This window comes from Lycium ferocissimum, chromosome 7 (genome assembly GCF_029784015.1).
Source record: "Lycium ferocissimum isolate CSIRO_LF1 chromosome 7, AGI_CSIRO_Lferr_CH_V1, whole genome shotgun sequence".
Classification (NCBI taxonomy): Eukaryota; Viridiplantae; Streptophyta; class Magnoliopsida; order Solanales; family Solanaceae; genus Lycium; species Lycium ferocissimum.
In genome coordinates this window covers 46,560,784-46,623,668 of record NC_081348.1, presented here as the reverse complement: position 1 = coordinate 46,623,668, position 62,885 = coordinate 46,560,784, and the positions used below count along the sequence as shown (strand labels likewise).

Here is a 62,885-nt window from a genome sequence, read left to right as displayed (position 1 = left end):
AATGCCCTTGTTAATGGTTTGGTGCAAAAATGTCCTTAAGCTATGTGAAATTGAACAAAAAAGCCCATATTGTTACTAATTGGGTAAAAAATGCCCTTTTCCTAATAAAAATATTATTTCTTTTTATTTTTAAACACTTTTTTAAAATAAAAATATTATTTTTAAAGAACTCTTTTCTTGCTTCTTTTCTTTAATATCTCTTTAATTAATAAAAAAGTGGGAAGTAATCTTTTTTTTCTTCTTAATCTCGTTTTATTAATTAAAATAAAGTTACCCCATATACTTTTTTAATTGATAATATATGTCATATATATAAGATTATGGTAACCAATCATTAATTTTCATTTAGATAATGATAAAAAATCATTTTTTTGAATTAGAATAAGCATTTGGTGATATAATCCTTGGTTTTAAAGTTAAGAACCAACAATCATAATGTCACAAAAAGCGAAAATTTGTTACATTACTTCAAATCACAAAATATCTTTAAGGTATTGTCGATGGAGTTATAGTTGAGGCTTTTTTTTTCATTTTAATTTTAAAACCAAGAATTATATCAGCAAATGCTTATTCTACTTCAATTTGGAAAAGATTAAGACATTAATTAGTTTCTATTTTATTAGGAAAAAAGAATTTTAACACTATCTAAATGAAAATTAATGATGAGGTTACTATGATCCTATATAAATGACTTATGTTATCAGTTAAAAAAAGCACATTGGGTAATTTTATTTTAATTGATAAAACGAGATTAAGAAGAAAAAAGATTACTTCTCATTTTTTATTAGTTAAAGAGATTTTAAAAGAAAAGAAACAAGAAATTGGTTCTTTAAAAACAATGTTTTTATTTGAAAAAAATATATGTTTATTAGGAAAATGACTTTTTGACCAAATTAAGTAACATTTGGGGCATTTTTGTTCAATTTCACATAGTTTAAGGACACTTTTGGATCAAACTATTAATGAAGGACAGATTTGTTCAATTTCACATAGTTTAAGGACATTTTTGACCCTTTTTGAAAAAGTACAAATAGCATGTGAAAAATGGACAATAAGTCAATAACTCATAGATAGCCAAATAAATAATCAAATATCAACTTGTATATAAAAAAAATCCTAGATTTAAGTCGTTTAATTAAATTATCCACGGCTAAAAGGATTGAGAACCTTGAACACAAGTACAATTAGTTACAAAATTATTATCAACCAATTACTTCTTTATTACAAGAAGTAAGGCCTTAGTTTGTATCGCTTTAATTTGTTACGGCAATATCAAGTTGCATGTTAGACATTTTTATGTTAAGTTAAAGAGAATTTTACACCACCTGACAAAACAGGACCCCTAATTACCCGTCTTGTAGGCACATAATCGTCCCTTGATTAACATCATTGTAACCCCCAATTTCGGACTTATAATTAATTTCACCATTGCATTATCAGCATGCTACTTCACCAATAATGATTTATCCAATATCCACTCTATTTCTTTGTGTACAATCTAATAATAATGCACGGAACAAAATCGCAAAATCCCATTACAAACGTATACTTAACCGAATAAATGGAACAAAAATTTATAGTCAAACTAGAATAGATATGATATAAATGCAAGATTTACATAAGCGCATAATAAATTGATATAAAATATACCAGTTGTCACATAATAAAACCAATTGTTGCAATCTAATATTTTTTTGAGGTAGTAACATAGAAGGTCACAAATTATGGGTAATGATTTCCCAAAGTCTTTTTTTTTTTTTTTTTTTTTTTTTTTTTTTTTTGTAACAACTAGGTCACCAAATTTTTTCTATATCACATCAAAAGTCACCCACTTAATATTGGCAAACAAAATATGACATGACATTTAATTTAGTCCACATGGACTTTTTCCTCTTTTTTTCTTAGTCCACATGGCATTAAGACCCGACCGGACCCAAACCCACAACCCAAATTAATCCTTCTTAACCCTATTCAATTTGACAAAATCACGAGGGAAACTTTTTGCTCTCACAAAAATTCAGAACTTGAAACTACTGGTGTATTGAAGTCAAAAGCCATGAGATCTCAAAAGGGGGTTCATCTCTTCCCCACATGCATTATTTAATGCGAAAATGGACAACTATGTCAATGGTGTTGCACGGACCATCAGAGAAACGAGGGTCCTCCTATTTTGATTAATTATTAATGTTACCGATATATGATAGGAATACGATTTATCGGTCGGAAGGAATGACCAGACTTCAGGAACTACATTTACTTACTGCCGTTAAAAAATCCTTATGGAGTTCGCCTTAGAGAAGGAAAAAGAAGACGACACGATTTCAATAAAATGATGGGCCAATTTTTTCCGGAGAGAGTTAAACTCTACTATAATTAAGAGAGAATAGAGCTAATAAGGGTTAATTTGGGTTTGGGTCGGGTCGAGTCTTACTGCCATGTGGACTAAGAAAAAAAAAGTCCATGTGGACTAAATTAAATGCCCGTCATATTTTATTGGCCAAATATTAAGTGGGTGACTTTTGATGTGATATAGGAAAAGTTGGGTTTATTGTTATAAAAAAAAAAAAATGACTTTGGGTGATAATTACCCATAGTTGGGTGACCTTCTATGTTACTATCTCAATATTTTCACAAAGATGAAAACAATTGTTGCAATCAACATTTTTTCACATTTTATGGTATTGCTAAAATACTAATTGCGAGATTCTTCTCTTCTGCTTCAAAGATGTAATTTTCATCATTAATATATACTCCAGTCATTACGAGCAACTTCTTTATTCCTCCTTTTTTCTTTCTTTATGTTCAGGGCTTTTTTCCATGCTTAAGGGCGTGGAGGTCAGCATGGTACTTTGTTATCCATCCTTCAATGATTTCAACCTCAGTGTTCCTTTGCATGATTAACCATTCTGGATCAGTTGGCTTTGCAGAAAGAATGTCTAGACAATGGGAACCTACAAAAAGAAGAAAAAAAAATAAGAAGAAATTAGAGTCAACATATATCTGCACGAAAATAAAGCTCTTTTGGTTTTCCGCTAGGTGTTCGGTATTCATTTGGGGCCTTGATTAATCTGTATTGATTCACTCCTTATTCGCACATTAAAAGGGGAAACGCTTGGGTAAAGTTCACAAGTAGCCACTTTTCAACCCCTATAACTGAAAATTAGTCATTTTGAATTTCTACTGTGAAGTTTTTGAAACTCCATGACAGTGGAAGCTTTTAAAAGAGGGGCGAGAAGTGGCCGGCATTGTTTCTATATCAGAATTAGTAGTTGTCTCTTATTAAGGGTGGAAGGGTTCTATCCATTTCATCACAACCCTACATCGTTTACACGAGAAAAAAGTTAGTTCAATTGTCTGACATTTTACGTATAAATTTATCCTCTATCGGTATGATTTTTATGGGAAATAGCAATTTAATTACCGTTTTTATCAGGTCATTAATTAATATTTATCAGAAAAAAATTATGATTATCTTATAAGTAGTCTGATTAAGTACATATCCTTTTCACATACATATTGAACTAAAAATGACAACTCATAATTGTAAAATTCATTATTGATGTTGATTGCCTTTACTAACATTTCCTATTCTACCAAACAACAACATGAGTTCCTTTATTACTACATTTGTTTGGAAAGTAAATAATGGCATACCGTTACGCGTGTGGACAGCTCGTAGACTATGAGATATGTGTTTCAAAACCCTAAAACAGAAAGAAAAAAAAAACACAAAAAAAGATTAATTCAAGAAATAAAACGTGAAGCATGTCAGGTGTCACCAATGGAAAAAGGAAAAAACTTTGGAAAAGAAAATCACCTACCCTGCACTACTATAAGGATCTCTTAGCCCATTAGAGAAGATGATGTTGCTAGCAAACTTACGAAGAATTAATTTTATGTCCTGCAAATTGACTCATGTAAGTTCACATATCAAGAAAAAGCAACATGAAAAGACATACATAGTGATGAAAGGTTGTAATTATCACTAAAGATTGGGATTAGGTGATAAGGATCCTTTATTTATAACTAGAGGTCTTGGGTCGAGCGTTGAGAATAGAGTTGCGCCTTTGATAGGAAACATTTTAACCTCAAAGTGAAATTGTCTGGCAATGTTTGCTCGGACTCACCAAAAATATTGTCGCGCTCGTGTTTAGATCCTTCAAAAATAAAATATTACTTTCGGAGGATCCGACACGCACCCGACAACCTTTTGAAGAAGTCCGAGCTACATAGCTTCCTGGAAATGAACCCGCATTAATCGAATCCCAAAAAGAGTATTGAAGTTACTTAAGAAAAACAAGTTTCGGATGAACTTTTTTTGAAAAATATCCGTCGAAGATATGGAATTAGCTACCGACGAGTCAATTTCTGATGGACCTTCCTCGAAAATTTCCGTCAGAAAGTCTCTTAGCTTGTATTTAGTACTGTGTATATATATATACACGTGGTTGTGCGTGTGTCAGTGCGTATACCGGATGAGAAATAAGAAAATAAAAATATTGTAATTATGGCAATAAATTAAAGTGAATTGAAGTATGAAAAAGGAGTATACATGTCCTCCATAATAAGTTGTGATCCAATGTGGACGAGGTGAGACACCATACGTGCTCTTGCAATCGTTTATGAAGTCATCCAAACTAAAAGGAGCAGAAAAGAACATTGTGTCATTTTTGCCACGCCCTATAGGCATCACCATCTCACTGCATGTCTGCAAAATAATTAAACAAGTTATTGATAATTATATTTACTTCAAAATATCTATAAAATTATTTAATAAAACGAAAATTTCAATTTGTGTAAAAAAATATATGCAATCAGTTCAGTTTTTATTGTATAATAATATTTGGTGTTCAGGCCAGCTTGTTCGTGTCTCGGCTATTCCATTGCATATCTACTACTTCGCCATCAATGCAATAACAGATAACTTTGTCCACCAAGGCGTAGGGGGTGAAGACATAAACTAGTGTTCTTTGTATCTACTAGAGTTTAAGCCCTGTCTCCAAGGTTTACACCTATTTCGATGACCACTCTATGCACACCCTTAGCTGCCCGCAATCAGGTGTTTGGACCTCCCCCGGTATAGTTGTCGGGTAACTTCGCCCACTAAGATTTTGGACGGATGAGAAAAAATTATCTAGTTTTTATTTTTTTTATTTTTTTAATTTGCCGTGATTTGAACCTTGGTCTTCAAGGTCTGCAGCCACTTCATTGACCACTAAGTCACATCCCGGCCAGCAGAGGCTGATCTAAGATTTGAACTTTGAGTTTAAATTTGTGATTCTACCACTTTCATCAAATTTACTAGGTTCAAAATCTAGTTTCCATACATATTTAAGACTTTTCTAACACATATATATAGCCTAAGCCAAAATGTAAAAGTTCAGATGAACCCATAGGTAAATACATTGAATATGCCCCTGCGCTCACAATCAAACGATCACTTATATATAAGGTAATCACAAGTAAATCGATCTCTATAAACATTGATGATTTATAACGTGATAAAAATAATACCAAACCTATTATAACCTGATGTAGTGTAAATTATATCTTTGTCTATTGTCACTGCATATAATTTAAATTCTTGAATAAATTAGTGTTTAATTATTACTTACTTGCCATTCCCATCCCAAGCTTGTTTCATCAGTGATGGGATTTGTCTTGTAACATGACAAATTTCCTTCATATGCAACAATTCCGGCATGAATACGATCAAGAACTTTACTTCCTTTTGGTGCGCCATCAATTCCTCCACAAATTACTGTCACTGGGTAACTTGGTGGCGTATTATACTGAGCAACTTCTGCATATGTTGTATCTAAATAATCCTTCAACTCAAATGAATCATTCAAGTGCCTGAAATTCCAAGAAATCAAGATTAATAGATAAATACTGAATATAAATATAGAAATAAAAAGGAGAAAGGAGACAGAGTTTAAGTCATATACATCGTCACAAGATAAATACTTATCTACAGGATATTTATACTAAATTAACAAATATAAGATGTGTCTTTTATACATATATTTATCACTTAATCATGGTTAAGTAGCCTGTATTTTCACATTAATTTTTAACTTGTAAAGTTAACTTCATTAGTTTGGTGTGAACACCAGGTGGAGTAAATTTTTACCTCATCAATGCAAAAGAAAAAATGCACTATCAGAATCCCAAAAGTATATCTACATTAGTGCTACAACAGATAAAAGTGGTTTGATGGTGTAAAAATTTCTTGGCGGTATTATCTACAGATAAGTTTTCTTAAAATGTGGAATTCATAATGTTGAAAATAAGATAGATTACTTGCTATAATAGATAAAAGTGACCGGATGGCCTAAAAATTTCTTACGCTGACGGTGTATATAAGTTAAATTAAATGAGAGTTATATTATATAACTTCAATTAAGTTATAAATGATTGTACTACTTGTTACAACAAATAAAAGATAGTATAAAAGTTTCTTAGATTGTAAGTCACTCGAAGTATATCTACAAGTAATAGCCAGTTTGCCCAAGCTTATTTTTCCCTCAAAAGTACTTATTTTTTCAATAAGTGCTTATTTTAAAAAAAGTGAGGTGTTTGGTCAAGCTTTTGAGAGAAAATAAGTGTTTTTGAAAATCTTTTCGTTTTCAAAAAAAAAAAAAATTTTAAAAAACACTTTTTTTTGAAAAGTACTTTTGAGAAAAATACACTTAGAAGCACTTTTAAAAAGCTTGGCCAAACACTAATTGCTGCTCAAAAGTACTTTTTAAATTAATTGGCCAAACACAAACTGCATTTAGCCAAAAGTACTTTGAAAAAAAGTACTTTTTAAAATAAGTTATTTTTATAAGCTTGACCAAACAGGCTATAAATCTCTTAAAATGAAGAATATCTACATAAAAATCTTCTTAATATATGAGATTTATATAATCTTAGAAATAAGATAGTTTACCTACCAAAAAGATAAGGATTATTTAAAGATGTAAAAATTTCTTACACGTCCAATGTAAATACTGTAACTTAAATTCTTTTAGAAATATATAAAAGAGAAAGAAAAACACTACCACTTACTTGCAAGTCTTGAATTTCCGAGTGAGATAGGAGAGTCCATTTTTTCTAGAAGCAATCTTGTCAATTATTGACCATGATTTGCGTATAGTTCGGTAACAACTCTTACTCGCTTGCTGAAATAATTACAGAATTTAGCTTGTTAGTTATAACAAAGTAGAAAATAAAATATACTATAAAACAATAAAGAAAAAAAAAATTCTTACTTTAAAATCCTGAGACACAATCGAATAATATCCATTTTGTGGAGTGATATTATCAAAATAAAGAATAGGAGCTGATGAAGCTAAAGCACCAAGAGCTATATGAGGATACTTCATTCGAAACCACGAAGCAAGCACTACAAAAAATGAAAAAAACATTAAAAAATAGAGAAAGAATTATAATAAAATTCAAACTTTAAATTAGCTAAAAAGACTAAAAGAAGGAAATTAAGAAGGGATTTTTTTTTTCTTACTTCCTCCATAGGATCCTCCAATGACAATAATTGGAGAATTTTGTGCTGAGTATTTTTCTTTAATATGTAACAAAATTTCTGCATAATCTGCTATAGCTTGTTCTGAATTGAAATAACCTCTAGTATCTTTATCTTTTAGTGCTTCTTCCATTGTCCTCCCAAATGGTCTTGATTTTCCATAATACCTATGCTGAAAATAGAATGTAAAAATAAAATAAAAAAATTAACCAAATGAAACTCTAAAGCATAAAAAATAAAAAATAAATTGATCCGATCGACTAATCGGAATTCGTGATGTGTCTGGCCCACTAAGGGAAAGCTTTAGTGTCAGAGGTAGACTGATAAGAGTCATAATATAAAGAAGTAAACGTATAAAGAAATCAAGAGGATTTAACGTGACATATAGTATATACAATGACATAGTCTAAAATTCACCACTGAAATTCGAAATATTAAAAAAAAGCACATGAAGAAGCCAAGAAAATTCAATATATGCTATGTATACATAAAAATTATAATTTCGATCTTGTATATAAAGTGCAATTTTCCAGCAAAACCTTTCATTTACGGCTTTACCACCCTAGTTCTGCCCCTGATCAGTGTATATCTATTTAAAAAAAAATTACATATCTATACCAGGGGCAGAGCTAGAGGGACAGAAGGTATTTTTTTTTTTTTTTTTACGTAATATATATAGTAGATGTTGAACCCTTTGGTGAAAATTCTGCGTTCGTCATTGATCTACACAGTATAATTTTTCAACAAAAAAAAAATGTTAATTTGACATCCATGCATTGAACAAGGATGACTCCACTCTCATTAGGAGTTTTTCCTTCTTAGAACTCTGACAAATATAAGAGTTTAGTTACCATTCACCATAACAAAACATGAAAACAAAATAAAATAGGATAACTATAATCTAGTCATAAATTTGTAATCTTGGAGGAGTTAATGTTAACCATGTTTCTTCATGTACTCATTGTTAGTTCCTTAATAAATAAGGTCGACCCCCCATCACCACACTGGGTGAATGGTGATAATTAAAAAAAAAAAAATTGATATACTTGATGGAATTAATGAATTAATTACCTCCATGTAAACAAGGAGAGCCTTAAAATTTGGGGCAAAATCAGTGAGAAATCCAACACCAAGAATATCATTATCAATGGGAGATTCAGCACCAAGATAGGCAAAAATTGGAGTGCTCGAATTAGAACCACCCCAATAATTGGAATTAATTATGTACCTTTGCTTAAAAGTTGAATAACTTTTTGGTCCATAATTAAAGTGATCAAGTGTTTGTTTATAATAATAAGTTTCAAATTCTTTTGGAAGATTTGAAGAAGAAGAAAGGGTGTTAGAATTTTGAAGTTTGTTTTCAAGAAGTGGTGTGAGTCTTGGGATTTTATGGGGTTTTGAAGAAATTGAGGTTTTGGTGAAGATGAATAAGAGAAGCAAAAGAAGCCAATGGAATAAGAAAAGTCTATTCATTTTCGTTGGAAAAATTAAAGACTTTGGTAGAATGTTGTTTGTTAGTGATTCTATCACTGTGGATATATTTATAAGTGTTTCACTCTACCACGTGGGCATGATTCTATGGTTTATCTAACAAAAAAAATTATTATTTTCTTATTTGTTGTCCGGTACTCGTTTTGAAATCCCAATCCAGATTCATGCGGCCTAAGGTCCATTAAAAGGGAAAGTTCCCTCTATTAAGATTTTATCATTTTTCTAGGTTCGAACTTGAGACATATAATTTTGAAATAAAATTCACAAATAACCATTTTCAATCCCTATAATTGAGAAATATTTATTATTATGGAGTTTGACTCTACTATCATGTTGAAGTGTAAACATCTCATCTCAAATTTTAAGATGTTAGAGAGCATACTTTTATTGAATTAATTATATCTCCAATTACAATCTCTTGCACTTTACGTCCATATTTCTATAATTCAACTAGACGGCTTACGCTTATTTTCTAACGCATCTATGTAGTTGTGTTTGGATAGTGATTATATATATATATATATATATATATATATATATATATGTTCAAAATACGATTAATATAACATTGTAGTTTGTTCCGTATGTTTGCTAAATACAAAATCGGTAAATTTATTAATATTTTTTAAAAGAGAAGACTTGTTTAAAAAAACTATTTTTCTCTCTTTGAGATAAAACAATAACAATATTTAAGCGTCGGATACTTTCAATTTTAATTCGATTAATTTAAAGGTGTAAAATACTTATTATTTTTTATCAAATTTTGATTTGGATAATTCTAATTCAAATTATTAAATTAATTTTACATGTTTAAAACGAAACAAAGTAGAAATTGATTTTCTATTTAAACGAAGAAATACTATTTTTTAATTTTTGGTAAATATTCTCGGTTTAGCTCATTACTTGTCATGTTGTCTTTAGCATGGTTTTATAAGAAAACGCCGATTAGAATTATAATTTGACAAGTTACCTTATTCATTATTTGATCTCCATTTGATATATTTTTTTTTACGACATTAATCTCTTTTCACATTTATTAGAGTAAGAATAAAAATAAAAAAGTAATTAAATTCTATCTTATTTTAAAATATAAATATTTTAAGTATATTTATTTTAGTAAACATAACAAATAAATGACATGGCGAAATAGGAAAAAAAAATTGTATGGTTTGACTACTTAACCTTTTGAAGAAAAGCAATTTCATTTCCTCCCACTAATGGATTGATACGCACGTGGCAATGAATCCATCATTATTGACTTAATGAGATACTTTGAAAATTATATGAATATTGTTTGATTTTTTAATATGGGGTGCACTTTTTTTTTTGGACATTATTAATTTGCACTATTTTTATGCATATATATATATATATATATTATGTTCAAAACACGATTAATATAACATTGTAGTTTGTGCTCCGTATCTAAAACTTTATTATATTAGTGTTTACTACGAATACAAAGTCTGCACTTTTTTTTTTAACATTATATTTTTTTTTAATATAGGGTTCACTTTTTTTTTATATTGCTTGATTTTGTTAATATGGGGTCCACTTTTTTTTTCCCATGAGTTCGGAGATGGTGAGTTCCACTTTTTTTTTTTTTTTTGTATTGCTCGGTGTTATTTAGTATGGGGCCCACACCCTTTTTTTTTTAAGGGACAACGGACGACGAAGCATGGGTTTATGGTTTTTTTTTTTTTTTTATATTTTTATTTTTTATATTGCTTGGTGTTGTTTAGTATGGGGCCCACCCTTTGGACATTATTAGTTTGACTATTTTTATGCATATAATATATATATATATATATATATATATATATATATATATATATATATATATATATTCAAAACACGATTAATATAACATTGTAGTTTGTCCGTATCTAAAACTTTATTATATTAGTGTTTGCTACGAATACAAAGTTTACACATTTCTTTTTTACAATATGGGATTCACTTTTTTTTTTCCGTGAGTTTGGAGATGGTGAGTTCCACTTTTTTTACTTCTTTTTTTTTTTTTTTTTTAATATTGGTTGGTGTTTTTTTTTTTTAATATTGGTTGGTGTTAATATGGGGACCACACTTTTTTTTTTTTTTTTGCTATATATATATAAAACACGATTAATATAATATCATTGTAGTTTGTCTTTCCGTATCTAAAGTTTATTATATTAGTGTTTGCGAATACAAAGTTTACACTTTTTCTTTTACAATATGGGATTCACTTTTTTTTTTTATATTCTTGATTTTGTTAATACGGGATCCAAAGATGATGAGTTCTTTTTTTACATTTTTTTTTTAATATTTGTTGGTGTTAATATGGGGACCACACTTTTTTTTTTTTTTTTTTTTTTTTTTTTTTATTGACAAGCATGGGTTTTAACCCATGCTTCTATATAGTAGTAATTTATTAATATTTTTTTTAGACGTTGTTATTTAGGCAAAGTGAGATATTAGCCAAATTGACAAGTTTTATGTATAAAATGCCGCTATTAACCGGTTTGGCTTCCAAATATTTAGCAATTAACAACCTATAAATAGGTCCTTAATTAGATCAAAAACACATTCAAATCGTCTATAGCTTTCACAAATAATGTACAGTATACCATTAGCTACTACTACATATTCTCAAATCTCAATGGCCTCGAAACTAGTTTTGTTGATTGCATCCTAAAGATAATACTCCTCCGATTCATAATAAGTGTTCACTTAGTTTTTTTATTTTAGTTTAAATTAAGTGTTCACTTACATAATCAAGAAGAAGTTAATTATTTTATTCCAGATTTAGCCCTTTTAGATAAGGGAGTCTTTTAAGTAATTAAGAAACTATATAATTAGGTACTAGTATTTAATTAAGGATAGTTTAATCAAAATATCTATTTTTAATTTGCATTGGAGTTAGTATATATTTTCTTAAGGGGTGTGCTAAAGATAAGTTGACACTTATTTTGAACAGAAGAATTATAGTAAGTATATATAAGATAGATTTATTTAATTTTCTAATATTATATATTTTTATTTTTTTTAAATAGAGGAAGAGTTTTAGTGATAGCATAACTTCTGGTTAAGTGCATTCTAAAAATAAAAAAGATTCCTCTTTTGCTAAAAAGTGACTTCAAATCATGAATCTTGTTGTGACCTTTTATGACCACTATTCCAGTTTCGTTGAAAATAGACATAGAAAGCTAAGAGACTTTTATGAAACTTTATCATTACCATAACTGACAACTGACTGGTTGTTACAATAATTTGGCTTTACTAGACACAATTAACACGACACTGCAATTTTGGAAGAAAAACAAAAGGTTGCAAGAAAAACAAAAGGTTTTTTCTTATAAAGTAGCTAGGAAAAATATTATCCAGACGAATGAATAGATTGATCTTGAAATAACAAAGCTCGTATTTTATCTTTGTTATCTTTTCTTAATAATGAAAAATAATTTAAAAGAATCGAGTCAATTGCCGGAACTATTAATTTTCTAAAGCTTGAAATAAATAGATTACTTCTTCTTCTGCGTTCCACGTAAAAATTTGCTATCACAACTATGAACAGGTTATAAGAATTTAGAATTCTAATCATCACTTTATTTAGTAGAATAAAGGGTGGTCAAGTGTACGAATACTTGAATAGAATATTATTAAGAGATTCATTCAATAGCCAGTGATATGTAAAGTAACATGTTAATATAAGTGGATGTCAACCAAATGCATGCCGCCCATCATGACTCACTTGGAAGACTAAGTGAAGTATGCCTTTTTCAACTTCAGGTGCTTCATATATAAAATCGACACACACATGCTGCTATACATAGTTTATAACTGTGTATATGTAATTTCTATCATAATATGAATGCCACATGAAAACTCAACTCTGTTGTTGACTATGTGGACATGAGTTTATTCCAAATTCCTCCAATTACGGGATATGTACTAATAAAGATCATGCAACCTACTTTGCCTTTAGCTCTTCAACTCTCTCTCTTGTCCTCCGTTTACACGGATATTGTAATTTTTTTTTCACATTACCAAGTTAGTAATATTAGTAATTTAGAAAATAGAACAATTAAGTAAGAGTAACATTTTTAGTAAGTTAAATGATTGCACCGATATACATATAGTATAAAAAGTTTTTTAAAGTTATCAATGGATGTAAGATCATAAATCAATAACCTTAAAATTTATGTTTGTTATTTAAGAGCCATTTGAGAAAGTACTTCCAATGAACAAAAGCTCTAAACTCAACCTACATTACGTTCTACTATCTGCACGAAGTATTAATACTAAATCTGTGCAGATCAGCAAATGAGTTTGAAATCCAGCTTTTTAAGTCGTTTAATTAGTTGCCCATACCAATCTGTTCCCAACGTGGACATGCATTAAAAGATCCCTAAAATGATGATAATATTTCAATTAAAAACTCTATACTTGCTTCCTTTCTCTCCCTCTGATATATATATTCATCCTCTATTAATTTCTTCAATAATGAGAAAGTACTTACATATTTAATTAGTACTCTACATTTAAATTGATCTTGCACGGGTATATACTAATAAATTACTCTGACGAAGTCCTGCTATACAATAATTGTATTAATTAAGAAGAAATACTAAACAGAATTTCAAAATTAAAAAGAATCCTGATCTGGCATTCTCTAATGATGAGGGACAACCAAAGTACAATCTCACTCATGTGCTTTAACGCTACTCTTAATTCCGAATTATCCCTCACAGAGTACCTATTGTCATTAAGTAGTGTGGAAGGATTAGAGGATAAGTATTAAGGATATCATTCTTTTTTTTCTTTTCGCTACAAAAGATAAAGTTACACCCAGGGACGACACCTTTATTGAAATTAATTTGTCTCTTTTAAGTCTAGTGCAAAATAGTTCAATACAAAAGGGGATAGGGTATCAAAAACAAAATTTCTTCTTCTCCACTAACGTGCATTATGCTCATGTTACCAAGTTCATCGTTCTACTTCATGGAAGTTTGGTAGTGATCGAGATTTTGGGGAGAGAACTCAGTTTGTCCGAAATTGAAATTATCTGTGTATTGAATCAATTAGCTAAAACAGCTACTATGTACAAGATACTTAAAGCAACTAACCGACTAACTAATATCTCATAAAACTAATCAATACATAACATTACACCTCTAACTTTCAGTATATACAAACTGGCCCCTCTAACTACTTTATACTTCAACAAAGTGCTCGTCTAGTATATAAGTTAATAAATAGTGTAGTAGGAATCTTCTATACAATATATACCACACAACTTCGGAAAAGTTAATTGTCAAAGGATGTGTTTGGTATGAAGGAAAATGTTCTCTCGAAAAATAAATAATTTTCTTATTTACTTTTTAATTATTCGGTAAGTAAATAAAAAATAATATTGTCCTAATAGTATTTAAATATAATCTAGGCAAGCAACTACGTGTGTGAACGGTGGGAGAGGGGTGGGAGAGGAGTGGGTGAGGTGGGGGGTGTTAGGGGGTCGGGGCTCGAGGGTGTTAGGGGTTAAGATATTAATTAATCTAATAGTATATCTTCTATGTCCTCACTCCAGAGGCATCCTCTCTTTCAACAGAATTACAGACATGTTAAGCTCTGATAATTAAGGTTCGTCATTTTGTATTGAATTAAACCACATGCTCCATAACAAAATATTAGAACGAGATTATATTATGATCGGTGGTGGTGATATGGCTAATATAGATGGTTATGGGTGCTGACTGACAATAGTAATTAGTGATGGTAATGGTTAATGACAATAATTAATTTATATATTGAATGAAGGTGATAACTAATGATAATAGTAATTGATAGTGGTGATTGACGATATATATCATTGGTAGATGGTAGTGATTTTTTTGGTCATAATAATGTTTAACAACTTCCTAAGTAATGATATATCTTCTTCAATATATCAAAGCATCTCCCAAAATTCCAATTGAGGTCATATCATTCATTTGGACCAAAAGAAAGCGCGTTATAGATATATGTGATGTGATTGTCCACATAAAAAATAACAAAAGTTGGAATTGATCGTCTAACATGGCACTATACACATATTAACAAATTTCAAACATGCATAGAGGACCCCTAATTTAAATTCATCTTCGTGGAAGTCACTGTTGCTTTAGAATCACAACTAATAAGTATTGACGGATTCAGAATTCAAATAGTATATGTTCTAAGATATGTATTTAATGTATTTAATCCTATCTAAATTTATATTTCACATATACACATAATTGCGGACAAAAAAAATAGTACGTGTTTTGCCGAATCCATGACTTCTATATTAGATCCACCCATGCTGATAAGAGGCCTTTGATTTCTTTGTAGAGTTGGGCTATATAGAGGTAGAGGCGGACTCTGAATTTAAAGTTTATGGATTCATACAATGCCCTCAAGTTAATATGTTATCATAACTGAATCCACAACCTAATATTTATAGATATCGTGAATCTTTTAATACATATAAAATATGACCAGATAAAATTTACCAAATTCACATGAACTCGTAAATTATATTAATATATTGTAGATTCACCTCTGCATAGAGGCACAAAGAATTAGTGTTTGATCATTATGAATCGACTCATAAACACGTTCGTTTGTTTATAGAGGTAGAGGCACAAAAACTATTTTTTTGGATAAAAGTTTGCAGAATGTGGCTTGTTTGGTTGAGTTTTTCAAAATTTTGACTGGAAGGGACTGTGCAGAAAATATTTATTTGGAATATTCACAACAAATATGACAAGGCAAATATTTTTTGTTAGCTAGTTGTATAGGTAGTCTAACTTTTGCGAGGGATGGAATGTATTTGTTCTAGCTTCACCTCCCTCTTTTGAAGGATAAAAGTTTTATCCTTGTGTTGTAATCAGAGGTTAAGGCCAAGACCTCTTCTTGCGTACTTTCTTTCTGATTTATAACACCCAGACGACCTGGAAAATTTCAATTAAAAAAAAAAAAGGATATTCACAACAACAAAAAATACTCGCAGATTTTAATCCAAAAAGTAAAACTATCGGAACCCGTTGGTTTTGCACAACCGCTTCCTCAAAGTTATTCTCCTGTCACGCCCTGAGCAATGGCCTGGGCGTAACACCGCACTCGGTGCCTGTCTGCATGTGATCGGACGAACTAACTGGCTGGCTGGATCAACATGTGGTATACTGATATCTAAGTATGATAAACACATGCTAATCGAGTGAGAAATAACTGACTGAAATATATCTGTGCGGAAGAAATACTAAAAGTCTGCAATACTGAATAAGTAGTAGCCAAAAGGGCTAACTCAATATTCCAACAAAATACTGAAATATCTGACTGGCTGTAATCAATGAAGCCTCTACTGAAATAAGGAAATACCGACCGACTACTCGGGACATGAGCCCCCCGCATACCTAATACCGAAATACGTACGCTAACGATCGAATATAAAGATAAAGGTAGGGCCTCGGAGAACTCGAGGCTCACCACCGACTAGGCGAATCTGAAAGCCTCCTAGCGAGCTGTGTCTGCACCTTGTATATCGTTATCTGCATCATGAGATGTAGGCCCTGAGCAAATGTGACGTCGGACACCGGAATTGTCTGGTATGTAAAGCAAATCGAATGAAATAATAAACAACCGAAACGGAATCGAAATGCTTGATAATCGGAGAACGAATGAAGTAAAGATATGGATACTCCCGTCCCGAATAATGAATAACACATTTATTTGTCTGTGACCTTAGGTCCATAATAATAATATGCGTATGCAAAATCTGTGGCGTGATGCCTAAGTATACGTATTCATAATCTGTGACCTTAGGTCCATATCTGTGGGCCTGATGCCCTAATACAGGTCTTCAATAACAAGCGTTGAGATTGATATATAACTGATAACATGATGCGATTCTGATTATGAAGATAAAGCGTGTAATCGTTCATAATAATTCTAAGTATTCATAATGAGACTCATGAGATACAATTCACAAGTCTATATTGATTACGTACTGAGTTCATGATATTCAAATTAATCACCATGAACCAATTCTGAACTATAATGCCTAAAAGATAACAGTTCTACAACTATTCAAGAAACTAGGGCTAAACTGTATTCTGAGTCAATTTACTGATAAGTATGAAGAATAAGGCGTAGGGAGAATCATGAACATTCCCTAACGTAGATAGTTAGCCTCACATACCTTATTTGCTTCACAATCCTCAATCCAAAAGTCTGAATTCTGAGAAGAACCTAAAAGCCTGTGTCTCAAACCTTATCTGTGGGTTTTCATGAAAACCCTAGGTTAAGAACAATGAATTCTATCTTAGATTATCTAAATACATGATAGAATTTGATTGGAATGTGTAGAACTTGCTTACCTTAGAGTTCTAGGGGTTGGAGAGGAGAAATAAGTCTTGCTAGGGTTTTAGGAACTGGTAAAAATAAAATTAGAACTGAAACCAGGTATTTATAGGTTCTAGTGCGGGCTGAGAAATACGGACCAAAATACGGTTCGTATTCTGAATTACGGTCCATAAACCTGGACCGTAATTAAGCATGTTCAACGGACAGAAACACTGTACAACTCCTTACCGAATACGACCATCAAATACGATCCGTATCTCAAAATTCGGTCTGTATTTAACTATAAAATTTCCTGAGCCAATTGCACAGTGATTTAGATGCCAAGTTACGATTTGGAATACGGGCCGTATACTGAAATACGGTCTGTATTCTGAGGCATAAATCCCCATCTGACAACTGAAGAGAAATTTCCAATTCCCACATTCTTTATCTGGTTATCTAAGTCTAGAGTCATGGTCAAAACTTAAGTTAAAGGTCTGAGGTGTTACATCTCCAAAAAAGTCTTTTTTTTTAAAAAAAAAAAAAAATCCAATAACATTTGTTCTTGAATACTCTTATTATCTATTTGTCAGTTGTCACCAAGAAAAAAAAGGTAATTAAAATTTTCAATCATTTGACAGAATATTCAATATTGTCTCAGTCATGCCTAAAAAATGGTCCCTAAGCTTATCAAAGTTTTTCAAGCAATCATTTCAAAAAGAATTATCCACACTCAATATTTACACCAAATTATATTAATATACGATAGTTTAGTAATAGATTAAAGTGAAAGTATATAGTAATTAACCTTAGCGAAGTAATATAAAACTACAAATATAATGCATTTGTAGGTTTTTTATAGGCATTGGATGCCAATAATAATTATTCTTTTAGGTGTCATGAACCATGACATAAGCAATTACGACACAAGAAATGAGAATTGGAAATAAAGTTATGGTTTGAGAATGAAGTACAATTTGCCTAATTGTGGCAAGGACCATAATGTATGTATCAAATTAATCTAGATCTAGCTAAGTATAATTCAAGAATCATGACTCTTTTCCATTTCCCCCAATTATTGCTCTTTGTGATAACACCAAAAATTAACATATAATTTTTTATCAAATAACTAATTCAATCTAGTGGAATGCCTAACGACGTCGATCAACCACTTATTTAAGTAACAAATTTTAAAAACTTTACGATAACGGTCCCTATAGAACTCCTGATCTAAAAGGAAATATCTATGAAAAAGACTCACTTGAAAGGAGCGGCAGATGCACGTAATTCAATATATGCGAGATGCACGCTCATAAGGCCCGACACCTTTCCAAAGATTGAACTATCTTTCTAACAAGTAATTCAATATCGATTAAAAAAATGGCCAAACCCATTGAGATGCACGCTCATCATTTAGACCTTCGATTCCTTTTTCCACTTAGACACTTTTTGCCCTTTCCACCAACAAGAGAATTACGCATCGTTAATTTTTAATGAACTATCTTTCTACAAATTAGTGAATTTACAATTAAAATGAGTAATTTAATTGAGTTGGTAGCCTTTAATTGGCCACTTAATTCAAAAATTGTTGGTTTTGCTCATACCAAAAAAGTGTCTAAGTGAATAGGAATGACGAAGTATCCATAAATGGAAATTTGTCGATGGCGTAAGTTCCATAGTATCCATAAATGGAAATTTGGCGTAAGATAGACTTAAACTTGTGAATAAGATAGGAGATGAGTTCAAATGGACTAAATGTAGAACAATTAGACTCAAGAAAGGATACAAATCAACAATTCATATATAATTAGTCTATATACTAAGATTATCATAGATTATAAATATGTATATTCCACTAGTGCAAACACATTATATTTCCCATGTCATACTCAGAATATAGGGCCAAAAAACATCTCACATAGCTCGATTAATTAAATGTCATAGCTCGATAAATTAAATGTCTAATCATTTTTATGTTATGCATCAACACATCATCATACAAAATAATGTAACTTATTTGGTAGATTCATTTCTCAACCACCTTCTTCGTTCAGGTAGGAAAAATGAACAGTTAATAGTTGATGTGTGTTTTGATAAATAGTTGGTGATAGTTCAGGTAGGAAACTCACACATCTGATAGTTCAGGTAGCAAACTCACGAAAAAGTGATAGTTCAGGTGTGTTTTGGGCCATTAACTTTTTTTTTAATGCTAAAATAAACTGTAATATCTTACATTTATTCATTCTTGTTGTTTTCCTCTAATTTTATGTTTGGATGTGTTTGTGTAAGGTGTGATGCTTAAGGAGCATGGAGAGCTAGCTCAACTCAAAAAGTGTTACTTCATCTAAGTGGGCTTGAGAATTGATGTTAATTTTTTGGGCCATAATAACAAGGGAAAAGGATATAAATGGCCGCTGGGCCATAAATAATCCACGCGCTGGCCCATCTATTTCCAAACCCAAAAATTAGCCCATAAACTATTTCTATCCGCTAGCCAAAATCTGTAGCAAGTCTTTAGTCGCCACAAAAGATTTAAAAAGTCGCCACTGAAAGCCCAGGCGCTTTAAAAAAAACAGACTTTTTGTGGCGACTAAAAGTCGCCACTACTGAGGGCCTTCTGAAAAAATCGGCTTTTTTAGTGGCAATTTAAAAAGTCGCCACTGAAGGTTAAACATCCCAAAACATGTATAATATGTGTATATTTAAGAAATATCCCAAAAACCTCTGAGGCAATTTTTATATATACTATGTATCATTTGTGTATAAAAATATGTATCAGTACTTATCTCTAATGTATAGAAATTGTATAAAATATGAATCACTAAGGTATGTATTATTTTTGTATATAATATGTATCATTTGTGTATATAATGTGTATTATAGAATAGAAAATTGTATCGTTTTTGTATATAATATGTATCATTTTTGTATAGAAAGTGTACATATAATTCCAACATGTATATATAAACTGTATCAGTCTTGTATAGAAAGTGTATCATACGTATAAAAAATGTATCATAGAAACCGTAGCATTGTGGTACATAATATGTATCACTATTGTATATGTAAAAAAAATATCATATCATTATTGTATAATATGTGTATAATAAATGTATAATTAACGTATAATTAATGTATAATAAATGTATGATTAATTCCAACATATGTATATAAACTGTATCATTCTTGTATATAAAGTGTATATATAATTCCAACATATGTATATAAAAATGTATCATTCTTGTATATACTTGCTAAATATACACATATTACATATATTACACATATTTTGAGATATTTCTTACTAAATATACACATATTATACATGTTTTGGAATACTTAACATTTAGTGGCGACTTTTTTAATTGCCACTAAAAAGCTGATTTTTAAAGTGTGTTCCTTAGTGGCGACGTTTTTAAGTCGCCACAAAAGTCTTTTTTATTATTTTTAAAAGTGCACCGGGTGTTGGGCCGCCGGTCTTGGCATTATTTTGGGCCGGCCACCATTTTTTGGCATTAATTTAGGCGAAAATGGACTCTGGTGGGATTAAGCCCAAAACAAGGTAGTCAAATGTGGGATTTGTTTGGCTGAGTGGACACATAATGTCCTTTTCCCTAATAACAAAGGTGAGCTAGAATATGTGGCCCAATGTTATTGAAAATGGGCTTGCGAATTAAGGTCACCCAAGGTGGGGCAATTTGCAGGACTGTCCTTCGCTGGGGGTGGTCTTTAATTTTTGTCCCTCAAATCAGTTGTCTTTAGTTTTTGCTCTTCGCTAAAAGCCTCTTGGTTCCAGGTTCGAACCTCGCTCAGTCAAAAATTTTAAAAAAAATCTCAAGGCATAAATTGGGATTCGCAAGGCATAAGTTGGGTTTCAAACTCTGCCTTAAGGCAAAAAAAAAAAAAAAAAATTACTGGAATTTTGCAAACCTCTGCCTTAAGGCCTAATTTTGGGTAAAACTTTGCCTTAGCCTTGCGAATCTCTACTTCTAGCTTGTGATTTTTTTTTCTTTTTCTCACTGAGCCTGGGTTCGAACCCAGGACATCTGGGTGTTAAGCGAAGGGTAAATATTAAAGACCACCAATTTGAGGGACAAAAATTAAAGACCACCCCAAAAGAGGGACAATCCGCGCAAAAAAATGCTTCACATGTACCCTACACGTTTATCCACTTCAGTACAATTTCAAACACTATATATCTAAAATTGTTACGAAATTGATAGACTTATAACTTTTTACTACACTGCAAGTATGACTTAAATAGTGATCCTGAAACAAATATTCGTGCACTTCGCCTTCTTTTCCTTGCATGACGGTTGTTGACCCTAGTGGTAAATTTAATGCTATTACAAGGCTTGTTAACTTTGTTCAAATCATGTGACATTTTTAACACGCTACTTGAATTAACATGCAAGCCTGCTATCCTCCTTTTATTAATTCTTAAAAATCTTCTGAATATTATGAAATAGATCAAAGGTCTAAGGCAAGGAATTCCAATAAAAGAACAAAAAGATAAAATAAAAATTCCAATCTTTTTATTCTTTTCTTGTCTAGCATGGACAAACAAAGTACCAAACTATATGACAAAACAATTAAATCCAACAAATAATACTAAGACAATTTTCCACAAGCACAAGAATTAATTATAATTAGAAGAAGCCAAACAAATTACAAGACAAATTACCCCTTCAAAATATAGAATTATCAATATCTATATATAGCCAAATCGACTCCCAAATTTTCGTTATTATGCAAATTGAAACCAAATAAGGTTTTAATTTGCATAATAAACATCCAAAGGTAGCCTTGGAGTAACCATAGCTTCAAGAGGGACAGCTTTTTGCAAAGCCAATCCAAAAGATTCCTCCATATTAATCTCAATAACATCATTTGGTAATTTCCAATCAAATGAATGAACCAAAGTTCCCAATATGTACTCCACCATCACTATTCCCATTCTTGTCCCCGCACAAATCCTTCGTCCTGCACCAAATGGAATTAACTCAAAATCATTGCCCCGCGGATCAATCTTCGCATTTTTTCCGCTCATGAACCTCTCAGGATCGAACTCGAGCGGATTTTCCCACACGTCGGGGTCTCGTCCTATCGCCCATATGTTGACGCTGAGCCTAGTATTTTTTGGTATGTAATAACCATCGACTACACACGGCTCGTTTGATACCCTAGGGAGATTTAATGGTGTTGAAGGGTGTTTTCGGAATGTTTCTTTGCAAATTGCACGAAAATAAGGGAGATTTGGGATGTCAGATTCAATCAAACGTCTATTTTTCCCAATGACTTGGTCCATTTCTTGTTGTGCTTTTTTGAGAATGTTGGGATTTTTCATCATTTCTGCAAGTGCCCATTCTATTGCACTAGATGAAGTGTCCGTACCAGCAGTGAATAAATTCTGCAACAAAATTTTGACAAAGAAAAATACATCAGAAAATTAATGAGAGAAAAAAGAAAGTAGTGGTTAATATATATAGAACATTTCCATTTATGGCAATGTTGCCGATCTACAAATAAAAAATAAGAATTAGCTACAAAATTTGTCGTTAATATGTCGCTAAATAGACCATGACTAACATTATTGATAATTCATCGCTAATGTTTCGCTAAATCGGATTAGCAACAAAATTTTGTTGTTTAATGACAAAAGTTGTCCATCTAATTTTTTTTTTTTTTTGGGTAGTGAATGAAGTTGTGCAAAAGAGAACTCTTTAAAAAATATTGTCGGGTACATGCCAAATCCATTTAAAATAGCATATTTTTAAAGAATCCGATACAAGTACGATATCATTTTGGTAGAGTGAGCAACATAGGAAAAACTACTGAAAAAATCATTCACTTAATGAGAGAGGGTACTGTTACGTGGCCTAGCATTAAAACACACCCTTGGTTTAAAGTTATCTTTCCTTTGTTTTATCCCAAAGTTTGAAGGAATATTCTTTGACCGTGAAAAAATGAGACTGGCCTGGTTATAGAAGAAAAAAAGTAATTACTCCATAACATAATATATGCAAGAATTTAAGTTTATAACTCATACACTAAAATGTCAAGACTTCTAAACTATACATGCAATTTAATCGGCATACTATTATCCTATTTTTTAGGTTATCACATATCGATAATTCTTTTCAAGAGTCCGAGTTATCACATATCAATGATTCTTTTTAAGAGTTCAAGTAACACACCTTTCAAGTAAATAAATGACATAAGTTACTACTATTTAGACGATACATACCAGCAAAACTGCTTTGATATTGGTTGTGCTGAGCCTTTCTCCTTCAGAATTATCTCTATTTTCCATAACAACATCAAGAAAATCAGGCTTCCCTTCACGTTCATAGCTAGTTGCTTTGTGTTCATCAAACATCTTAGTCAATAAATCATCAAACTTTTTGTGCAAACGTTTCATCCCTCTTTCAATTCCTTGTAAATCCATCCAAGCTAATTTAGGAATAAAATCACCAATGTTAAAATACCCCGCTACAGTCATTAATTCCACCACCATATCCTTAAATTCGTTGACCTCAGCCCCCTTTTGGTCCACGAACACTCTCTTGCTTAATATTACTTGTCCGATCATGTTTGCCATCGCGAACGTCAGCATATCCGCCACCACCACCCGCTCGCCCTCCCGGCTCGCGTCGAACATCGATTTTAGCATGTGACCTAGCTCATTGACACGGATATTTGCCCAATCTTCCAAGGCTTTTCCACCTAGCATGTGCAAGTTGCTCAATTTCCTTAGCAACTTCCAACGGGGTCCATAATGTGCAAAAACCATGTCTTGGGCGTTATAGGCCAAGTGTGTCGCACCTATTTTAGAGGATTAACAAGTATAATAGATTAATTGTTACAAGATTCTAAAAGAACTTTTTCTTTAATTCACATGATATCAAATACAATAACAATAACATACCCAACGTAATTCCATAAGTGGAGTTTGAGGAGGGTAAAATGTACGCATATCTTACCCATAACTTTGTTGGATAGAGAGACTATTTGATAGACCCTCGACTCAAGATTTTTTTTTGTTTTAGAACTTGATACCAAATGATACATAAAAGGGAGTATTTATATCTGCAAAAGTAATTAATTTCTAAACTTAACTCAAGATAAGACTTATCACCTAGGAAGTACAAAAGAAAATTCTAGAACATCGGTGGATCCATGATTTAAGTATGATACATTCAATGACTTCTAAAGTTCGTATTTTTAAACTTATGGATTCCGATCTAATACCTGTTGAAATCATAGTGCTTTTTCATATATAAAAGTTATGTATAAATATATATTGAGTTCAGATGAACTCATTGTGTGTCCAAGAGTTGCATCCTCCATTATTCTAAACATGGCCGGGATAAAGAGGAGCTGGGTGCACGAGGATATCGCGTTCGATAGGATCCGGAAAAAGGCCAACACCCAAAAGGGTGTGACGTAAGCTGCCTATCCTAATGTAAGTATCAGTAGTTGATTCACGACTCGCATCCTTAACTTATAGGTCACTTAGAGAGATAATTTTTCCGTTATTCTAAAATATAGATAATATCCCAAAACTTCATCAACAAAGGTTTTATCTAGAAGAACAAAAGTATCACAAGCCATATGAATTCATTTAATTTACTCTACTACATATAATAATTTAGAAAATTCAAAATTAACTACCTGCATTGGGTGGACGATTGGAAAAATTGATATCAAGTGTTTTCAAGAATGCTTTAGCAGCACTAGGGGTAGAAGCAACAGCCATACCACATGTTCCAACTTTGAGATACATAACAGGTCCATATTTTTTGGCCATTTTTGCAAGTGACACATGTGGCATAGCACCTAAAAGTGGAAGTGCTCCGATTACCGGCCACCCCATGGGACCTGGCGGGAGTCGCCGCCTCCGGCTAGTGGTTATTTTTGTAATAAAAATATGTGCTATAATAAATATTATAGCTGCTATACTCAGCTCAATAGCAAGTAGCACCATGATTGTTAAAAATAAGATGAAGCTTATAATGATATATCGTTTATACTATTAATTCCCAAGCTCACAATTTGTGTCTATATATAATGAAGTACTAGAAGTACGGTTACTGAGAAGTCGTAATAGAATATTTTATTTTTGGTTTGGCAGGTTTTGTAAGAGTGTCACGTTGATTGTTTTACATCTGCCATTCAAACATTTAATTCAATTCCATGTACACCCCTAATTTATTATTGGCATGTTGAACTTGCACATATACCCCTTATTTTGCAAAGTATTTGTGTTATATGCACCGACAATATAATAACATTTTTATACGATCGTGTAATTTAGTATGTTATAACATTGTGATTATATATACCGTTCATGAACTTTAAAATAACACTATTAACACTGAATGCATACACATTTAAAATTATCATGTCAATCAAGCTTTTCAAATATCTTTAATTTTCCTTCGCAACAATGATGAAAAAATCAAGAAAAAAGTTACATTTTAGATCACAAATTCTAATTTTTTTTAATTTATTTCGTAATTAGTCAAACACTACCTTAAAGGAATAAACTTATAATTAGCGTGGTCCATCTCTTGGATGTATATACTTAACCAGATAGTCATAGGACGATAATTACAGCCTAGATGTTCATTTCACTCAGCTACCACTTTCTCTTTATTACTTTTTTAGGTATTTTTTGACATAGATGCTTGAAATTTCCAATATAGCATACTTTCTTTTAGTATTTTCTATGTAATTACAGAATATGCTGATATATACTGAGATGACAAATTTGTCCATGTAAATTAGGAATTATAATCTTTCCACAGCTGTCAAACATAGTGAACATTGCTATCAAATCTTCAAATTTTGCATGGTCCTAGTTCCGTCTAGATTGATTAATAGTTTTATTTAATTGATGATTCTGGTATCATTAAGGTTCATGACAGTTACACGCAGTTTGGACTTGCTATTGTTTGAATGGTAGATACAAATGTAAAAACAAGTTGATGATTGGATGACACTTATGTTGATGATTGGATGACACTTCATTTTTTCTTAATGACTTGACACCCTCATTAAAGGAGCCATAAATAAAATGATAATTTTACTATATCACCCTTAATTATTACTAAGTCTTCTAAAGATTGAAATCAATCAAAATACTTTAAAAGTTGTGCAACTACTAACAATTCCTTAAAGTTCTAACCCAATAATTAATAATAAGGGTAAAATAAGCATGAAATGGTAAATTCTCTCTTTATTTTCCAATAGGACAAGAAAAGTGAACATCTATTTTTAGTATGTATGACAAGGAAAAATGGACGGAGAGAGTAATTTCTTATGTTGACCCCCCAGTGGGAGCTAAAGATGTACGTGCACCCGGCATTTACCCTAAGTCTATATATGCATTATATTTGTTTGTACATAGACCTTTAATATTTAACCATGGGTAACGTACATTCTCATTCCATTAATTCACTTAACTATACCCTTGGGTTACCATACTAGTCGGGGGTCGTTGACAAAAAAACAAAAGGACGTGCATGTCACTATAATGGTGGATTGAAATGTGCATCTTAACCACCTCTAATTTTGACCATATTATATAGACACGTGGTGGTTGATACGTATTCACCGTACTCATTTGCACTTCTGACCAATTTTGTGCTGGTCTTTAATTTTTGTCAATCAAGACAAACAAAACAATTTGCTCGCAGAGTCAGATATGTTAAATAATTAACGGAGACCAAAAACTGCTTGCTTTTGACAAACTTAAATGATCATAATATTTAAGAAACTAAGTTGAATCTACCCCAAGGGACCAGTTTTGGATTTTGTCCAGACTGATATGTATATATATTACGGGATATATAGGCCATATCGTGGGTCTATTTGTTACAATAGGCGAACCTCCACTTTCCAAAACATTAGCATATATTCTCGAACAGACATAGAAAAAGGAGCGAAAAGAGTGTATTTACATGTACAGTATTTTAGATTGATACATACAAGTTATAATAACTACTACAATGGACATCAAAAGTAGGAAATCAATGCTATTAAGTATTTATGGTATTCAACTTCATTACTCTTAGCACTGTGCTTTCGTACTGCTTTCTCATCGATATGGATTGCTTCATAATTGAAAAGAGGGAAGAGAGGAGACGAAGACGAAGAAAACGAAGCAATTTTTTTTGTGAATCATTAAACCAGCGAGTTACAGTTCCATAAAGAACAACATTGTACAAGTAATCTGGAGAATTTTATGCGTTAAGCCATCCCTATAATTGAAGGGATAGCAGAGAATTTGACTCGAACAATAAATACAGTACGAATACCTAAAATACAGATATAGAACATTAGAAAGCAGCATCTATCTATCTAATAAATAACACATGCTAATGATATATGCACACACCACGCAAAACTAGGGTACACCACAAAAAAACAAAACAAACAGTCAACCTGCAGCTGTAGTACACAAAATACAACGCATCCGAGGGGTACCTGAAGAAGCATCTTCATCATCATCGTCTTCTTCTTCATCATCAGTACCATTATCAAATTCATAATATGACGCACTTCCCTTGGAAGCAGCACCACCCTCTTTTTTATTGCCAATGGAAATGGTGGACTCCATAAGACAAGTTGTATGGTAGGCATGACAACAAAAGAAGGCAATAATTGATACGTTCTGTAGAGAAAACGGATCAAAACATATGCAACACCTTCCACCACCTCTGGTTTTTGACTTGACCTCCATGGATTTCATACTCATGACTCTCTCTCCTAAATATGAAGACCTCTGCTCACTCCTTTGGGACCGTGCTTGATCGACGTCCTCACTCAAACATATTGCACGCTTTGCTTCCTTGTAGTATTTGACTAGCAGGTTGACACAATCAGCCTGGCAGTGAAACCAAGTCGTCAAAGGAATTATTTTCATCATAACTTGCACGCAAATGCAAATCGTCTATAAGATACCGTTGAAAGTATGCTCATAAATAGTGTACCTTGAGTATGGCATTACAACCATGTCTAAGAGAAGTTTCTGTTCTGTAGTCAGTGACAATTTTGACCAGACGGTCCCTCAGACTGCAATGTAAATAAATAACTTATGATGCTCATGGAAAAGCAATATCAGGTCACCAATTAGATTACCTCCTCCTATTTCACTAGTCAAGAAGGCTTGCCAGCAATATAAGCATTTTATGCCAAAAGAACAAAAGCAAAAAGCTTCATGTATCTTGTTTAAGTGTCATTCCTATGAAAATGTGAGTTTACTTGATCGACAAACTTACCGAGGTATTTCCAAGCCATTGGGCAACATATTTACAATATAAAGGGGATCAAGATTCCCTACAGTATGCTCTAACAATACACCAACCTGTAAATAAGAAAATAAGGCAACTTAACCCAAAACAGCAAATATTAAAACAATGTTCATACATTCTCGTGTGCTTTAAAGAAGAGGGAAAAAAGAAGACGATGCTTTACCATTTCGGGCTTATTAAGACTTTGCTTAATCAGCTCATCCCATAGTTCATCATCATGTTGCATGCTTACAAATTCTATGGCCTGCACGTGAGTAGTTATAACGCTAGTCTGTTGAACTCCAAATTTTGAAAAAACAATATCAAGACTACAAAATCAGCAAGAACTCACCTCTTCTATGTCTCCTAATCTATTTATGATAACAGCAAGCGCCTGCTTTGCGTTCCCCATTCTTCCGAGGATGAAAACTTGCTCCTTTAATAAATCTCTCTTCACGCAGATATCATAAGCCTAGCATAATTCATTCAAGAGAAGGACGATCAATAAGAAGAACAATAAGCCAAAGACTGGGACTTGTCACCCATTCATTCAAAGAACCTTCTCAAGTGTATAATGCTGGCTACTTCTGAGAAAGGGAAGCATCATCTTTGGATCATAGTCAGCGTAAAGCTCGACCTATAAAAGCATAAGCAGGGAGAAACTATATCAGTGGACACAAATAGAATCCACAAAATGTAAGAATCAAATAAACAAATAAAGGCATCCATACACCAAGTAAATGCATATGGATTAGAAAGCATGGGCATAAAAGACAAAAAGACCACAAATATGGGGCATAAAAACCTTAAGGCATAAGGAAATACTTGTCTTGCAACTTCCCAAAGTTATATCTTCTAGGCTAGTAGAATGCTATGTTTGTCCAATGGAACATGTAAAAAGCCACTTTTGTTTTTTACCCTGATCAATTAGAGATACTCTATGTTTCATGGATTCACCTATAGGTACTATTTGACACCAGCGGGTAAGTATTCGAGACGTATGTGTAGTTTCTAAACTTTTTGTGTATTTTGAATAATTCATATGGAGTACCGACAAATGAAGGATCCATTTCACATAGGAGATACTTAAGCTTCCCAAAAGTAAAGACATGAAATTGTTGAATCCACTGTGTGTACAGATGAGTGAAAGTACAATCAACAATGCAACCTTTGGACAAAAAAAAAAAAAAAAACTTGACTTAAAATGTGGAACACTGAAGAAAGGCTGTTTCAGGATAAAGAAATTTATAAGCATTAGGCAGGGCTAGTTAATGGAACAGCTCTTTCTCGAGTAATTGAAGATTTTACAATTATCGACGAACGTGTAGATTTTTGTGTTCAACATAGCTGAACAATAACATCAATGTAATGCATTAACTTTTCTATAGGTACAGTAACTTCTTACTGGGGTGGACCCATCTTACCAATTTAGAGTTCGAAAAGGGCTTAGTGTCCTTGAGTTACCATATCGAAATGTTAACTTGTAGATGGCGCTAACAAATAGTCAAGTGGCACAAAATGGGATCAGGCACCAACATGAACAGAAAGACACTGCATATATCTTCAGTTACAATTCAAATCCAAAATATTTAGCCCAAGAAGCATGAGCAGGGACATAATTCTCATCATAAAAGATGCACTGCCATGTCAGCTCAGCTAGATTACCTCAAAATAAACTTTAAAGAGAACGCTCCCAGGCTGATTCTATACAAACCTGCATGTCATGGTACTCCCGTCCAGCATGAGGATTCACCTCAAATAGTGAATGAAGATACAGATGCAAAAGGAAACGATGGTCACACTTATTCCTTGCAGCCATAAGTTGTGATACCACTTCAGGCGGGTGTATTAGGTCCCTATGCTGGATCAACAAAGGTACGGCACGCTTGCTGTCAACCATCATTAGTTGGACAACCTGTCAGTCCATGACAATTAGACAATCATAAGGGAAGCAGTTATAGGACCATATTCTCTGACCATATTATCTAACCTATGACCAATATTATGTTCTTAAAGTCTCTTCTTGTTTCCAGAACATCAAGATGGCAAAAACAGGATTTATTTCCTTCTAGAAATAGTAAAACATCAATTGACTAAAGAAAAAACAGAACAGAAAAAGAAAAACGATAAAGATTTTATTTTCCATTAGAGATGCATTACACCTTTCGCAATATAACATATAGGACAGTTAGTTACATAATAAATCCAGCCAATCTAATGTACAGTCATACCTTTTCACGCACAGCGTCATGCAAATTATGCTTTTCAATGAAGTCAAACAGGTCCGGCTTCATAAGCTGGAAGCATAAACAATCGAACAAAGAGTGAAAGAAGTCAACTTCTTAACACAAAATTATCAACATCCTCGTCTCAGGGTAATAAGTTGATGCAGCACTGAACTTACATCCGCATAAAGAGCAAAAGCTTTTTCATGTTGTCCATCAATCACATATAATTCTGCTAGAGCCTACATGTTAAAGTGGCACAATAATTAAATGTAACCAAAAAAGGCATTGTAGAACATACGAGATGAACAGGAACTCCTTTGCACTTACCTCTTTGAGGTGATCAGTCATAGATGAAGTATTAAGCTGAGATTCTATAGCTGATATAACAGGTGATGTAGAATAAATGCCAGGTGGCCATGATTTCACAGTTGATAAGAGATCCTTGTGGAAAGACGGATTTGTTGTCATAGCAACAAGAGCTACCTAAATTACAACAAATGATTTAGTAGTTGACTTTTTTTATGAGGAATGATTCAATTGTTGGCTCTCTTTAGGCGTGCATAAGAAGTCATTCAAGATACTACTAGGCACAGTAGGACAGTGCATACCTCATAAGCTGTATCACGTAATCTTGGATGTTCTGTTGGAATGTATGGGACCAACACGGGGAGTTGACGCAGATGTGCAAAATGGAAAACCCACCTGGAAAAGACAATCAGTTGCACTTCAATAACACAAAGTATATTTCCTAGAGATTTCATCGTTTTAAGGATATTTATACCTTTCCCATGCGGAAGCTGATCCTCGCAACAATTTTGGACATAAAGATGCCGCTTCGCCATACTTCCTTTCCACAATCAGATGATCAAGGTATCTCGAACCCACCTGATTTGAGTAGACAATTTTGTGACAAACAAGCTTTAATGAGTATCTTATTAGTGGATGTCCAAATCTTAGAAGCATGATCAAAAAGAACAATCAAGAATAAACTAATTATGGAAACTATCCATGTATAGTAAGACATACTGCTCAGAAAAAGAGATTTGTGACACCAATACATTGGAGATATACCATTAAGAACATCAGGCAGGTACGGATAGAAGATAAAGGAGCCATACGATAATTTAGAAACTTGTCTTATTTATAAGAGTAGTTGCAGAGCACTTATGGTGTGACACACAAAAAAAAAAAAAAAAAAAAAAAAAAAATCCTGGGAAAAACCGGGAAATTCTAAGAAATCAGAGAAGGAAAATAGATTATCTCAAACACAGAAGACTAGCTATTGCAATGTGACATAAATATGAAACAACGGCCCAACCAAACGTGGCACAGAAGTTGGGTTAGATAATAAATGAATCAGGTACTGCAATGTAATGGAGGTGTAAAAGAGCTTAATTTTTCCAAAGCTAATCTACTGAACTTGGTCCAAGCACACCAGGAACCTTTTGGGAGCCTATCATTAATCTCAACCTTGGCGCAATTTTCTTTGAGCATTTAGCAATGCCATTTAAGAGGCATCAGTAAAGTCAAGAAAGGACCATTATTCAACCTGAACTTAGTGTCGCTCATTCTCTGACAACAACAACAACAACATACCCAGTTGAATCCCACAGTGTGGGGTCTGGGGGAGGGTTAAATGTACGCAGACCTTACCCCCACCTTGGAAGGTAGGGGGGGCATTTCCGAAAGACCCTCGGCTCAAAAAAAACAAGAAAACAAGGGGGGGGGGAAAAGTCAGATACCGACAAGCAAATCAAAGCAATGCGAAAATGAGAAATAAAAAGGGCAAAGAAGTCATGATAAAACAGCATGGAGAGACAAGACCCAACACATAAAAGCAGGAAACAAAGGGCAATAAAAAGTAGAGCAACACCATGCCTACTAGTGCGACAGAAAAGCGAGACTACCTACTAGCCTTCTATCCTGTCCCGGGCCTCCACAACCTCCTATCTAAGGTCATGTCCTCGGTAATCCGAAATGCGCCATGTCACTAATCACCTCTCCCCAATATTTCTTTGGCCTTCCTCTACCTCTCTTAAACCGTCCATAGCCAACCTCTCACACCTCCGCGCTGGGCATCTATGTCTCTCCCTCGTCACATGCCCAAACCATCTCGGCCTCGACTTCCCGCATCTTGTCCCCACCGATGCCACTCCCACCTTGTCCCGGATGTCCTCATTCCTGATCCTATCTCTCCTAGTGTGCCCACACATCCACCGCAGCATTCTCATTTCCGCGACTTTCATCGCTCATTCTCTGAGTGAGGGAGAAATATTTATCGGCAAAGTTGAAAGTAACACATTAAGGTACTGGATTCTTTTGGAAGGCAAAAAAGGAGAAATTTACTCGGTAACACGGAAAAGAAGAGGGGAGCAAAAGGGAACTGAAGAAAAGAGCATACATATGAAAAGATGGTCCTAGAGATGCCACTGGATAGTGCAGACACATTCTTAACAACTATAAAATGAAAATCGTGCAAGGAATAACAGAGCAAAGCTCCATTAGTAACAAACTGTTTTGAGTGTTGACTACAGAGGAAAATCATGGAACTACCATCTGGTAACTACATTTGACCATCTTGGACTAGTTGTCAGTTGGAAACTGCAGAAACAAAGAAGCGACTTTGTTAGTGAATTAAGAAAGACAAAAACTTAATGTCTATTCATAATACATATGGCCGGCGATTGGTCTAAACCTTCGACTACCGACTAATTGAGACCCCCCAGGGGTTTCGTCTAGTTGTAACAGTGCAGATCGTGATGTGTGGATTAGGTGCGTGTCACAGGTTCGAATCCGATCACTGACAAAAGCTTGGGGTTTAAATAGAGAAGAATAGAGGGGTTGGCCCATTAAGCCACCAAATTTTGAACCTTGTGCCACTAGCACCCGGTATTTCTCGCTTATCCAAAAAAAAAAAAGGTTATGTCTACATACGCTTCTTATTCATGTAGAATTAGAAAATGAGATATGCATATAAATGAGAAGTAAATGCGAGTTCTTTTATTAGGCTCCGAAGCACTTAGAAGACAAGAAGATTTTTATTAGAACAAATGGACAGAATCCGGGTGATAACATAGCCTGCAGGTCAGTACATCAAATAGAAAGTTAAGTCGAAATATTTTTAAGATGACATAGAAATGCAAGCAAGGCATGATCAAAGAAAGTGTCACTTTAGTCCTTCCCCATCCTTTACATATAAAAGACACATATAGAAGTTGTTGAGCATCATTGCAACAAATTGATCTCTATTAAGCTGAACTGATATGAAAATTATAGTGGTTTGATGCAAAAATCAAGATAAACTACATTCAATAAAGTACCTCATCAACGAGCTCACTCCTTCCCTTATTAGCCTCAACTGCTTCTAAAGCTTTCTCATGCCATCCGTGCTGGAGAAGCCAATTAATATGATCTTCTGTGTCCCTAACAATCACCATAGAATAAATATGAAATTAAATTAACAAATTCTTCCAATCAGCATTCCTGTATCTAAACAGAAGGGAATGTCATTCTTTGGATAGATAGATGCTTTTTGATTGTTAAAATAAAATTCTTTGGATAGACATTACTTGAATGGGCTTTCAAGACCGTTGACAAGAGACATAGTTATTGAGTTATTTTCTTTTACACCAAGTCCTTAATGGGGTCACACAGTTTAAGGACATGGACATGCCTAGACATGTGTAACACATTTTTATAATTTGTGTATTTTTTTATTTTTTAGTTTTAATTTCTGAGCAAGTGTATCCTCCATTTTGCAGGAATGTCCTATATTCCCACACTTGATGAAAAAGTATGTCCTACATTTTCACACCAAATGAAACCTTTTTTGGCTACTGTAGATGGTTAAATCAGATTTTTCTCTTCCTCTTCTCTTCAGTGAGTTTTCCCTATTTTTCTGCTTGGCTGCTACCATGCTTCTGGGTTCACGTTATCTTCTTCTACTCCTCTGCTTCTCTGTCATAAGTTCAAGCTGGCTTCTTCCTCTTCCCCTTTCCCTTCCCCTTCCCCTTGTCCCTCCTCCCCATCCTTCACTAGTCTTTCCCAAACTGTTTGGCTGCTACCATGCTTCTGGGTTCACGTTATCTTGTTCCGCTCCTCTGCTTCTCTGTCTTAAGTTCAAGCTGGCTTCTTCCCCTTCCCCTTCCCCTTCCCCTTCCCCTTCTCCCTCCTCCTCCTCCTCCTCCTCATCCTTCACTAGTCTTTCCCAAACCACCTCCCTCCCTCCTTATTTGGTTCAATATGCGGCTAATCTTGTTTATTTATAAATTTCTCTCTGCTTTACGCCTCTGCACCACTATTATGAAATAAGATGGGGATCTTGAATTACTAAAGTATTTGGTGTTACTTGGATGCCTTCCTGAAATCACAAGCAAATTTGTCTTGGGCGATCCTCCCCTGTTGAGCTAACTTTTGGGGTTGAGTTAGGCCAAGGTCCATTTCTTTTATAAGAACCTCAATTTGCTCGGTGCATATATGCATAATCACATAGGAATTGACACATTAAACAATTAAAAAGAGTTTTACCAACCTGGGCTTCGCAATAATCACATCTTTTGGGGACACAACGTAGTACAAGGGCTCATCACCAGCAGCCCACTGACCCCCCGCATAGCTGCTACCTATATCATTTGGTTATGTTATATCAACTCATAAAGAATCTCTAAAAGTGAGCGAAATGAATACAAATTGATGAAAGAAAAAGCAAAGGGATGAAAAACTTACAAAAACTCAAGGATTACCTGAAAATGGAGCATGTGCAAGCGAATAATCTTTCGCCTTGTAATGCTCAAAGCCATGTACAGGAAGAGCATCGGTAGCCAGCTCATCATTATTCCACGTCACAACACGCACTTCTGGTCTTTGAGCATTTCCCTGTTGGATGAATTCACAAATCCTAGCAACTATCACCAATTACCCTTATTAAACAACACGGATATCAGTAGGATTTGGTGGGTAACAAACGAAAGTTTAGGAGAACGTCCTACAGAGAAGCAAAGAGTCTTATGCCATTAATGTCATATGGTGGGGGCAACCAAATATAATATAATTCATCCGTTAGAAATCTACAGGGAACATGGCATTTGAGATGGCCAAAACTTACAAGGCTAGAATTAAATACACCTCTACTTGTAACTTAAGCACATAACCCTCTCCAATTTATGCATCATAGAAACCATTCAATTTTTTTTTACCCAGATCAACAGATCGCATACAAACACAATCCCCTCACTAACTCATTCGCATAAGACTAAATTAGTGTTCTTACCAGATGACCGCTTTGCCATCCCTACATGCCCCCCGAAGATAACCCTCTTCATATCTTTGGTCCTTCTTAGGTTTAAAATCTGAAGTAATAGGAATTGTTGTAATTATCACAAGAACAAGAATAGGCAGCTTGGGTAAAAATGTTAACGGTCAACCAAGGCCATAAATGGAATAAAGCTTTGAGAATATCCCGAAAGTTGAGGGAAGTCATGTGACGTGGAAAATCCAGAGCAGTATACAAATGTTAATCCAAAACTTTACAAGGCCACATAGACATGTAGTGATCACTATAATACCAATGTACTTTCACTAGAGCACAACCATTTGAAGTCAAGGGTTGGCATCAAATAACAACAAAGTCCCTCAAACTAAGTAAACATCCATAGAAGTGAAGCATAGCAAGAAAATAACTCATTTATAAAACATTAAGGCTCAAACACACTAAGAAGGAAGCAGATACCTGTCTTGAAGGAATAGTGCTGCTGAAGTCCTTCTCTCTATCTTCTTCGGCAGGAATATAAGCTAGAATAACCAAAGAATCACCAAAAGGAGCAAGTCCTGAAATGAAATAGCTGGTTTGAAAGGATGACACAATATCCACCTCATTCAGACTAGACATGGTTATATACTTGTATGACCCATTCACGCCTTTGTTCTGGATTGTTTTTATTGATGCAATTTTCACAGAGGTGCCCCATCCAATGACCAAAAGAGTGTCATCCTGAATGTGAAGGTAAAATAATGAGAATTGTCCAGAATACTTAAAAGTAACCAACAAACACAACAACTGAGACAGAAAAGAGACGATTATGGTTTCACTTGCAAAATATGGTGGGGAAATCGAAAACAAGACGGCAGTCTTACATTGCATACAAATGTCTCATAAAAACTACAAGCCGTGGATACAGATTTCTGAAACAGCCTTGAAACCTACCTGCCAAACTATATGAGGGACCAGAAGTTCAGGGTGTGGACTTCCACGAGGTCGTTCAATGAAAGTTATGCGCTGATCATTGGCAGCATCATAAACTTTAACTCCTGCATCATTCGCCCAGGCAATGAGATTAGTCCGCCACTTCACTGCATGAATTGGACCTTCACCAGAGTGCAGAACCTGCCAAAGAGAACCGCATGAATACCAATCAGGAGTTGCCCCAAATCTTTTCATGTTCCCTCAATGAGAAGAGGTAAATGCACTTAAGACTATGGGAAAAGGCCAAACCTGGTCCCGATAGCCCATCCACTTCTTCGCATTAAGATACAAATTACCAGCTAAACCACCAGTCACAAATCTTCTGGAAGATTTTCTCACATAATCTGGGTCTAAAGCAATGGCCTTCATAGGTCGATGATACTCAAATTTCATCCTCTCATTAGTAAAAAGACTATTTATTACGACAGATCCATCATCAGAACAGCTTCCAATGTATTCACCTTCTGCGTCAAAGCAGAGATCGTTGACTGCAGCAGTGTGCGCAGCAAACTCTTTAACCTATGGCAGACAAAACTTCTAATATTTAAGTAAAGACCAAGTGACTTCTTGATTAGGAAAACTCAAACCAACGAGCAAGATCCTTTCTATGGTTAGAGTTTAGAGAAACATGAGATCCTAAACTATGCTTTTTTCAACAAGAGCTTTGATTATCAAACTGAAGTAACACAGTCCTATTTGACTGCAACATGCAAACCTAAAGATTTACTCCTCTTAACCAGTTGGCGAGAAGATGCAATTTTTTTTTTAAAAAAAATCCATTATTTTTTCCAAACTATGTGACTTCAAAATGTTACATCAATGATCTTACCATACTCCAACAAATAGGAAAACCAAGCAATATGCAGTGAATAGATCATTGCACTGAGTAGTGGATAGTCGTCCGGAAACAGTTACCCATAACCAAATGATTGCAGAACAAAAAGTTTGTCCTAAAAATAAAATAAGATAGTTTTTTCCTTAATCAGGCTCATCAAGAAGAATAAGATATACTTTCCCTTGGGCAAAATGACAAAGATCTGAGCAGAAAAAAGAAAATCATTTCACTTTTAACCAGGATGGTAATGGCTTTCTGCCAATTTTGATATGTTGGGGTGGAACATGGGAATATACAAAGTGGATATGATAAGTATCACTAGGGCGATACATTAATGTTAGATAAAATGCAATGCAATATTGGCATAATCTGTATGCCAACCTTTTCTCAGGATGCAGACGACACACAGATTGGCCTGTTTTAAATCAATAGTAAATAAGTATAGATGCTCTAGATTCCCAACAGGCCACACCCTTTTACTGATTAATACAATAGACATGTTTGCACTACTACACCAAATGCTTTTCTAACATTTAGATATGGAGATCAAGGAAAATAAGTTGTCTATATTTACACATCTAGACTACAAGCTTTTCAACCCTCATACCTTTTATGGCAAGCTTTATTTCTACATACTTTATTCTATGTGTTTAACTAAGCTTTCTACCTTGCCTAAAATAGGGATTAGAATGGACTACAGGTTCATGAAAGCACTGATACTCCTCTCTCTAAGTTGGCTGCTTCTATATTTTTCTGATGAAGAAGTTGGCTGCTTCTCTAGATTAAACCAGAAAACCCAAACAACAGAAATTTGTCTCCGACTAGTACAAAGAAGCAAATATCTAAGCCCCTCTCCAGTAACTACAAAGTTGTTAAAACTATCTTTCAGCTGCACAGCAAGCCCCCATAATACTTTCTCCATAAATGTCTGCAGTTTTGCTGGATTCATCTTCATGACTACTTTAAGAATCATCTTTCCAGGTTAAAAATCTGAGTCGTAAAACTACAGACAAGGCTGGCAGTATTGCAGACTAAAAGAGTAAACCATTTTGTTAGTATATTCCAGCCTCAGGCGTATCACAAAATTGACGGGCCTCACACATCACTAGAATTCATTTAAACTAAAAAGAAAAGAAATTTTAAAGGTTTAGCTATTGAAATGGCATCTATCTGCTCATATTTCTCAAGTAAAACATAACCTCTAAAAATTGGAGTAGGTAAATTTTGCCTCGTCCACAAGCTACTCTAATAAAAAAAAATCAAACAAACAATAAAAGGAGAGCTACAATTGACAAAGCATTGATGTTAAAAGGGAATTTGACTACTGATCACTCTTTTCCAGCCAAATTCACGAAAATTGTAAACAATATCACAACAGTAACATAAACATCAGTCACGAATTCACAACATATGAACAAAAAATCAATGCAAAAAGAAAGACGTGTGAAAAAAGAAAAGACTTAAATACATAGGTAGCCCCTTAAACTTGTCAGGATATTCCATTTAGACACTCAAACTAAGTCTTGTTCCAATTGAACACCTCAATTCCTAATAAGGTGTTCCAATTAGATACTTTCGGTTCAAATTTTGAAACTTATTTTGCCTGCGTGTTTTCATTTGTCTATTTCATAGCGAAGTTAAGCACATAAAATATGTCTATCTCCTTTAATTATACGCATTCGCCTCAATAAGCCGTAAAATCCTAAGCTTTTTCTATTTCAGGTTGATGCATATAACTAAAGGGGATGGGCATATTTTATGTGATTAACTTAACTACCTATAAGAAGAATGGAAACACACGCAAAAAAAAAAAAAAAAAAAAAAAAAAAAAACAATCTAAAAATTTGAAAATAAAATGTCTAATTGAAACACTTATTAAGAGTTGAGGTGTTCAATTGGAACAAGACCTATTTCGAGTGTCTAAATGGAATATCCTTTCAAGTTTAAGAGGCTAGCTATGTGTTAAACCAAAAGAAAAAAGGAAAAAATCATTACCTAATCACTATTTTCCAGCTAAATTCACGAAAAATTTAAACAATATCACAACAGTAACATAAACATCAGTCACGAATTCACAACATATGAACAAAAACTCAATGCAAAAAGAAAGAAGTGTGAAACTTTTTTCGCGTGTGTGTTTTCATTCGTCTATTACGTAGTGAAGTTAAGTACATAAAATATGTCTATCTCCTTTAATTATACGCATTCGCCATTCGCCTCAATAAGCTGTAAAATTCTAAGCTTTTTCTACTTGACGTTGATGTGTATACTTAAAGAAGATCAACATAATTTATCCGAATAACTTAACTAACTAATAGACGAATGAAAACACATGCAAAAAAAAAAAAAAAAAAAAAAAAACTCTAAGAATTTGAACCGAAAATGTCTAGTTGAAACACTTTATTAAGGAGCCGTTTGGCCGAGAATTATTCACTTTTTTTCCGGAGAATTTTTTCAGTTTATTTGAAAATCAGCTTTTGGCCATAAAAATTCCAAATACAATTTGAAGTTGTATTGGAATTTGGAAAACACCTAAAACCTTGTTTTCACTTTTTTTTTTTTTTTCACTTTCAATACATTCAAACAACCAAACCAAATGTTCCGTGCAAAAACTATAACCAAACACAAACTTCAACTTCAAAAATCCCAAATAAAGTGAAAAATGTTTGGTTTCTATAGCCAAATGCTTACTTTAAGAATTGAGTGTTCAATTGAAACAAGTTTACGTTCGAGTGTCTAAATGAAATAGGCATAATACATAAATAGGCCCTCAAACTTAGCCTCAACTGGCAAATATATCCTCTCACTTTGGGTGTGCACAAGTAGGCATCTCAACTTGTATAAAATTAAACACGTAATCACAAATGTTGACGTAGCACATAACTTTTCGAGGTGTACTTATACAATTTGAGGTCTCTCGATGATCATTTTGTAAATTAAAGTGTTTAACTAACAAAATAGTGACAAGTTGAGGTGTCTACTTGTACACACCTAAAGTTGAAGGGCTCGTTTGTATATTATGCCAATGAAATATTATGGCAAGTTTAAGGGGCTTGAACTATGTAAAGAAAAAAGAAAAAAAAGTCATTACTTGATTGCCAAGGAAATCTAGAATGTGAACGGCTCCACCGTAAGTACCAAGTGCAATCATTCGTTCAGCAACAGCAATACACGTGGCAGCATCACTTGATAGAAGCGATTGTACACTGCCTCCCATCCGTTGATACTTGAGTCTTGGTTCATATTCATCTTCTTCTATTTCTTCTTCATCGGAATATTCTTCGGAATATTCGTATCTTTCATCGTCACCGTCGATTCCGTTATCAGATAACTTACGTGACATCCTGACCGGAGATCTGTAAAGGTTAACTACTTTTTTTTGGAGTTGAGGTGCTTTTATAACCTTTTGCCTGTTAAACAGTTGATTAATTAGTAATTAGGGGTCCCTTCGTCTTAATTATGTGGCACGTTAAGAAAGATTTTTTTTTTTTTTTAATATTTGTGTGATTAAAATAGTTTCTAATAGAAATATGATGGGAGTATTTTTTTTTTGTTTTTGGACAGGCTAATAATGAAAGATGTCACATAAATTAGGATGGAAAGACTATTTATTATTCCTTTTGTTATAATTTATATATATTTATATGGCACCTTTCAGGTTTTGAGATTCAAACAAGTCTTTTCTTGAACGGTAATTTTACATATATCTTTTAAATATATAAATTGTCAATTATTGTGACTTATACTCCCTCCGTTCACTTTTATTTGTCCACTTTTGACTTTGCACGCTATTTAAGAATTAATGAATGAATTATGTATTTTATTATAATACTCATATTGATTGGTGTATAATTGTATTGAAGTTGGGAAAATGACTTAGAATGAAGTTGGGAAAATTATTTTTCTCTTGATATGTGAAAGTGGACAAGTAAAAGTGAAAATCTTTTTTTGGAATAGTGGACAAGTAAAAATGAATGGAGGGAGTAGTATTTTTTACGTATTTCAGAATATTTAAAAGATTTCATGTGTAAATTTAAGGTTAAAATTAAATTGTTTGACTATCGAAATTCAAAGCGAATCACATTCATAGAGAGCATTTGCTAGAAAACAAATGGAAGGGTTAAGAAGAAGTATTGACGAAGGGCATTGCTTGTACTTTATATGAATACTTTTACACATCTAAGGTGTTAGTATGACATAATTGAGACGGTTCTTGAATAGCCGAAATCATAATTCTCTATTATATGTATATATGTAAGTCAGAGTCGAACAAACTATGGTTACCGAATTATCGTACCGAAAAATACCGAATCCGAACTTAAAAATACTGAACCGTACTGAATTAATTTGGTATGGTAATGGTATAATATTTTTAGATACCAAAAATCCAAATTACCAAACCGAAGATTCAAATACCGTACCATGCCCACCCCTAGGTCCATCATAAATAGGCTAGTGATTGTTAGCCATGACTTTGTCTTGGTCCACGTTGCTTATTTTTGCGTTTCTGAGCCCGGAAACTCAAATTCATGATTTTTGGCACTTTCGATAGGTATTAGCACACGAGTTTTCCGGAATCATATCGACGGTCTTTGATTGGCTTGAAATTCGACTGGTCCATCACAAACATGCTAGTGATTGATAGCCATGACTTTGTCTTGGTCCACGTGGCTTATTTTTACGTTTCTGGGCCCAGAAAACCAAATTCATGATTTTGGCAATTTTGATGGGTATTAGCACACAGATTTTCCGGAATGCTATTGTCGGTCCCTAGTTGGCCTGAAATTTGACCGGTCCATCACAAACAGGCTAGTGATTGATAGCCATGATTTCATCTTGGTCCAGGTCGCTTATTTTTGCATTTCTGAGCACGGAAACCCAAATTCATGATTTTTGGCACTTTCGATGGGTTAATGCTCAGGGATTTTCCGGAATCATATCAACGATCTTTGATTGGATTGAAATTCGATCAGTCCATCACAAACAGGCTAGTGATTACTAGTCATGACTTCGTCTTGGTCCACGTTGCTTATTTTTGCATTTTTGAGCCCGGAAACCCAATTTCACGATTTTTGGCACTTTCGATGTGTATTAGCACATAGATTTTTTGGAATCATATCGACGGTCTTTGATTGGCTTGAAATTCGATCGGTCCATCACAAACGGGCTAGTGATTGATAGCCATGATTTCATCTTAGTCCACGTCGTTTATTTTTATGTTTCTACGCTCGGAAACCCAAATTCATGATTTTTGGCACTTTCGATGGTCATTAGCACACGGACTTTTCTGGAATCTTATCGGCGGTCTTTGATTGGCTTGAAATTCGACTTGTCCCCATCTTCCACACTCTAGCCACCATTGGCCACTATAGGGACGAAGCTTTTATAGGTGCGCTCGAACACTCACAAAATCTCGACATACATGCGAATAGTCATACCAGAGTTAGAACATAGTGTATACGCTACTTTACAACTCCTTCTAGGGGGGAGCTCAGGACTTTTTTATATTTTGGCTAAGGGACGGGTAGGATAATTTGGCTAACAAATAGTGACTACATTCCCTAAGCACTTTAAAAAAGCATCTTCAAACGATTCAAAGAACTCATTCCTCCATTGACCAAGTCCATCAACTTAAGCACAAATCCTCAATTTCTTCACTACCTTTATCACAAACACATGACCTCCAAATTAACCACTTTTCTTTTGATTTAAGCACCAATTTTTTGCAAACCAACTAGAAGGGATTAGAATTGCTTTTTTTGGAACTTTTCCCTTTTTTTCTAATTGAACTTTACAAGTGAAATTTCTTTTCTTTGTTTTCACATCCCAACTAGAAAATATTTTTCAATTTCATAACATAACGAATGCACTAATAACCAATTACTTCAACTTTGCAACGATTTAAACCATCACCCTTTTCTTCCAATTTCAACTTTATATCAACACATTTAATCCAATCATATAGAAAATAAAACTTCAAGTGTTCTACTATAACATTTTTGACCAAACATCAATACCATAGAAAAGAAAGGTGAATGCCTAAACTATGGGCTGCCAAAGAAAAGGTTAAAGGATCATAGGGGCTAACTGGGGTATAATGAATTCAGGTAACAAAAGAAGGTAAAAATTGACTATGAAGGAAATCCTTCCTTGAACCCCTCTAGAGTATCAATGAAGACTTCTCTTAAATAAATACACAAGCAGCGCTAACAACGGACTTCTAAATAGATGCACGGAGCTTCCAGCAGATAAACCTGTTCCCACCCACACATCAACACATGTTATCTATGATGGATCCAGCCCAAACCTCTAATCAAGTAAGACAAATAGCAAAAATTCAGTAAATATATACAATTAAGTCGGTCGGATCACATGAAACAACACAAAAGGCAAGTTGAGCAAAGCATTTCACCCGAAAATGAACGGGCAAGCATAAAGCACTATTCAGACCTTAGAGGATATGTTGAGGGCATGTGCTATTGATTTCAAAGGCAATTGGGGTGAACATTTTCCTCTTAAAGAGTTCGCCTATAACAACTGTTATTATTCCAAAGATTCAGATGGCTTTATTAGAAGCCTTATATGAAAGGTAATGTCGTTCTCCAGTCGGGTTGTTTAAGGTAGGAGAACATCAGCTGATAGGCCCAGACCTGGTAGTTGATACTACGGGGAAGGTGAAGAAAATTCACGAAAGGTTAGAAACAGCTCGCAGTCGTCAAAAGTCTTATGCAGATAGGAGGAAAAGAGATTTAGAGTTCAAAGAAGGAGATTTTGTGTTTCTCACGGTGTTAACAATGAAAGGTGTCATGAGGTTCGGAAAGAAGGGCAAGTTGAGTCCAAGGTATGTTGGACCTTATAAGGTGTTGAAAAGAATTGGTAAGGTAGCCTACAAGATAGAGTTACCTTCACAGATGGAATCAGTGCATCCGGTGTTCCATGTGTCAATGTTGAGGAAGTGTGTTCATGAATCGGACCAGATAGTTCCAACAGAAACGGTTGAAGTGAATGCAGACTTATCCTATGAAGAGGTCCCAGTGTAGATTTTAGACCGTCAGATCCGTAAGCTCAAAAATAAAGAGGTAGCTTCAATTAAAGTACTACGGTGGAGTCAAAACACCGAAGAAGCAACTTGGGAAGCCGAAGAAGATATGAAGAAGAGATATCCTCACTTGTTCCCTTCGTCAGGTATGTAACTTGGTAGTATTCCATCATTGTGCAAAGTAGAGAATGTCTATATGTTGAGTATGTTCATGTGCTTATTATGGTGCTTGTGACTCCCTTTGTAGAGGTATGTTGGTATATGTAACACCCCGTATCTTAAAATAAAGGTTAGACTCGTATCGTTAGAGTTTCAGAGGAAATTTGAAGGTTTGAACGTTTTGCAAAAGTAGCTGAGGGGCCTACTTCGGGCAACCATAACACCTTGATTTGTTGGGAATTTGGAAAAGGTTCCTCAATTAAAGTTGTAGTACATAGAAATACCTTTCCAGGCATATAAGGATCAGGCCAATCGAAGTCCGGATCAAGGAGATATGATCGTCTCAAAATGACTAATAGAGGGGTGCTCAGATTCGATAGAATCGGCTAAGTTTTCGGTAGGTCTGACTTCCGGCCCGATTTAATGAAAATCTATTAAGAATTTGAGAAAATGTAAAACATGAAAGTTTTAGCCTTTGAAATACCTTTCCAACGGTATATTATGGAGGTTAAACGGACAACTCTACAAAAAGTTATGGCCGTTTTACTGAGAGCAATCCGGGCTCGCCAAAATCCTAGCGAGGCGAGGAAGGCAGACAAGTCGAGAAAGTCAGGCTCGCCAAAATCCTCACCTTTGGCCTTACTTTACTGGTTTATGGTGCCCCAGATGGCTTGGCGTGTCTAAATTCTCCAAAGCAAGGCCTGGGGACGAGCCAGGACTTATATAAATACAACACTTAGCTTCTAAAAATCAGTTTTTCACATTCTTCAAGCCCTAGTACGAAGTTCTTCTCTCCCTACCATTAGAATACACCAAGGTAAGTCTATTCTAATCATTCCAAGTGAATTCCAACATATATTCATGAATATTAAATGAGAAATCATTGTTCTTAACCTAGGGTTTTCAAGAAAACCCATATTCAAGGTTTGAGACACAAGCTTTTGGGATTCTTCTCAAAGATTCAGACTTTTATTGTGGATTGTGAAGCAGCTAAGGTATGTGAGGCTAACTATCTACGTTAGGGAACGTTTATGATTCTCCCTACGCCTCATTCTACATGTTTATCAGTAATTTGACTCAGAATATAGTTTAACCCTAGTTTTTTGAATAGTTGTAGGACTGCTATCTTCTAAGGTTATAGTTTCATAATTCGTTCGTGGTAATCATTTTGAATATGATGAACTCAGCACGTAATTATTATAGATTTGTGTATTGACATCACATGAGTCTCCGTCAGAGTTTAATCAGTTATTTGCTTGAATTCCATAATCAGAACCAGCTATCATGCTATCAGCTATAGCCAGTCTCAGTCTTGTAAATTGTTGATGTTGAACATCTGTATCTGTATTTTTGGGCCCTAGGCCATAGTTATATTTACAGTTTTACAGGTGATTCTTCATTCAGAACAGGGAGTACTTCAGACTCTTGCTTTCCTGTTTAGTTCAGTTTCAGTTTCAGTACTTGTTGACACCTAATTTTTGACCTCCCATAATTTATTTCAAACACTTAAAGTCCCCGGATAATAAATAAAACGAATTGGGCTTTTTGAAAACCTTAAATGATTTTTATGAATTGTCCAGGTCAATATTTCTTTCTCTTAAATTAATAAAAGGGATTTCCATGCATCATAAATTTATTTAGAAATTAAGGTACTGTTAGGATATTTTATGAGATTTTGTCAAAATAAATTAATTAATTAAAAGGAGAGGAAAAGAAAAGGGGTTTTCATTTATTTAACTATCTAGAATTATCAAGAAATCAAAATTTTGCAAATATTTTATTCCCTTTTAAATCCATGAGGGTTTGAGTAATTTAAATGATTTAAGTAGTTAATCATTTAATCCTTCAAAACTTCTGATTTTTATAAAAAAAAAAAAAATAGGCATAATTGCCCAAAAGTGTTTTTTATTAGGCCAATTAGTTAATTAAGTGATAATCATGGCAAAATTGATCCTTTTGTATAATTTTTTTTTCTTCTTATGGTCACAATTAAATTAATTAGGTCATGATTTAAAGAAAATTAGAGTTGGTTTGCAAAATTAGCCTACTAATGTTTTCACTTTAAATAACCAGTTTTTTTTTTTTTAAATTTTTGTGAAAACTTGCTAGTTAGGCCAAGTATGGCCATAATTGAAATGACCAGCTGAATTAAAATCAATTAAGGCCAAAATTGGCCATAATTGAAATGATTAGCTGGGTCAAGACTCATTATGGGCCCTGTTCGCAATTTTGGGCCCATTGATGTAATTTGGCCCATTGTTACACTATTTTTACGAAATAAAATAAATATGTTCTAAATTTGCCTCATTAATATATTACTAGTTTTAATCCTTTAATTATATATGTATATGCGTATGCTAGTATACATATATATGTATACACAGTTATATGTATACATGTATACCTTAGTATACATATATATGTGTACTAAAAAAAAATGACGGGCCTCTTATTATAAATCTGGATCGGGTCCAACCCAAACTAGGCTGTGAACCGGCCCAAACCGCTTAAAAAAGAGAGAGAGAGAGAGAGGAGCGTATAAGGGGGGTATACCCCCAATTTCCCCATTTTTCCACTTTCTCAGAAAAACTCTCCCCCTCCCCCTTCTCTCTCTTCCCTTCTTTGCTAAACCCTAGCGCTGCCTGCAAAATCTTTTTCTCTCTCATCTAAAAATAGAAGGGTTACAGTACGTGTGTAAGACATGCAGTGTTACAACATCGCTTTTGTGTAAGAAATTAATGTCGAGTTCGTATTTACTCAAAAATTTGCCCGAATCGGTAATAAAGCTTTTCCCTTTTGATTTTCCTTTGAATTTACTTAGTTGAAATTGATTATTATGGTTAATTTTTGTTGTATGGTGTTGTACCTTGCTTGACTGTTATTGGTGGACCAAAGATGGGTCAAATCGAGTCAAGAAAGAAATCTAACCATCCACATTTTTGAGATGAACTTAGCCGTGTAAAGGCCTACAAAGTCGAATTTTGGGGAAAACATGTTTGTCCCACATCGTTACTTGGAGTTCTAAATGATTTTTTTAGGGTTATATAAATAGAACCCCGACCCCATTTACACGTAGAGAGGTAAAAAAGTTGAAAAAGGTAAAAAAAAAAAAAAATAGAAAAGGAGAAAAGGGATTTTGAGAGAAAAATCTGATTTTTTCTTCAAGTTTAAAAGTTTTGAAAGGTTTTCAGGAGTTAGAAAAGTTTAGAGAAATTTAAAAAAGAGGCAAATTTCAGACATTAAGCCTCTTGCTGCACTATTTGTGTAGTCTTTTTCTTAAGTAAAAAAAAAATCATTTTTTCTTTCTTGTGGTCTGTGAGGTCGGGTTGTGAGATTTGAAGGCAGTTAAAAGCTTTCAAATTCGTTTTTGATCAGGCTGCACCACAAAAAGGTAAAGCTCTATCCTCTATCCTCATGTAATTAGTCTACATGTTAATAGTCTGTTAATGATGTTTGGTTGCTGGTTTGCCCATGATTTAGTTAAGTTTTATATGTTAAAGGAGCTTTGGTTATGATATAGATACAGAGTGTTACTAGTTGCCTTTTTAATCATGTCTAGCATTGGCAAATGGTCTCCTTTGGAAAAGTTTGAATGTGTATGCCTAAGCAATGCAATGAATGTTTAAATATCCTAGAGCAAACTCCATAAATATCCTGCAGTAGACTTGTGGTAATTATGAATGTTGAAGGTCACTTTCCTGATGTCTAAAGGCTTGAGTCTGATAAGAACAGGATCATATAAATTATGATAGTTTGATGAAGTGTTTAGGCTAATGTAAATAGTGCTCAATGTAATGGAGCATTTATAATGCTACGGTGTTTATTTTGGAGACTCTGAAGTGATTGTTTCCCATTTCCGAATGAAAAGTGTGACTTTTCCTTATTGAGCCTTTTTTGAGATCTTGTATGCTTTGTCTGATTGTCAACTAATTGATATGAGACTGTGATTGGAATAGAGTCTAGGAAACATCATGACTAGGTTAAAAGCAAGCTTAGAAGAATTAAACTCATCTATAAGAAATCTATGGCAATTAGCCAAAGTATTGGAAGTTGTGTTTGCCTATATTCGGTGTATCCCCGTGCATTAAGTGTATAAAGATGGTCAAATGACTCGAGTACGGTGTATTGCATTAAAAGGCAACTTTAAAGGAAATGACATCTAGAGCAGAACAGGGCAATCCATAATGAAGCTGAAACTTAGGATCACTAATAAGATAATGGGGTGTCAAGGGCCCATTAGGAGTTGATTAGAATCTAGAGAAGCTGTTAAGGCTGTTTTGAAACAAAAAAGAGAGCATTATGTGCCATTAACTGAACTAAGTGACATGTTTGGCCTCACTTGAGTAGGATTTGGGTTTTGTATTCATATTACCATGTTTTCCTCTCTGTTTCATGTCTGGTTTTTATCAAAAGGAGTCTAAGATAGATTTAAGAGGTGATTTAAAGTCTTGATGTGTATTTTAACTATTTGAAAAAGTGATTGAATAGTTGGAATTGGATTTATCCTTAATTTGGAGTTTGATATTCAACCTGATTTGCCCAGAACTCTTAAGTAACTCAACTATCCCACTTTCTTGAGTATAAATGATTTAAGGTATTAAATGAGGTTTCATATGGTATGAGCTTAAAACTGAAGTTGACTGGAAACTATTTGATTCATATGATTAGTTAGGACTTAAATGAGACTTTTTTTAAAGGGATGGGCAGTGGCAAGCCATCTTTGTCCATGAGTTTTGGTAGTTGATATTTAGATCGAGGTAAAAGGATAGGGTTTGCTTTAGGAGATTAAAAGGTTGAGCCTAGGTGTGAGCTGGAGGTAATGACCAGTGGGACCTGGGATCCCTTTTTGCTAAAAGTGAGGTGCGGGAAATGGATGGGGAGGTGATGACCTCACTCTATCCAGCCCTTCTTTCAGGACCCTAAGGCTTCCTCAACTTCTTAGACCTTGTTCTCATGACTATGGAGGTTCAGTGAGGTTGTGTGATAGGCCAATGGTGGCTTGCGCAGCCTTGGGGGAAGTTCTTGTGATTCCTTTTTGTTTAGAAACTAAGTTAGAATAGAGGGACAGTCACTTGTTATATCTTTGTCATGTCTTGAGTACTTTGGATTATGTGTTGTTTGAAACAAAAATAGGTGTCTATCATGAACCTGTCATAATTAGAGAAGTTGAATTGCCATTAACTAAGCCCCCCTCCCCACCCCCCACCCCACCCCAAAGAGGTGAATCATATTTTTTCTCTCTGATGTCTGTATACATATTACTCCCCTTTTCCTGAGGTTTGCCTTGTCTGTTGTTTGCTTGTTTTTTCTGAGAAATGAGTTTTGAGGTTGGTATGGTTTTATGTGAGGACTGTGGCCATGTGCAGGCACTTGACTGAATTTAAACTTGGAAATGAACATTAGACTAATCTTAAATTAGTAAATATTTTCCACTTCTTGAATTAATTAGTGTTACCAAGACTTTGCTGAAAACTATAGTATATCATAGCCTAAATAAGAACTATGATCTGCCTAGCAGCAACTAATCCGGTATCATTAGTAATTTAGGGTCCTCATAAACACAGAATTAGGAGAATGAAGTGATTAGTGTCATTGTGCCTATGCTAAAATAAATAGTATTCAAAAGGAGTTGGTCTGATGTTGGCTATTGAGATGTGTCAAGTACTCCCAAGGATAGTGTGGGCCACTTGGTCTAGATTGGTCTTTTCAAGATACCTCAAGAGGGACAGAGAAGAGCCAAGCTCAACTTGATTCATAGTATCTACCCCCCAAAATAAGGGTGTCATGACCAGTCTATATGCCATGGGGGACATCCTTGTCTTAAAGGGATAAGATTTATTTAAATCCCCCCATTTAAAAGAAATAGGACTTAAATGATAGAAGAGGTAGGTAGTTCAACATGATCAAAGGTCTAGAGTGCACCTAGGAGACTAGGAGTAAATGAATAAGATCCTGTTAAGAAGTAGTCTTCAGTGAGTGTCTAAAATAAATGAACTAGCCTCATACTACAGGTAGAAAGCATCATCGGCTAGGAGCCTAAAAGGATTAGATAATGTGAAGAATGAGTGTTGAATTTCATGCTTGTTTTTTTTTCTCTTCTTGGATCATCTAGTGTATGTGCAGTTGGCTTCTATCCCTATTCCATTTTGAGTAGTAAGTGGTATGAGATTTTGTTGTAACATGGTCATGCATCTGCTAAATTATCCAGGATTTTCTGTGATCTTTTTTTTTTTCTTGAAATCTATAATTGGATAGTCCCAGTTTTCATTTGGTGTTGTTATTGAGGCCCTTTGATGTTGTAGTCCTATTTCTTGATGATCATAAGTTGTAGAATTTCCCCTCTCTATTGTGTTTCTGTGGCCTTTTTAAATAAACTAATTTCCTATTCCTAGATCTGCCATGAATATGTGAATTGGTAAATCATTATTTTGATGTGCATGAAAATTAAGTGTGGATTTTTGATTAACTTTGCCTTGTGCATAGCATTTAGACATGTAAGAATAGGATTTAAACATAGAATCTACCTAGGCTTATAAAATAAAGGGAGTATACATATGGTATACACTTGGTATACACATATCATGTGTGTAGCAAGGATATATTATATGTATATCTATAAGAAAATAGGTTGATTATGGGTAGTACACATAGGCTAATAAAAGAATATAATTTGTTTGGGCCATTTATTTAATCAAGAACTCTGAAAGTGTTATATATATGTTGAATGTATATTATTGCATTATTTTACTTGCTCCAGTCTTTCATCTTGACTCTGAGTTTATTTAAAAGCCACTTGCATTCAAAATATTTCCCACAAGTTGATACTTGTGCACGGCTTTGAGACTATGATTATATACTATGGCCACATTGGTTTGTTTGGGAGTATGAGAAGGGTTTTGGGGATAGGTCTAGCCACTCCCCGATATCCAGCCATGCCGGGAGTTCATGAAACCCCTTGGAACTTGTGCGGTGTCAAGAAAAAGGTGGTGACAACCTTTTCCCATTGATATATCACGGTTTGAAATTTCCAATAGGGCGATGGTATATGATTAAGTCCTTGGTCGTGCACTTGTGGTCATATGGGGAGACATATGGACATATATGTATATATTATGTATGATTATGACAAAGTTAGGCCCATCAAACATAGATTTAATAAATAGGGACGTATGTGTATATGTATGTATGATCCTTATAATAATTAAATCCATCATAACCTATACTAATTCGACTCCTTTTCCTTTTCCTCCTACTACACGGCTATTTAGGCCAGAGTCCAGCCGACCTGTTGGGCCAAAGGCCCAATAGGAATATTCTTTGAAGTCGATTAAAGTCTAAAATGGAAGCTAATATTATGAAGGTCAAGCCATGGTTGAGAATGACATGAAGGCCCAGCCATGGGTAAAAATGATTTTTTTAGGGGGTTTGGTACACCCCTAACTCATTTCTTTCCTCTTTCAATTCCAGCATGCCAATCTTTTCTTTCCTCGAAATGTTGTAGTTGTACAAACCCACATTATTATTGGAATCTTTACTGTTTAATTAGGCATCTTAGGTGAACGATGCATATGCCATTTAGTTAGACCTTAGGCCCCAACGTGATTTTAAACCCGAATTAGCGTAAACATTCTTTTTTTCCAAAAAAAAAAAAAGAAATAAAAGGGTAAAAGAAGTAAATAAAAGGACCAGCTCCCATCCTTACGAAAAAAGTGTATTGTTATTACCTCTCTACCAAATTAGACTTTTTTCTTTTCTTTTTTTTTTGCAGAAAAAAGGAAAATGCCTCTCACACATAAAGTTTTCTAAAACCCCATTTTGGTCCAAGAGAAAGATAGTCTTAGGAATTGTGTTTAGTAAATACGCTTTACAAAAAAATGAGTTCTATTGTTACATTCCGTATTTTGTACCCTCGGGTAAGTCAAGGCAAGTGGCACAAGTTGCGTATGAAAAATTGTAAAGTGGAAATATTAAGAAAGGCCAGGGGTAAAAAGGTAAATTCGCAATACGACTCATGGAAATATGGAGAAAGGCTAGGGGCAAATTTGGAACCAAGGGAAATATTTTTCATGAAATTGAAGAAGTTTGCTAGAATTTTCAAGAAAGAGGCCACTTGGCCATGGGACCCACTTGCAATATGTGGCCTAATTAATTCAAGACAAATTAGGGCAAGATGCTCAACTACTATTGGAAGGGAATATACATATATAAGTGGAAAGATGACTTGGTCATCTTATAATTCCCTAGAGTTTTCAAGAAACAAAGAACAAGAAAGAAAGAGGAGAAAGAAAAGTTGGCCATTCGGCCTTGGAGAAAGAAAGGAAAAACCGAAGCAAAAAAAAAAAAAAAAAAAAAAGAAGAGAATTCTCAACTTGTTCTTCATAGCCAAACAATCCCTTGAAGAGTTCTTAGCAAGTTGAAGTGGTTTGTGGAGCAAGAAGAACTCATATTCATATGAGTTGTTAAATTGTGTCAAGTGAAGAGTTGAGGAAAAAGGTAAGGTTTAATCCTCTTCTTATGTATTATGGATGTTTGAGTATGTTGTGTGCATGAAAATGGATGAAATTCATGTGTTGTGGAAGTGTGTGTGGTGCCGTGAGGGTGTATGTGTGTGTATGTGTTATGTTGTGTTGTGTTGTGTGTTGGTTGTTGTTGTAATGAATGGAAAATATAGAATTCATGAAAAGTGTGCTTAAGGGGTGTGTTGGCCGAATTCAAGGTAGTGGTAAGAGGTGATGAATTGATTCTATTTAGAATGGAAATTGTTGTTATGGTAGGTTCTATGGTGTTAGAATAAAGATTTAATGGTTTGGAGGAATGAAAATTGGGTTGTTGTGATTGAATTTGAAAGAAGGAAAAAAATGTTGTTGTTGTTTTATAAATTGGAAGATGTGGGTAAGTAGTATGTTGATGGTTTTGTTGGAATATTATGTGAATTATATTGTATTGAATTATATTGAATTGTATGGAATTGAATTGAATTGCATTGAAAAGAATTGAATTGAGTTGAATTGAATATAAGTAGTTTGTTGAAGACTTGTGGTTGGAGTAGTTAAATTGAATATCATGTTCTTGTATGTATGAAAGATAATGTTGTTAGTATGGTGTTGTTGGCATAGGAAGTATAATGTTCTTATTGGAGTTGGAAGGTTTTGAAGAAAGTAGTATATTGATTGAATTGTTATAATGTCACTTGAATTGAATATGGAAATTGTCAGTATGGTTGTTGATATTGTGTTGTTGGTTTGGCCGGGTTGAATTCCCGGATTGTTGTTGATTGAAATTGGCCAAGTTGAACTTGGTGGAATGGAGTATGTGTGGGGAGAGTCTTTGCCCGAAATTTCGGTAGCCAAGTATTATTTTGAGAATCCAATTCTAAAGGCACTAATCATGTTTGGTAAACATGACCAATTTGTAGATTTTGGCGAACTTGGAGCTTGAGTTTGGAGACGTGAACAAAGCGTAAAAGGTATGTGAAGCCTACCTCTCATTCATTTGGCATGTCTTAGTTAGTATAAGTTGAGATCCGACCCTCGGGAAAAGTCCTACCCCTCGGAAACGACACCTAAATTTATTCACTATTCATTCAATAGAATTGAATCCACATTTTGTGCTTTAAGGTAAAGTGATGTTCAAACGTCCGAAACCCTTGGAAATGAAATCGAAATGTCTCGAAATCTTCCTGGATGACCCAATGGGATATAATGACCGTGTTTTTATGTTTGTCACTTGAGTCTCGATATACGTGTATATCGGTCCCCATCACTTCTTTCATAGAAACTTTATAATCTTATTTTATGTTTTCTTATGGTGTTGCTATTCATTGATGGTCTCGCCTTATAGTGATTGTTCCTTCAAGGTGAGACGAAAAACGACCGTGGTTATTCCATAAGGTAGTCGGGGCTACCGACCTTACGTCACCCCAATAGACACATGACTTTCTTTGGGTTCTCATGCATGTCGCTTATATGATATGTATATGACATGTATATGATATGTATATGAAAATGGGGAATTTTTTGGGGAATGGATACATGTTGCGCTATAAGACGCATTGCCACCACAATCGGCCGGCGTAATTCCATCCCGGACGCGGGATGCCCGGACGCGGGACACATGTGGGCGAGCCGACGTATTTCGGCGACATGACTTGTTATTTTCACATGTATATGACACGAAATGTTTTGAACAAGTATATAATAAGCAAGCATGACATCCGCCTGAAAGGCACTTACGGTATTATCCTTTTATCTCGTTATATGATCTTTGGTCTCACATGTTGTTATTGCTCACATGTTACATGCTCCATCATATTATTTTCATGGCTTATATACTCGGTACACCGTTCGTGCCGACCCTTTTCTTGGGGGGCGTCTCATGCCACGAGGTAGACGGAGTTGTGACGGGCTCGACTCTAGAGCTTTTCGGTACCGTACATTGGAAGGCGCTCCGGTTGTTCCCGGGCTTCTATTTTGGGTACTACTTCGTGTATATATTTGGACACGGAAAGTCGATTACTTGTAATTATATGTATCGTGTTTAGAGGCTCGTAGACAGATATGTACAGGTAGATGTTCCATAGCCTAGTTGTCTTTATCGCCGTGGGATATGTCAGTACAGTTGAATATTACTACTCGTGTATATGGATGCTATTATCGGCGATGTTGTGGAAAAAAAAATGCCAGTGTTTATACGACCCACCTAGTAACAAGAACAAGACCTATGACAGGGGGTGCCCGGTACAAGTATCGGGTACTCGTCGTGGCCCCTAGTTGGGTCGTGACATCTATTTTGTGTAAATCAAATCAGACGAAATCACATTTTTTGAAAGTTGCGCAATGGACGTATTGTGTGGAAAACGAGCTCTGTGTTTCTCTTAAAACCAAAATTAGACAAATTCAATAGACAATAGATAGGCTTAGGCATATATGTATACTGGAACACGTACGCCATTCTTTGGAAACAAGTTAAGAAAAGATCACAGAATTTTAGAGCTAACGCCCAAAGATTATATTTCAGGCTCCATTTAGCGCATTTTTTGGATAAAACAAGTATGTTTTGGGCTTAGCCCAGGAATTGAAGAAAAGGCATGAGGAATTTTAGCCAAAAAATTGAGGGATCTTAAATCAGTTTATGCAAGGGGTATGATTTGGGCCTAAGCCCATGACAAATGGCTTTTCTCATTGCAAACAAATCAAGTTTAAAGATTAAAAAAATATATCAAGATTAAATTTGATTACGAAGCCGAGTTTCTTTAAAGCCGTGCTAATCACTTTTTTTAAAAGGGTGTTTTAAAGGTGTTATAAAAAACGTACTCGGCGGACTAACCGGGACCATGTGTGAGTCTAAGAATGAATGAGTTTCATTTACTCGAAACATATTGCCTTTACAAAATAATATTATCCTTATATGTAAAAGGAAACTAATCTAATCCGGATATTATAAATCCGAACCTAAATACCCTATATGTAAGGGGAATATATTCAATTCTTTTTTTTTCAAAAAATGATATGCAGCGTGACAGATTTTGCGAAAATAACACCAAATAAACAGTTCATGCAAATACTCACACATTGGAATTCAAAGGTCAACCGTACAGTACAGATCCTTAATACTAGGGTGCCTAACACCTTCCCTAGGAGATCACCAGAACCCTTACCTTGAGCTTTGGATTAAGAAGGATTTTTTCACGGCGTATGAATAAACCCTTCAAAACTAATTTTCCTAATTTCCTAAAAATTAGGTGGCGAATCTTTTGAAAACAAAGTCCGAAAGAACACCAACGAGTTCGAAGTAGCTTTTCCGAGCGCTAACCCCGCCCACAAAAATGCGAACCGTAACAGATGGCGACTCTGCTGGGGACTTAAAGGTTCTAACCATAAGGCTTCCAATATCATGTGGGTATATTTTCCTTAACTGTTTATGTGTTTACTTTCCCGCAATTATCAACTGTCATTGCATGCATATCATAACTCCGCCACTCCTGGCATTTACTTTACATTTTGTTTCAAAGGTGACTTCGCGGAGCACGCGGTCGTACCTTCACTAAAAAAGCAAATACTTCTTTTGGAATCATTATGAGGAGGGTTAGTTTGTGGTCGTCCAACAGCCCTGACGGTTCAACCCCAGTTGTCCACTCGAGTTCCCAATCTTTTGTGAAAGCCCACTCTAGTAAAACTAGGATAGAGCTAAGCCAAATCCCTATTGAACTAGAGCATTCATACCTAGACGATCTTTGAGTATCTCAGACCTACCTAAAGCTCATTAAGGAAGACTACCCTATGCTCGGACGGTCTACCACCCGAAGAACACCGCATCTCATTTATATGCTATGTGGAAGCATGTTTAGTGCCTATGTGGTGAACCCTTGACCCTGTAGGGGTGGGGAATCCTAATCGTGTTTTATTTTGTAGATGGAAGGTCACATCCTTTTTGACATTATCGTCGAGGCTCCAGATCTGTTGAGGGTTTGGTGGACATGGTTGGGGGATGCTCACAAGAAAACAATTAGCTGCACTCTGGGCCATTTATCGGCTATCATGTCGATGAAAGGTCATCCAGAACTAATAAAGGTTTTAACCGGACATTGGGATGATAAGGAAATTTAATTCCGCTTCGGTGAAATTGAGATGACTCCAACCTTAAAAGAAATTAGAAATGCCATAGACACCAATGGAACCTGTCTAAGGAGACGACACAAACCAGATCACCACCTGTTATTTTTGCAAAGGCCTACAGTCAGCCAAATCATGAAGTTTCTTGCATTGACTGTGGTGCCCTAGGTGTGAGGACCTACCGTAACCTTTAGGGATTTGTATCGGAGATTCAAAGATGCCACGGGATATACTCTGTGCCAGAGAGAGTTCAAGAGTAGGGAGGAGGGGGAAGCTGTTATACCCTTGGCATTCGCCGTAGCTCCACTGGGCATTATGGTGTTTCCACAAGGCGATTCGATGGCCATAGACACCCGAGTAATCTACTTTGCCCATGCTATTTTCCATGGAATAACCAAGGACCAAGAGACGAGGTACTTTGATTTAGCACCCATCATTCTAGCAGACATCTTTCGGGCGTTGGATAAATGCCGAAGTGGTTTTTGATACTTCCAAAGATGTAGCATGTTGTTACGATGGTGGATTATCAAACACATCAACATGGTTAAAGAAGTCCAATATCTGAGCAACAACAATAGGGTAGATCGTCTCACGAACTATTATCCCAACATTGGTTACATGTCCAAAGACGCATGGGCTGGCTTTTTTGAAGAACTAACTGAGGGTAGAATCCAGTGGATGTTCCCTGACTTTATATCAGATAATTTGGTGGTTCGGGGTAAGAATTGTCCTTTTATGCCACTAGCCGGGGTTCGAGAAATCTGTTCTTATTTTCTATCTCGGGTTTTGAGGTAATTCGGTAGGAGGCAAGTGGTACCTTAGGTAGGAAATCCTGAGCAGTTCAACATTAAGCACACGGGGCAAAAGATCAAGAATGTCGGGGTGATTCTTAGAGAGTATAACGATCGCGTGAGTTAGGGCCCGGACACTTTAGCTCCAGACAGGTTTGAAGCAGGGTGCGACCCTGGGTATCACGAATGGCTACAGGGACACCTGGCCCGGGCACCTATCCTAAGGCCCGCACCTTCTCATGACGCCCAAGAAGAAGATCGTCTGAAAGAAATCCTGGAAAGCACAGATAAACACTTAGCCCTGATTCAAGAAGAAATCAATCTGGTGATAGTCAAAATGGAGATATACCAAGCACGTCTGCGGATTCAGACCACCCTTAGGAGGGTGAAGAAAGCCAAAACAAGCCAGACCTCGACATCAGCTGCTGGAGTAGTACCTTGCTAATTTACTGCTTTATATTGAGCCCCTTGTCGGCTTCGTCATCTTTGTAATCCCTTCGGGGAAGATATTTTATCAATATTATAGTATGATGATTTTTCGGGGCAGTTGTTCACCTTCACAAATGGCACATGCATGCTTCAATCGATTAGGATAACCTTAAATCAAAAAGGTTTTTACGAACGGGAGTAGTATAAATATCTGCTAAAATTACATGAATGCCTGCTATGTGTCTCACATGCCTACTTGCTAAGTGTGTTATCATATATTAAGGCATGAACACATTTGATCCGATGATCTAAAAACTACATATCAAAAAAAGGAAAACCAAAAGCTTAAAACTTATCTAAACTCATCTCCATTAAAGGGTTGACTTGCCATGGCAAACCAAGGAGAACAAGAGACGCGAACTTTGGGAGAAACAGCGGAGGTGTTGAGAGACAAAGTCCTACAAATGGAAAACACCTCCAAGAGATAGGGAAGAAGATTGAGGAAGTGGACTGGCTGCTGGAGATGGTTGGGAATCCACCTAAGGGCATACCCCAAGAACAATACTATGGGAATGTCCTGGAGAAAGTGAGGGAGTTAGTGCTGAACTATATACCTCTGGAGAGAAGGCCCACAACTCCTGGAAAAAGGACTCGAGGGGAAAGAGAGGAAAGCCAAGGAGAGCCGATTAGATCATTAGGTGACAGACCCACAAGAAGAATCAGAGCCTCAACAGGAAGCCTCTAAACCGGTAGAAGAGGAAGAGCCAGAGGAAGATCCCCAGAATATAGAGGGAGAAGAATCAGAGCCCGTTGACGTTGAAGTTGAGGGGGAAGAAGAACCATTCGGGATGTTCCCTGAGTTCGAAGAGTTTGGGAATGAGGCAAATGAAGAATCTGACTACTATGCCCCGACCAACGAGGGGTCTGACTTTTATACACCATCGCCCACAATGGTGCATGCCACCTCAACCATGGCATCTGAAAATTTTGGAAGGGTAGGTCCCTCTGAACCAGCTTAGTGGGGAATCGCCTTTAAAGCTCGTTCCTCCCCATTCAGAGTAGCCCCATGGCCTGTTACCTGTAAGGAGGTGTACGAAAGGATGGTCACCACGGGAGTGCCTTGCACAACTAGGGTTAGGTTACCGCCGCCTGAGTTGGTGTATACATACAAGAGATGTCCGTTCCACCACAACTAGGCTGGGCACACCTTAAATGAGTGCTTGGGTTTGAGAAGAAGAATTTGCAGTCTGATTGATGACAGGATCATCGGCACTCTGTGGGAGCCACACACCCTACTAGTCCATGATCCTATCATCCTTGGAGAAGCAGTCACTGCTACCACCTAGATCTGGCTGTACAATTTCACAATCTTTGAGGAATCATATGCCCACATATTCTCAACTCTTGCTAGACTTAGGAAGGTTAGCCCCGTGGAACCTGCCCACGAGCCCACACCATTGGGACCTAACAGGAACAAGTTTTTCCTATATCATATAGGAGCTATGAGGCACGACATAGAAGGGTGCTACACCTTCAAATTCGAACAGGAGCATAAGATCAGTATCGGAGAGATCTTGGTCATCTTACCACCACAGTACTAAGAAGGAAGAAGAATGAGAGAGAGTGAGTTCGTAAAGATAGCGACTCGCAGAGCTGTATTTTTGGGTAGCTAATAGGTGTCCCTATTTTTGCACGTAGAAGGTTACCCCCTCCCCATAAATATATAGGGAACCGCGCTGACCTGACGTCTCTATGGAGGGATACGCGGGAATCCCTAACCGGGCCTGGTCTGGGGATATCTCTTGCTAGGTTTAGTCTAAAGGATACCATGGATATACATATATATCCTTCTTTTGTAAAACGAACTACGAAAGGGCATGATTTCCTTTGGTGAGATACGTAGGCAGTTTACGTAAGACTCGGCCCCTACATAATATAAATTACAATTAGCCCCGTTTGATTAACTTCTATAGCAAGGGAGAGTTTGCCATGGCAAGTCAGCCATAAAGCCGATTGGACCAAGATCCGCCCAAACATTGAAAGGCCCACAAACACCCGAGCCTTTAAGACAGAGGATCGAACGTGTTGGAGCTTAATATATGAGTTTATGTGTTGTGTGCGCTTTAAATATCAATTTGCAATACATTATTTTTATACATTATGACCGGTAACTAACATTATCTACCGTTGAGTTATTGTTGTCTTATAGAACGAGGCCGATTAGCATACCACTGAAAGCTGGCATACTTTACAAGATCAAAAGCCGCGTTAGCATTCTATTAGACAAAGGCAAATAGGAAATGACTGGTACTCCCGAGAATGGAACTGAGCTCGCTCTCCACAAAAGAGATGCCCAAGACCCACAGGAGTTGTCATCTCAAAAAGATGCGATTGCGTCATTACTGACTACTGTGACGGAGCTCCAAGAAAAGGTGGCTAGGAGTGAAGCCGCAAAAACAGGCAAGGACGCCTCGACAGAGGAAGGAAGGCCTCTTCCTCCATTCCCTTCCCTAAGCTCGCCAATGCCTAATCATTTCCCAATATATCCACCAGGAACCATTCTAACTCCACTAAGCTCCACCAACCCAAATCATGTTGGAACTTTTTATCGCACTCCTCCCCCAGCAAAATACACCAAAGTCCCGGGGACCACCCACTTTTTCCCTTCTTACTAGGTTTCTCATTTCGTGGGACCAGCAGGCCAGCTGCGTGCTCTAGCTCCTCCAACTAGGCAAGCTACCACCGCACCACTCAACCATACCTCCAACCAGGTCTCATTCTTCACTCCCAACATCCCCAGCGAATGCTCTCCAGGGCACAAGGAACTAGACCATTACGAAGAAATGGAGAAAGCCTGGAGAGCCGAACAAGATAAGCATGAAAGAGATATGGAGAAAAAGATGGAGGAATTACTAGAGAAGTTCAACAGGTCTGCGAGAAAAGCTACAGGCCTGAGATATGATGACTTGTGCATGGACCCAGATTTAGACTTGCCAGAAAAGGTCAAAATCCCAAAATTTGAAATGTTCAATGGAGAGGGTAATCCCAAGGCACACTCCTGATCTTACTGTGATCAATTAGTTGGAGTGAAGAAAAATGAACCATTGATCATGGGACTATTCAATCGTAGCCTGATCGGAGAAGCCGTACGAATGGTTTACAACTCAAGATATGCGGCAATGGCATGTCTGGAAAGACATGGCAGAATCCTTCATGGAGTGGTTTTGTTTCAATGTCGAAACAGTGCCCAACCTCTATTATCTGGAAAAGGTCAAACAAAAATAAACAGAAAACTACAGGGAATTCACTAGCAGATGGAGGGCCGAGGCGGCCTGTGTACAGCCTCCAATGTGTGAAGGAGAACTAGTCTCTATGTTCATCAGGTCCCAAGAACTTGATTTCTACTATAGAATGCTGTCTATGGCTAGAAAACCGTTTGCTGAATTGGTCAAAATGGGAGAGGCTATAGAAGATGGCCTCAAATCTGGAAAAATAGTTAGCGTCTTCAACAAGGCATCGGGGCAAGCCACTACAGGAGTCTTCCGCAAGAAGGAAGAAAATGTGGCCAGTGTATCCCATACCTAAAATCCAAGCCCAAAAGAACTGCAATCCACCCATATAGCCGCACCCCCTATAAATTATCCAACACTTGTGTACTATGCATAGCCAAACTTTACCACCACTGTACCAGCTTACACGGCTCCGCCTAGTGTCTGTGTGTCTGTTCCCACCTACCAAGCACCACCCCAATAGAATTATCATCCAAATAACCCACCACAAGCCTATAAACCCCCACAAAACTATCAAAAACAACCGCACATACAATGCTCCGCGTCTTGCTTTCGAGAGAAGGCCGGTAAGGGAATTCACCACACTCCTCGAGCAAAAGGCTCGAC

At 35.3% G+C, this 62,885-nt stretch overlaps 3 protein-coding genes across 4 annotated transcripts; all 3 read right to left on the bottom strand.

Annotated features, from left to right (window-relative positions):
- Nucleotides 1-2,639: 2,639 nt before the first annotated feature.
- Nucleotides 2,640-9,006, bottom strand: LOC132065398 (uncharacterized). The gene is made up of 9 exons (XM_059458787.1): nucleotides 8,597-9,006; nucleotides 7,508-7,697; nucleotides 7,257-7,390; nucleotides 7,054-7,166; nucleotides 5,616-5,856; nucleotides 4,553-4,708; nucleotides 3,822-3,901; nucleotides 3,655-3,704; nucleotides 2,640-2,951 (listed from the first exon to the last, which is right to left on the bottom strand). The coding sequence occupies exons 1-9, from the start codon at nucleotides 8,996-8,998 to the stop codon at nucleotides 2,803-2,805; spliced, it is 1,515 nt and encodes a 504-aa protein (XP_059314770.1). The 5' UTR covers nucleotides 8,999-9,006; the 3' UTR covers nucleotides 2,640-2,802.
- A 12,866-nt stretch (nucleotides 9,007-21,872) lies between these two features.
- On the bottom strand, nucleotides 21,873-25,403 carry LOC132065393 (flavonoid 3',5'-hydroxylase 2). The gene is made up of 3 exons (XM_059458784.1): nucleotides 25,034-25,403; nucleotides 23,607-24,184; nucleotides 21,873-22,769 (listed from the first exon to the last, which is right to left on the bottom strand). The coding sequence occupies exons 1-3, from the start codon at nucleotides 25,344-25,346 to the stop codon at nucleotides 22,134-22,136; spliced, it is 1,527 nt and encodes a 508-aa protein (XP_059314767.1). The 5' UTR covers nucleotides 25,347-25,403; the 3' UTR covers nucleotides 21,873-22,133.
- A 2,116-nt stretch (nucleotides 25,404-27,519) lies between these two features.
- Nucleotides 27,520-41,422, bottom strand: LOC132065392 (vacuolar protein sorting-associated protein 41 homolog). 2 transcript variants are annotated; one of them, XM_059458782.1, is made up of 20 exons: nucleotides 41,052-41,422; nucleotides 37,375-37,644; nucleotides 37,087-37,266; nucleotides 36,613-36,873; nucleotides 36,154-36,232; nucleotides 35,627-35,788; nucleotides 35,416-35,506; nucleotides 34,205-34,307; nucleotides 31,666-31,769; nucleotides 31,493-31,586; nucleotides 31,212-31,367; nucleotides 31,061-31,123; nucleotides 30,888-30,953; nucleotides 30,371-30,571; nucleotides 29,216-29,293; nucleotides 29,009-29,128; nucleotides 28,841-28,921; nucleotides 28,645-28,730; nucleotides 28,357-28,438; nucleotides 27,520-28,250 (listed from the first exon to the last, which is right to left on the bottom strand). In XM_059458782.1, the coding sequence occupies exons 1-20, from the start codon at nucleotides 41,301-41,303 to the stop codon at nucleotides 27,804-27,806; spliced, it is 2,976 nt and encodes a 991-aa protein (XP_059314765.1). In that variant the 5' UTR covers nucleotides 41,304-41,422; the 3' UTR covers nucleotides 27,520-27,803. The 2 variants fall into 2 exon arrangements, with proteins under 2 accessions (XP_059314765.1, XP_059314766.1); XM_059458783.1 differs by lacking the exon at nucleotides 36,154-36,232 and having other exon boundaries at nucleotides 35,627-35,759; nucleotides 41,052-41,420.
- Between the last annotated feature and the right edge of the window lie 21,463 nt (nucleotides 41,423-62,885).

Bases quoted from the DNA above. Each gene is read 5' to 3' on its own strand.
- LOC132065392 (XM_059458782.1), bottom strand. From the start codon at position 41,303: ATGTCACGTAAGTTATCTGATAACGGAATCGACGGTGACGATGAAAGA. The intron at 35,507-35,626 runs GTAATCCTTGAG...CAAATGATATAG, and splicing joins TGCACATGCTCCATTTTCAG to GTAGCAGCTATGCGGGGGGT. The intron at 30,954-31,060 runs GTAAGTTCAGTG...TTATGCTTCCAG, and splicing joins CTTTTGCTCTTTATGCGGAT to CTTATGAAGCCGGACCTGTT.
- LOC132065393 (XM_059458784.1), bottom strand. From the start codon at position 25,346: ATGGTGCTACTTGCTATTGAGCTGAGTATAGCAGCTATAATATTTATT. The intron at 24,185-25,033 runs GTAGTTAATTTT...CCTCTAAAATAG, and splicing joins CAATCGTCCACCCAATGCAG to GTGCGACACACTTGGCCTAT. The intron at 22,770-23,606 runs GTATGTATCGTC...ATTTTGTTGCAG, and splicing joins ATATCAAAGCAGTTTTGCTG to AATTTATTCACTGCTGGTAC.
- LOC132065398 (XM_059458787.1), bottom strand. From the start codon at position 8,998: ATGAATAGACTTTTCTTATTCCATTGGCTTCTTTTGCTTCTCTTATTC. The intron at 7,167-7,256 runs GTAAGAATTTTT...TAATTATTTCAG, and splicing joins TTGTGTCTCAGGATTTTAAA to CAAGCGAGTAAGAGTTGTTA. The intron at 2,952-3,654 runs GTATGCCATTAT...TTCTTTTTGTAG, and splicing joins AGCTGTCCACACGCGTAACG to GTTCCCATTGTCTAGACATT.